The sequence below is a fragment of the Lonchura striata genome, chromosome Z (assembly GCF_046129695.1).
Source record: "Lonchura striata isolate bLonStr1 chromosome Z, bLonStr1.mat, whole genome shotgun sequence".
Taxonomy (NCBI): Eukaryota; Metazoa; Chordata; class Aves; order Passeriformes; family Estrildidae; genus Lonchura; species Lonchura striata.
In genome coordinates, this window is record NC_134642.1 from 60,813,739 (window position 1) to 60,885,827 (window position 72,089).

A 72,089-nucleotide genomic window follows, 5' to 3' on the forward strand; every position below is an offset into this window, starting at 1 on the left:
ACGGCTCTGCGGGGCTCCGGCGGCTCCGGGGGAGGACGAGGAGGAGGAGGCGGAGGCCGGGCAGGTGAACCCTCGCGGCAGCTGTCTCCCCGGCCGCTGCTGCTGGAAGCCGCCCGATCTCTCTAGCCACGGCCCTCGGCAGGGCTGGAGCCCCCCGCGCCCGCCGCCAGCGTGGGAGGGCGCGGCGGGGCTGCAGGCGGGGGAGCCGCTCCGGCCGGCTCCGGGGAGCGACGGAGGGAGGGAGCGAGGGAGGGGGCAGGAGGCAGGACAGCTCCCGGCCCCGGCCCGCCCTCCGTCTGCGGGGGGAAGCCGAGCGGCGCCCGCTGTCGGGGTGCTCCGCGCCTCGCTGCCTGGGAAACTTGGGAGGCTCGCCGGGGAGCGCCCGTCCCCTGCCCCGAGGGCCGCTCCGGCCGAGGGAAGCGTCCCCGTGCGCACCAGCTGGATGGCGCGGACCCTGAGACCCGACGACATCAACCCCCGCACGGGGCTTGTGGTGGCTCTGGTCAGCGTCTTTCTGGTGTTCGGCTTCATGTTCACCGTGTCTGGCATCAAGGGAGAGACCCTGGGAGACATCCCGCTGCTGGCTATCGGGCCGGCCATCTGCCTGCCGGGCATTGCCGCCATCGCCCTCACCAGAAAGACTGACGGCTGCACCAAATGTCCCGAGAACATGCGCCCGTGCTGCAAGGAAGTCAAGGATCGGGACGGCATGGAGCTGCTAAGGACCCCCTCGGACCTGGAGTCTGGCAAGGGGAGTTGTGACGAGCTGGCCAGGAAAGCTTACCGCAAGGACAGGAGAGGGCTGAGGGGAGAGGACACCGTGTTCATTTGCACCACCAGCACCACCGCCGCTGCCCCGGCAGAGTGCAAGAGCCTCACCAAAAAGGTGGAGCAGGAGGAGATGCTGAAATACCTGGAGAGCTGTTACCCAGAGATGCCAGAGAATGTGTTCGTGGGAGATGTCTCCACATACAGTGCCTTGGAGAAGAAGAGCTCTTCTCCCAGCAGGGACAGCACTCCTTGCCCTGACATTGAAGACAACATTTTTGTGGCTCCTAAAGATAGTATCATTGTCTGCTCTTACAAGGATAACAGCCCTTATGACAGGTACTGTTGTTACATAAACCCCACCGGAGTCAATTCAGACCAGGAGACCATTGTGTGAAAGATGCATACCTTATATATATGTATGTATACAAAACTGCAACTTCAACTTCTTGATAGGGGATAATATAGCTGCCTGCATGGGACAATCCTGATACTATTTCAATTTAAAGTGGTATGTGACTGATACTCAAACCTTTTGTGCCTGAAGTACGCTTTCTGTAAGTAAACAAGCATGTTTAAAGGTTAAAGAATTCAGTTTTTCATTTTTGGAAAAAAAGAAATTTTATTTTATTTTCTCCCTTTTCCTCCCTTTTGTTTTCCTGCTGCCTGTTGTACCCAAGCCTGTAGGCGCTCTGGCAGAAGGGCAGCAGTGCCTGTCAGCTGGGATCAAGAGCTGAATGAAACTCTGGAGCTGTCTGTAGCAAAGAATTTGGTGCTCTATGGCTGAATAAGTTTTTGAAATACTGTCACTTTATTTTGGGAGGGATTGAGATATGTCAGCATGAGCTCCAATAGCTGCCTGATGTCAGGGAGTGTAGAAATCGTTTGTCTCCCTTCGTCCTGGATGGATTTTATTTTCCTTTGTGTCAAGGAATAGATGTCCTGACCCCATGGGCTCTTCTGAAAGTCTTCTAGGAACCATAAAGGCTCAGGAGAGTTTTCAAAGACTAACCTATCGTCAATAGCATGAACATAGATTTATTAGCTTAATTTTCTACTGGTCTAGAGTTCACTGGAATGTTTCTAACACTTTTGGATTTTAGAGACATACTTGACAAGGAGAATGCAACATGAACATGACACAGTTCTTGCAGACTAGGAGCAGATGTCAGTGAACTCAGGTCTTTAAAATATATTTCAGTACCTCAAAAATCGCTTCAGGAATAGACTTCTGTGAGTTATGTTCTGAGTGAGATCTGACTCTTCTGAAAATGCCATTTTTTTGTGCCTTTTCTAAAATGCCAGATATTTCTGTATCGGGGATGCATGGTGACAGTCCACTCAGGGGTCTCAAAGCCATGCTTTGCTGGGAGAAGTGAACAGAGGACCTGACTGAAAGATGGTTTTTTCACACCTTATGAATACATAGCAAGAAAATGTGAAATGAGTAACTTCATTGAAATTAAGAGCCTACAGTCTACATACTGAAATACAAATCATGGCTGTTCTATCCAACAGCATGTTCCATGCTGTGCATAAACATCTTACCTGACCTCTACAATGTAGGGAACAGAGATGTGGTGTAACACAATGTGCATGCTAAGCAGCTACTCTAAGTGTTCAGGTCTTAGGGTAACAGTTGCTAAAGCATAGAATAATTTGCTAGCATCTCACAAAGCCCCAGTTCCTATATGCAAACTCCCAGAATGCCAGAAAGTTCCTGTGTGATTAAAGTCTTAATAGCTGCTCCTACTTAGATGGTTTTTGTCAACCCTAAGTTGTACCACAAAAATGTATTGAGTTACCAGAGTAGGAAATAAGAAAAACAGCCTGTTTTGTAGCAACCTGAGATGTCGTGTAGAAAATGAAAAGGAATTTTGCACTCAAATAAGGCTTACCCTGTCCATGGAATTGTTTGAAAAATGAATGTAAATTTTATACATATATTTATGTGTGTATTTGTTTGTTTGTTGAGAAACGTCAAACCATAAAGACAACCAGTCTCTGAACGTGTTTCCAGAAGAAGGAAACAATTTTCTGGCTAGCTTGGTGTCTTTCAGACCAAGTAAGATGTTAATTGTTTGGCTAGACTTTGATGGGGTATCTGGATACTACTAGGATAAATTCAAAAAATACTAGGTAGTTAAATTCAGGCGAAAACTCTGAACAGGTGGTTACAGGCAGCTGTGCTGCTCAGGCATGCAGCAACAGTACTGTGGTAATAAATGAACACCTGCACTCTGTGCAACCCAGCTTTTATCCAATGAGCAAAGGGATTCCACAAAAACAGAATCTCTCCCTGACATATTCAACTTCCACATAAAAGCACTCAGTCGTTGTCAGCAGCTTGCCTCCTTCTTAGGCTTAGTCACTGCAGGACCTGATTCTGCAATGTGCAGAGCAAGTCTTTAATGGCACCAGGAAGTCTTATTTCATGACCTGTGAGCCAACAGCTAAAACACTGCTGATGAATGTGATGATGAACAGGGTCTTTTGCTTTCTGCTTCTATGCAGAGCAGGTGAGGGTTCTCACTGCGTGCCTGGGGCGCTCAGCATCCCTGGAGATCAGACCCACCATGAGAAAACAGCCTACTGGGTCCTGCCTGCTGCCTTTGACAGGGTTGTGAGTAATCACTTGCCTTGCATAAGAGAGCAAGGCACCAGCCCACTGGGAACCTAGTTTTGTACAGTTCTGCAAATATATCTATAAGAAGAAATCAAGTTTTTCAATTTTGTCTAGGATTAGAGGTTCTCTATCAAAAGTTACATGGGCATTTTCAAGAAAAGACAGCAAACTCTAATGACAAATGGAATAGTAAATATATAATTTGATATACAGACATGCAGATCTGAGTCATGTGCTTTATTCAATTTTTAGTGTAAAAACAAGAGAATGCTTGTATTCAAGCAAAGTTTAATGGGAGTGAAAACTTCTCACAATATAGCAAGAGGTATAAAAAATGTATTTAAAATTTGATATTTACAGGCAATGTCATCCCTTCATTCATTCAGCTAAATTTCACAATAAAATACAACTTTAAGCAATATTTTTAGGTTACTATACCATAATCCTCTAGATTTCTTACTGAAAGTGTGAGAATTTGAAATTAGAGAAATAAATTAGTACTGCTTCTGAAATCACTTATTTTTCCGTTTTGTTCTCTGATAGTTTAAAAGAGAATGAAATGGAAATTGATGAATTTGGCCATAAAAATTATTATTTTTAAAATTTTAAATGAAAGGGGTTTAGTTTTTTTTGTTTGTTGTGGGGGTTAGATATTAAGGTTTGATTTTTCATTGGTTTTGTTGCTTTGGGGGTTTCATGGTTCTGTTTGTTTGAGATATTTTTTAATAAAGTGACCTTTTTATAGTTTTGCCAGTAGAAATCGAATGCATATTTGATCACAGACATGATGACAGCATTTTCAATTTTTTTTAATGCAGATATCATGCCCATATCAGAGAGCACCTAGGACTTAATTTTCATTCAGCTCGTGTGGACACTAGAACTTGTGATACCAGTGCTGATCTTAGAACAAGCAGGAATAATCACTTTGCTTTTCAGAGGCAGCTTCTAGTCTGAATTTGGCTTCAGGATACCACATCTTGAGGTGTGATTCCGAGGTGTGACCAGAGATGAAAGCTTCTTTCTGTTCTTGCTACATTAAAAAACCTTCTGGTCAGAGTCCCACTTCTCTCCCCAGTGCTCTCTTTCAAACAATGCATGAAGTTGTAGGGGAGCTCAATTTGGGGGATAAATATCTAGGGGCATAAATGTCTTGTGAACCACATATTGCTTAGTCCTAAAGTGGCAGGGTGTATAAAGCATTTAATGGAAAACAGTAATCTGGACATTTAGAGAAGTTTCCTAAAATATATATTCTGGAATAGCATTTATCATACTGCTACAGTGTAGTTTATCTTCTTTTAAGAGACAATGTGATATGCAGATCAATAAAAGGCAATTTTGTGTTGCTTTGTTTAAATTTCTGTTGTCATAAGTAGCATTGTTACAGTCATACAAGCTGATCGCTGCGAAGTCTTTACAAGACAATTTGAAATTTTAATCAGTGTGCACTTTGTCCTCCTGAGTGCAAAACGATAGCTGGTCCTTTTGTACTGGAACTGAATAAGCAAGAGGTGAGTGTGCTCAGAGTGTGTTCCTCTGGACTGTATTGTATTCTTGATCTGCATTCTGTAGAAAAGTCATACTTTTGCAGAGGCAGTTCCTCCCCCTCTGATCCAAACTCTCTGCAGTCCTGGCTCCAGTAATTATTTATTATATTGTAATTACTGGAGTAACAGTTACTGTGACCCCCTCTCACCATATCTGCTGTTACATACCAGAGTTTGTGGAGTGAACTCCTGCGTTTGGCCAGGGTGGTAGAATCTGACACTACATCATCCATCCAATCTAAGCTGTTATGTTGAGACATTCAGTTATGTTGTCAGTTCTTGCAGCACAAGCTTGGGATTTTGCCATGGGTTAGAGATGGATTCCTGTCAGGCCGTCAAGCACTGCCAACCTGATTTTCATGTGTGTGGGGGGACTAACCTATTTACTTGCAGAGCAAAATCAGCACGCAAGACCTTGACTCTCAGCATGTTGTCAGTTAAGTCATGGCACAGGAAACCTGTGAGTCCTGAAAGGTTTCTGTTAATGCCTTGAATATAAATTGTATTAAAACTTATAGAGAAGTTTCCTAATATATAGGCTAGAGGTGTTGTCTTGACACATGACATGGGGCATCAACTGCAAAGCAGCTCATGCTGAGCCCATTTCCACTCTGCAGCCAGTCTGAACATACAATCCCTGCAGGGAGAATTGTCGGTGGGTTTGTTACTTCTCTGGTAACTTTATGTCTCCTTTGTGGACTCCTTTATGTCCATAAACCACAGAGAGAGTGGATTGAGAAGTCACTTCTCATGCACCCTGGCAAACTTTCATAGGTAAGCATTGCCTTTAGTTTAGCAGTCCTATTGGTGCTAGAATTCCAGACCCTCTATTGGTTTTACCAGGCATGGAGATTCAGCTTTCATTAGTTTTTAAATATTTGTGTGTTCTGTGTTCAGAACAGTTGCATGGATTAGCCGTGTTTTGGATACACAGAAATGTTTATGCTGAATGTGTTTATATTTACAAGCTGCACCCTGGATGGGTGTGTGTATGTATGCTATGCATTTGTCTGCAACAGCAGGTAACAAAATGCACAATCATAGCAACATAGTCATTTGAGATCTCCTCAGAGGTGTTTTTCCAACACCATACCCAGCTTTTCTGCTCAAGTCTATTGCTGCAATTTAAAATTCCTTCAGTTCTTTAGGAGAAAAAACTTCTTCTAAGAACAACTCTGTTATGGCTTTTTAAGAACACAGAGTTCTTCCAACAGAGTTAAGATATTCCTTGTCTGTGTTTCAGAATGGCTCCTGTAAATTCCTGGAAATTGAAATCTGAATTTTTCCAGTGCTTTGCATTCAGCATTCCCCCAGACTGTTAGTAAACATCCTGAACCTTTAGTCAATTCTGAAAGATGCATTTCTAGCATTTTTTCACCCTAAACTGTCCTTTTTACCCCTCAGGGAGTGAAAAATGGGTTAAACACTTTGAAAATACCTCTCTGTACTATGTTCTAGTGAGAGTAGAACAGAAGAGGTCTTCATAAATGCAAAAGAGACTAAAAGGAATCACACAAAGTATTTCATTACTTTGTCAGGTTAACTGTGTTGAATTCTGGTCATAAAACCAGTATGTTTAGTGCACTGTTCCATGTGTGCATTGTATCTTTGGTAGCTACCCAGATGGCTTCTCAAGTAGGGACAGAGTGTTTTCCTGCCTGAAGGTATGATACAAGAACTACAGAAAAGAAAAGATTCCCATGTAGTGGGAATCTGATTTTAGGTCTCATCAAAACACTTATTTTCACACCACTGTATTTTAGTATGAAATGCAGTAATAATCAGCAATTGTGCACAATCATGAACATAAGGATGCTCCTATATTGGCTTCATATTTAGCACTCTTAGTAAGAAGTACTTATTTTGTTACTGTTGAAATCCAAGGCAAATTGTGCAAAGGTGTAACATTAAACATTTCATGTGGAGCTTCCAGGTCAAACTTAGTGCTGTATGAAAACTGTTGAATCTAGTCTTTGGAATTTAGTTCCAAAAAGGATCGCATATGTGTTTAAGACATAGTGCAGTGGAAAGATGGTGCACAAATAAAAAGGTGGGGTAGGTTGTTTCCCTGTGTGAACCAGAGGACTGTGGTTACTATGCTGTGGGACATTAAATAACATCATGTAGACTCATGGGTGTTTTTTGGAAGGTTTCAGTCATTAGGGTTCCCACACAAAGGAACTAAACACCCACTCTGTCACATTTCAAACTCTGGTTATTTTATATCTCTACATTCGAAAATGCATTTAAATTGAAAACCAAATTTACATTAGGAGGAAAGGCAATTTTCCCATATTTTATTTGGAAAGAACATTTTATTGCAAAATATTTTATCTTTGAATTCCAATTTAGAATGTATAAAATTGTACAATGCAATGTTTTATACTGTAATAGGGAATAATCGGGAGAGGAATTAGAAGGACAAAGTGCTCATTATCTGAAAAGCAGATGGTGCTCAACTGGAGTACAAGCAGAACAATCTTTCATAGCCTTGTCTTTTTACAGGTTTGAAAGGACACCCCCAGAAAGACACTCTTAAAAAAACCAAAGATTTCTACTTTTGAGGTCAATTCAGATGGAAGGGCTATTAGTAATTTTTAGAGGTCTGAGTAGGTGGAAGAGATGTTCTACAAGCTGGGGAAATCTCATACTAATCAGACATTGATCTTAAAGAGACACTGCATCCTTTGACTCCACAGTCAGGCTTAACACTCATTTTAAAACCCTGCATTGTTTGCAAAGGACATCTGATTTCACTGCCCTTTTATTTAAACAAATTAATTTATTTAATTTGAGTAATTAGCTGTACAAGGAAGCAGATAACTTTTCTGTTTGCAAAAACAAAAAAAAAGAACCTTGGAATTGGGATTCTTCCCTCCCCCCCTCCCCGCCCAATAACAAGCTAAGTAAAATATATTTGCTACCTAATCTAGGGGATAAAGAATAACTTCTTGGTGGCAAAACACAGTCTATTTCCAATGCCCATGGTTTGAATAAAATCTAGGAAGTTTTACACTTGGAAATACATTAATGAATTTTCAGCTTTACTTGTCGTGATTTTTTTAAAATATTGTGATTACTCAATCTGTTCTTCAATATTCAAGTTGAAACAATATAGTGAAGGTTTATCAATCTAATAAAAGACTTTCATAAATCAGTTTTTGTGTTGTGTGATTTTTTTTTAATGTTCCTGCCTGCATTCTCACTGCCAGGTAGATGGAGCTGCAATAAACAATAATCAGAATGCACAATCTTTCCAATAAAATCACCACATCGTGAATAGAGTCTTTGTATCCTCTGTATTATCTTGCATGACTGTAGAAAATGAATGGCCACTCTGTGAAGTGATCTATAAAGCATGTATCATCTTCACTTCGTCAGCTCTATTATTGCAATTGCTTTCCCATTTTCTGGCATGGATAAAATCATCAAGTAAAGGAAGACCACATCACATATTTCTAGTATATAGTGCCATCTTAGAAAAGAATGCTAGATTAGCTGACTAGTGGATTTAAAGCATCTCACAGATGAGCTGTGTGCTAGTTATCATACTTCAGTTTTACAGGCTGGTAAATGCTTTCCTGCATCTGATATGTGGCCGTTGTCATTGGCTACATCTGTCAAAATGCCTGATATTAATCTTAAAGTACTTGTCAACTGACTGAGAACACTTCTGTTTGTGTCTGTAATGTTCACTACATTACTTCTATCTTCCAAAGTCATATCATCACAGTCATCAGACAAACTGACATTCATAAGGACTATTGCTGTCTTCAGCAGAACTTGAATACTACCCAAGGACTTGTCAGTGGTTAAAGCTGTCAATCCAGCAAGCTTCACTCATTTCTATTTACAAGATTTTAAACTCATAAGACACTTTAAAAAAATCTTTTAATTCTTTAGACAACATTAAAATAAAGAAGAAAAGTTAAAACTGAAACACTATGGATAAAGCATATGCTTTCACACCCACATTTGATAAGGATATGCACCTTTTAAATAAAAAAGTAAACAAATGCAAATTCATTAAGATAATAATGTAAAATATTTAATACATCATAAAACACTGTAATAAAGCAGAGAGTTTCACAGTTTCTAGATAGCATTTGGATAAAGGAAATTATTATACTAGAGGATATCTCTGGGCTACTGATAACTGAAAGGTTTATTCTGCTAAAATTACAAAACCAGTAATTGTACTATACCTTCCAATATGAGATTTAGAGAAAGAGAAAATAATTTTTAAGCTTAGAAAAAATGTGAAACTAATTCAAAAGTTTTATTTAAAAAAATTTGGCTGGACTTTACATTTGGATCTCATGTGGCAAAGTCAGGTCTGTCTATGTCCCTCACAGCAATTCACAGACTTCTGAGACTTAATTTCACTTAGAATTATATACATATTTTCTGTATAGTTAAAAAAAAGACTCACATAATTTGGAAGTATTTAACTTTCTACCTCTTTAGGCACTCCTGAAAAATCTATCATTACTGGTGCATTTAGTTCTCACAGAAGCTGAAGAAAGACTGTAGTGTGACACTCCTATCACTATCATGCAGCATATACTTGGAATTAAAAGTCACAGCTATGCTAGCTACATAAAAACATGAACAAGTAGTAAGCTGCTTGGTTAAACTCCACAGATTTAAGCCAGAAATATTGCAAATACATGCATGTTTTCATACTTGTACCTAGGATCAGGGACAGATTGGAGGGTAAGGGAGCAGCATAAACAGGATTAAGTGGTGCTATATCACTCAAAGTCCTTCCTTTTCATCTCCTCCCAATTAGCTTTATCCAGTCTGGTTCACATTATGGTGGAAATGCTTTCACTCTTGATATCCCTAGTCTCTCAGTTTCACTTACTCTAGATTGTTTGTTAACCAGTTGAACTGGAATGGACTAAACTCTTCAAAATAATTAGCCCCAAAAGGTAAGTCTTTAAAGAAAGCCAATGCTCAGAGAATCACGCTCATCCTAAAATTACTCCACTTGTAGTGATGGTTCTCTCTTTACAGGAAATACTGGTTCTGGAATGGCCTTTCCTAAACTGTGTCCTAAATTACACAGTGACTCAGGGGGATGCCTGATTTCACTGACAGACAGCTATCCAGCAATAGTAGGTTCACTGCCACTTTAGTCAGAGCAAAAACATCAGCTAATGTTAAGAGCTGTTTTTCAGAGAAATCCCAGAGCAGCCAAAGACAAGAGCAGCTGTAGTGAATTTTACCCTGATTAGCAACAGCATACAATGTCTTGCATTTCTCTACCAAGATTTTCTGCAACAAGATGGCAAGTGTCATTAGGAATTGGCTGTAGGGAAACACATGAGACTTTCTTCTTAATTCTTCTTTCTATGCCCCAGACAATGGAGATTAAATGGAAGTAGGAGTAGAAATTCTTGTTTCAATTTGTATCCACTATAATTTCTCTGCTCTATTTTTCATCCTCCTCTTTAATGAATCTTACTTCCTCACACAACGTACACCTAATTTTTCCCTTTCACAGCACAAAACCTACCATGCCCACAGGGTTTATGATACCACTAAACAGCAGCACTATACTGTTTCCTTTCCTGTGGGAGCACCTCACAGGCTGGAATGTCCAACCAGCTGGTTTTGAGGTGATGGTGGCTGCTGGCTGAGCATTTCCTATCAAAACCACACCAAGAAGTAATACCGGGAGCTACTTTTTGCTCTGGTAGCTGGTGGGCCATTTCTGTGTGTTATTCCTTAAGATGAGTTTTTTTATTTTATTTTTTAATTTTTTTATTTTCAGTGCCACTCCTGGGAGAAACACCTGTAAATAAAGCCTGAGCTAACACATTCACAAGGCCAAAGGGGTGTATTATCTCCTTTCTAATTTTCTAATTCAGCAGGATGACCTGACAGACTGAAAGCAGAAGGGATACTAGAGTTAATGAGGTACTAGGAAGCAGGACTTCAGAGAAGATCACTGGGAAGGACACCTGGTAGTGGACTATATGAAACTCTGTTGGCATCTTGAGTCACAGAAGTGCTGGTGACCGCCTTCGGTGTGACAGAAACTTTCTTACCTTCAAGCCAGTATGTGACCATGTCTCCTTTTCCCTAAGAAAGAATATTAGTCCTGGGGTTATAATACCATCGTCATTTATAAAATAATTTTCTTACTACAGCTCAAAACAAGTCTCAAAAGGAGAAATATGTGCCTGTCAGCCACTTTACATGGAGGAAAAATGAGGCATAAAACCTTTCCTTAAAAGATAATAGCAGGACTATCAATTAAAAAAAAAAATCTTTGAAGTCCCATCCAAAACTGGGTCCACAAGTAGGTTAATTTTCTTGTGGAACTCGCATGATGATTTGTGATGTATCTGAAGAACCTTTTTTGATTTCAAGCAGTCGTGACAGTGAATGTGCCATACAGGACTTCCAAGCTTGACGGAGTCCTTCTTCATCTCTGACTTACCAGGTTTGTCCCATGAACAAGTCCATGGAACTGGTCCTGGCTTAAAATCTGAACATGCTCTCTTTGGATACAGGAATTAGTGTAACCAAAGCATTGTGAGATATAGAGGACTTGAAGATATAGGGGACTGCACGGGTTAAAAATCAAGGAGTACTTTCACACTCTCCTCTCAGAAAAGCTGAGTGTAAATGTTACATACACACCTTGACTTGTAAGTTCCCACGGCATACTAACACATACTCTCCAATCTGCTCCAACAGCTGGTATGCACTTGAACTGCACTGTATTTTAAGAGCTGGAAAGAAAGACAAAGACCATATTAGCAAACAATTTATACATCTAAGACAGATTAATCTCCCAGGGGTGTCAAAAATTTCAAGACTCATTAATAAACTCTGCCTTAGTTTTTTTTTCTTTTTTCAAGTCTTTGCTTCCATTCCTTGTTATTAGTTATCCAAATATTTGCACACAAGCTCCAGTATCCTGGCCTGTATGTGAGAGCATCTCAGGATAAATATAGGGCTGTCAACAAGCACTACTTCACATTCTGCACCTAATATTTTGTACTCTGCACAGGTGTCTATCTGTGCTACGGATGAGCATCCTTTTTGTCTGGTGAAGAAAACCACACACAGTTCTACCTCCTGGTCAATAAAGAGACAATGCTTTCTTAGCACATTTAATTTTCAGCAAAGTCTAACCATTAAATAAACAGCTGCCCTTGCAATGACTCCAAACCTGAAAATTAAGACATCTGGAAGAGATAATGTTAACATAACTCCACAATCTTTTTAGTATTGTGATTTTTTCTTAGTTGAAAATTTTATCTTCATGTAAACCATGTAAACCTCACTTGTCTTACCTTTTGCAAATGATAGAGGAGGGATAGAGAAGGAGAGATAGAAGAAGTTCTACTTCTGCTGGAAAGCAAAATTCTGCCAAAATTTAAAACCATTTTAAAAAGGTTTTTTCACCTGTAACATTCTGTGACACAGACCCAATCATTATGCTTCTTTGTTTAAAAAACATCCCAGTTGATAGTAGGACTGGCTAAGATTGTCTAACTGGTTTTTGTTATGTCAGAAAATGACAGTTTTATAATGTCCACTTTTATTTGTTTAAATGTTTTTTTTAGAGTCTCAGAACACTGCCTGTATATCAGGAGATATATGTTTCAGATAGATACATATCTCAGAATTATTATATTTCATTTTGTCATCTTTCATGAAAACAAGACACTAGCACTCAAATTCCAGGTGATAGCATTTTTAGTGTGCATTGCTGGTAATTAATCTATTTTAAAACAATCATTTTATGGTTGAAACTTGATAATATAATCTAATTTGAGGTCCTCAGATGTATGTGGCCAGAAAAAGAGGGAGAGAAAATAAATGCTTGATAGATAAAGGCTCTGTCTTTATTTCTATGTCTACAGTGCTGATGCACCATCTGAGAAAGAGACTGGCATACAGAACAAAAGATAACCTGTGAATGATGGAAGCAGATTTTGAAGGTATTAGTTTTAAAGGAGTTCAGATAAGACAACACAAGGAGCATTAAAGGAGTTATCATGGAGACTGACGAAAGAAAATTAAGTTTTATGTGTTCCATCCAGGTTATCATTTACTTTGGAAAGATAAAAATGGTGAGGAGCAATGGGTGCTAGTGTTTCTCAAATCCTTTCAAAATCTTCAAATACATCTGGGTGGCAGTAACAAATAGAAACAGTGAACATAACCACTTGCCTCTCATTTTGTTTCATTCCAAACTTTTTTTACTGTAGAGAACTTCAAAGCCACAAAACTCCCTTTCTGAGACTTTAGAAATGAGAGGATCTGATTACAAAAGCAGTTGCAGAGATTAGCACCCTAATAATTTGTCCCTAGGCAGACTGGACCCAGAAATCAAGAACCACTTTACAGATTCAGAGTCATTTGAATAGGCCAGGACTCAAAACTCAGCCTAACATTTTTTAAGAACTAATTCAGGGATGATTAAAACCCAACCTGCAGTTTGCTCCTTATTACCTTCACTGGTAGATTCCATCCTGGAAGCTGTGTTTACAGTATCTCCAAATAAACAGTATCGTGGCATTTTGGTTCCAACAACTCCAGCTACAACTGCCCCTGTTAAGAAATGGAAAGCAAGACATTTTGTGTTTATAAATCACATAATCAGTCATACAGCCTTGTGGTTGCTACCTACACTATCTTAAATCTAATTTGTTAGCCAGATAAAGACTGAGTGTCAGTATTGTCTTGACATGGGTTACAAATCTGTCTTACAAGTGATTTAAAACACAGAAGATATGATTTCTCGGTAAGACAATATAAGGCCTGATTAGTTGGGATGCTGGGCTGCACAGGACATATCAAACTCTGGCTGTCTGTAAACATGGAAATGCAATCATACATCAGATTAAATCAGGGAGCTAGGAGTCCGAGAGTGCAGGCTAGATCAGATTGTCAAGAAACAACTCACTGTTTTAAGAACAGCTGATAAGTAACAGATACAGAGTGGCAGCTCTAACTCACATCAGCAAAGGCACAGGGGTTGTGGGATGTTTCCAATGTTGTATTCAAAACTGAGGTACCATGTATCCAATAAATAATTCTGTTGGGATGACCTCTATGTTGTGTTCCACTGCATATCAAAAAATTAACTTTATTTTTAATGGAGAGGAAATGGCCATTACAGATGCATTTGTAAGGCCAGAGGAAGACATCTTTTGCAACTTTCTCAACATACCTGAATGTATTCCTGCTCTTATCTTCAGGAGGGTATTAGGCTTGTGTGGGATCTTAAAACTCTTGCAGACATCCAGAAGATCTATAGCCATGCTTGCAATCTCACCAGCATGAAGAATCCCATTCTCCTTGGGTACTCCTGACACCACCATATCTTAACACAACAATGCAACTGTGTTAACATTTGGCACTACACATAGATTTACTGAAGTATGCTGCCTACAATAAAGAAAAAAATATTAAAAAAGGAAGAAGCTCTATTCTTTCATATCCCAAGGCACAGTTGTGCCTGCTGAGCAAAGAAAACCAGAAACAAATGAATGCTAGGGCAATGGCTCATGGATAGAATTACCCTAGGTACAAAAAATGTTCTATTTCCTTCTTATTTTTGCACGAGATTTATTCCCTCCAATCATTTCTTTTTTCATCCTCCCCTGAGAGTGCTGAGAAGTGCTTAAAGTGGGACAGGCAGTGCAAATGTGGCTGAATCAGTGCTTTCTGTCATTGGGCAGATATTATAAAAAAAGATAATGACTTCAACTAGGCATTCTTCTATGCTTCCTGCACTATGCTTTAAAAACTGATGATGGGATTTTGGGGTCCTAGAGTGCTGAGCTGGACAACCACGACTGTGAGAATGATAAACTCATTGTTAGATTTCTGAAAATGCTTTCTGAATGGTCATGGAAATCTGGAAAGGTCCCAGTCTGTAGGAAGCTGGCAAATATGCCTGCTTTCAAGAAGGGCAGAAGAATTTCTTCTGCCAATTCTTTCAAGAATTTCAATAATAGCAAGAGGGATGACCTTGCAATCTACAGGCCTGTCACTTTCACTTCAGTGCCCTGCAGAATTTTGAAGAATAATTTTCTGAGGTAACGAAAAATACCTGAAGGACAGCATAGTCATTGGTCCTAGCCAGCATGGCTTCATGAGCAGAAAGCCCTGATTGTTAAATTTGATTTTCTTTTATGACACCCATCCAGGTGATCAAGGGAAGCCAGTTGATGTAATCTTTTTGGATTTCAGTAAAGTTTTTTATACTGCTTCTCCCAGAATCCTTCTGCACAAACTGTCCAGCTCGTGGCTGAATAAACAAATTATGTGGTGGGTGAGCAGCTGGCTCAGGGGTCAGGCACAAAGGGTTACAGTGAATGGGGGGATATCAGACTGCTGACCTGTCAATGGGGGTTCCACAGGGCTCCATCCTCAGCCCGGTGCTCTTTGTCTTCATAAATGGCTTGGACTCAGGACTGGAAGGGATATTAAGTCTGCCAATGTTACTAAATTGCCTCACAAGCAGAAAGGCCCTACTAAGAGACCTTGAAAAATTAGAGGACTGGGCAATCACTAACTTCATGTTTAAGGAGAAAAGGTATTAGATTCTGCTTCTGGGATGGGGCAAACCTGGATGTACAGACAGACTGGGAAAGGAGAGGCTGGAAAGCAGAAATGAGTGCAGGAAAGGGATCTGGGGGTCTTGGTTGAAGTTGAACATGAGCCAGCAGTGCCCTAGGGGCACAGCACCACTAGCCATGCAAGGAGGGGATTGTCCTGCTCTGCTCTGCTCTTGCCTCAAGTGCTGGGGGCAGTTTTGGGTGCCACAACACAAAAAAGATATTGAGCTGTTAGAGAGTGGCTCGAGGAGGGTCACAAGGATGGTGAAGGGTCTGGAGGTGAAGCTGTGTGAGGAGTGGCTGAGGTCACTTGGTTTCTTCAGCCTGGAGAAGAGACTGAGGAGAGACCTCACTGCAGATACAGCTTCTTGTGAGGGTAAGAGGAGGGGCAGCACTGATCTTTCCTTTCTGGTGACAGTGACAGGACCCAAGGGAATGGCTTGAAGCAGTATCAGGGTTGTGTTTAGCTTGGATACCAGGAAAAGGTTTTTCACCCAGAGAGTGGTTGGGCACTGGAAGAGGCTCCCCAGGAAAGTGGTCACAGCACCAACCTAACAGAGTTCAAGAAGTATTTGGACAATGTTCTCAGGCACACAGTGTGACTCTTGAGGATGGTCTTGTAGAGGGCCAGGAGTTGGACCTATGATTTTTGTGGATCCCTTCCAACCAGGGCAAGAAACCAGTTGGTTTGGGATCTATGGGGTACATTTGTTCAGGAATTTTATGCTCAAGAATGTGTTCAGCAGTTCCACAGTGGGCATTTTTGTTCCCTCTCTTATAGGAATTCTGTCTGTCTCATTCAAAAGCTCTGTTAGAGTTCCTTAGGTTTTACAGAACCCAGCTATAATCATAGTCTATCCCCAGCAGATTGCCATGGTAGGAAATATAAAGCCATTTTCCTATAAAAGAAAAAAGGCAAAAGAGAAGAAGCAGTCAAGCCCCTACAATGTATTAGGAGAAAGAAGATTGTTACGGTCTTTGCAAAAAAAGACAGATAATAAAGTTAAGGTTAGGACATGTATGATCCCATGTAGAAGATAAATGTTTTAGTTGTGTTCCCATGATACACAAGTTGCCAACTGGAATTAATCTGCTGCCAGACCTCACTAGTCATAGGAACCAAATAAACAGAAGCGCTATTTTAATTCATTAATTTGTCCCATTCACAACACTTATCAACCATACAAATGCTTAAATGTATGCAGGAGAATGTTCCTAAAGTTTGCTAGGGCTCTGCTAGAACTCATCTCCTAATTGTTTTATTTGGTCTTCCGAGTGGCAAGAAGCTTTCCAAATCTCATTCAGCTGTTCTTCCTTGTCATCAGAGAGTCTCTGTCTTGATGGCCCAGTCCCCATCATGGTCCACGGCTCACAGTACTTACAAGCATCTCCTATTGTCTCCACCTTATAGACATCATAGTTATCTATGATTTCATCAAAAGTGGTATAAAGCTTGTTCAAGAGATCTACCACTTGGTATGGTGTGCTGCTGCTGGACAGCTCAGTGAAGCCGACAATGTCACTGTTAAAACACAACAGAAAGAGCATAATAATCCACTGTCCTAATCATTGCTGATTAATAATCTTAAAATACTGTAAAAATTTCTCAATATAATTACATCAACCTTCTCTTTTCAATAATTCTTTCTCTAAGATTGTTATTAGATAGTTTTGTCTTAATTTATTTAAATTTACAAAAGACTCCTTCCATTTAAAAGGACAGACTGATCAAAGTCTTTTGCCTTAGCAATGCAGTAAAACATTTTTACAGGTAGACTTTATTCTGTAACAGACTAGAGAGTCTTTAGTTTTGGGTTATGTATAAATTAAAAAAAGAACTTGATATTAGTTCTTTTATGACAAGTGAAGGTATGTCATTTGTATGTTGCTTCCTGCATGCATAAAAATTAGAACAGTAAATCCATGTGGACTCTAAGGATAGACAGATTTTCTTTATACAGGTTAAATAGTAGATTCTTTACTTAGACTTATCTTATGAAACATAGGTTCATGCATATGTAACACATGTAAAGCAATATGCTGCTGTTCGTTAGAGCTCCGCAGTAATGTAATTTTTAATTTAAGTAATTCTAATGACAAATAGGGAGGTGCGAGAATTTTGAAAGACACTATTTTGTAGAGCCACCTATTACAATAGGTGGCTGTGTAGATAGAAATTCTGTACTCGGTTAGGAGCTTCACCTCCACTGGAAGACTAGGAGTTTCTTCTGTAAGAGACAGTTCTAGTCCTATCTTTCATATTTTATTTACCTGAAGAAGATGGTGGCACTTGAGTAACTTTGAGCTTGTGCCTGTTTTCCCTGCCTGAGATCATCTGCTACTTGTTTTGGCAACATACCTGTTGTAGAAAGTAGAGCATTGTAATCTTCTTATGTGGATAAAAGAACACATTAAACATAACATGCTGGTTTTAGTACACAAAAAATGCTCATAAATGCAAAATATTATGAGGGTGAAAACACACTTTGGCATCAAAATCTTCTATGCTGTAATGTGAGAATTCACAATAAATCTCACTGATAACACACCCAGATTTTTCACGTGGCCCTTAACTTTTAGGCCAAACAAACCAGTATCTATATACATTTCAAGGAAGAGTAAGGCTAGATTCTAATGGTGTGATCTGGGATTTTACTAACTCTTTCTTTGTGAACTCTTTGTGAATGCTTTCTACTTGTGTTATTTGTTTACTATTTCTTCCCTATTTTTTTTTTTTTTAATTGTATTTGTTCCCCCTATCTTGGACTTTCACATCCCTTTGTGTTTTGCTTTCTTATATGCTACTCCCATCTCTTTATGCCTTTTCTTTTCTTACAGAATTCTGGAATATACACTGCCATCAAAAGCAACCAACTACAATTCTACAACATTTATAACTATGTAAAAGGCCTGGCACAAGGAGGCAAAGTCAAAGCACGATGGATTTTGGCCCAAAGCTCTTAGATGAGTGTACTGACTTCTGGGGGGAAATACAGAAAGTAGCTAAATAGCTTCCCAGCTTTGCAAGTTTATTCATTCTTTGCCAGCTACCTATTAAATAATCATCTAAGAGAGGGTTCTTTTTTGTAGTTAGACAGCTGAAATAAAAATTTTATTGAGAAGAATATACAATATTTTTTTATTTATAACTTACTATACAACAGACGATCAGTCTTCTGTTTCTCATGCATTAAATCCTGGGTTCTCTCAGAAACCAGTATCTCCAGATGTTTGTTATATTTCTCCATCTAAATAACAGAGAATTTTGTAAAATTTTTCAAAAATTCATATTTTTACTGAAACAGATGCCTAGCTGGATAGGATTTAAATATTTGAACTATTCTGCTTTGAAAACATTCAGAGATAAAAAAAGGGCACAGGTCTAAGATACCTAATGCTTTTTTACAAAATCCAAAGGTCACTTTTCTTCTCAAGGAAATTTATGAATTCAGACTTGAGGTTGTTGCTTACACACAAGACAGCAGAAGGCAATTTCAAGCTTTTCAAATTTCATGCAAATTTGAGGGGCCAAACACAATGCAGAGAGAAACTTACAGATAGACTCTTAACAAAACAAAAAGTATCTAAGTCCCAAACTTTTATCAAAAACTCACAATGCTTTCATAAACTATCTTGCTATCCTAGTCTATGCTTTGCTTTTTGCATCCCTCCTCTGTGTGAGGCAATGGTCTGTGGAGGCAGGAATCTTCTTTCTCTGCTGATGGGCTTGAGATATGCTGCTCAAAATGATTTACAAACATTTGTAGCATGCAGGAATTCTATATCCCTTGTACTATACTTAGCCACAGGGAAGAGGGAATATAGTTTTCAAGCAACATTTGACAGACCAAAAAAAAAAAAGTTTTCAGCCCCAAAGAAGTTGAAAAAGTTAAAAAATTGAATGAGGAGAAAATTTGGTTTTAAGCAGAACTGCAGCTAGTCTCCCCAACAGAACTGAACAAATAACTGTGGATTTTTTTTCCAAACAAGGTGTATAATATTTTAAAAAAAGCCCTGAAGGATAGAGGTGAAAGTTATTGAAAGTGAGCAGATTGGATTGGATCAAAAAGCTAAATTTACCAGAGTCATCATCATGTCAACAGGGCTAACAGGATTCATCTTGTACAACATTTTCTTGACTTGCTCAAAGGTAGGCCTTTGGGATGGGTTATTTTTTCTGCACCTCTCAATTAACTGCAGAAGGGAAAGAGAGTAGAAAAGCAAACAGCCTTTTATTATTCTAAGCAGAAGCAGTATTTTAAGTTAATATTTTTTTTTTCTTGGATCCAACTGCCTGTGTGAAGCTCTATCTGCAGCTGGTGAAGTGTCAAAGCTATACTGAAGCCTCTGGAGTTCTACAGGCTTTTGCTGAATGAAGGATATTAGTTCATGAAAATGTTGCTGTGGGAAATCATGAATAAGATATACACGTTCCTTCTGCTGAACACTGCTTAAGCTCTTGTGCTGTAAGAGAGTGTTATGCTGTTGGAGCCACATGCAGTTTTCAGAGGACTTGTCTGTACACAAATTTCACAAAATATTAAGAACTGGAGTACCCCTTAAGAATGTCAACTTCTGATTTAAAAACAGTGCTGCTAAGGAGAAGTTTTTTACATTTATGTTGCTACAAACCAGCAAAGGTGAATTATATTGCACTTAACCTGAAATGAGGATGACCCCATCTTGTTCTGATTTACTTAAACTGGAAGGGGGTGTACTTTACTAAGGCTACTGAAGAGAAAGACTTAGTGCATAAGAAACAAACCAAACTCATAATTTGCCTGACACAGAATTCATTATGTGAAAGACCCCCATCAGTAAGCTAGATATTACTACCATAAAATACGTATGGAATTCAACACATTATAATAAAATGAAATTGCACGAAAATCAATGATTAAATATTAAAATAATAATCTATTACACTGGAAGCTGGAGGGGATAACTGAATATTTCATTGTCACAATGACAGGTTTTTTATTAAGGATATTAATTATTTTAATTTTGCCTTTTTTCAAGTGTACTTCTTGATTTCTGGGTTATTTATATTTATTAAAGGTAATATTGCTATAAAACTTCTGTGACATTGTCAATTCACTTCAATAAATGATTTTTGTACACAATATTGTACTTCATTCACAATTTGTACTTTACAATAGTATTTTACTCACCTCTATATAATCTGTGGGACATGGGCAAGAATTCTCAGCCTTTCCTGAAATTAATTCTGCCAAAGATGGGCACCAAGAATATTCAGATGAATGCACATCATCTTTCTAGCAAAAAAGAGGATTAAACAATGTTGAAATAAGTGTTATGGTTTTCATGCCAGCCACTGAAAATATATTACTATTATCATCATCACTTTTGTAACATCTTCCCTATCACTTCTAAGTCAGCTTTTTCACATAAGAGCACAAGGGAAAAGAAAGGATATAAATATATATATATAACCCAGTATAAAATGGGTCACCTTTTTTAAAAGCTTTTTCATGGCTGACAGGCTTTAATCTTAGTGTTCATATGACATAAACAACTTTTGAAACAAACAAATTCCAGGCAAGATATTGGTAAACTTTTAAGTGACCACAAAGACTATATTAGTCTATTATCACAAACTGTGAGAACTGGAAAAACAGTAGTTTCAAATCTTTATTGTTACAACTCTTGTTAAGCAAATTCTTTCAGAGAGAACATGGTTATATATCCAGACCATCTGTTTTCAATTTCAAGGTGCATTCTTTTTGTGTTTGCCATTTAGCAGTGATCAAAAGACACCCACAAAACAGGTATTTTCCTTATGGAGAGCAAGTAATTTGCTTTTCTAGGTTATTCTTTTTACTGCAAGATTCCATTTAAAGGGCCTTAAATGACAGGAAAAGGAAGAACTAGGAGAAAAAGAAAGATATTAATACATACATTCTCCCTGAATCCACCTAGCCATTAAGCCTCACAAAACGAATCAAAAACCAGTTTTGGAGCTACACTATTTTTATCATATATTCTTCAGAGCTCTGAAATGGAAAACTGGTAGACCTATGAGTAAAACCTGTTTGCATGTTCCATGGGAACTGAACTGGCATCCATAAAGTCATTAGGAAAATGCGTGCTTATCAAGTAACTCGAAGGTGCAGTAACTCAAAGTTGGGTTTGTCTTCAGCAGAAACAGAATCAAAGTTGTCATGCAAATTTTACAGATAGTTCATCTTTACTTACTGCCAGAGAGTTACTTCTTGTTGCAATTTCTAGTAAAATGATAGCATAACTGCAAAATAAAAATGAAGAAAAATCTTAATGCAATAACAGTCAATTGAGTGAGTGATTTCTTCTTTTCATGATTTCTTATTCTCTCTCATTTTGTGACTGAAATCCCAGTATCTTAAAAGAAAGGATGACAATGGTGCTGCTACTTGTTACTACTTTGTGTTTTCAGGGATTTGTTACTGAATGTTTCATTGCATTTGCCTCTCATGGCTATAGGTCCCAGAGATGTTTGAGTTTGGTGGACAGCAAAGCAATTTTTTTCTATAAAAATTAATGTAATCCAGAGGTGATATGTGCAGATTTATGTACGTGATTCCTACCAGTTAAACATAGGGGTCTGATTTTTGCTCCAGTCAAGGGTTAGGAGCAGGTGCACCAGAAGCGCCAGTGGAAAGAGTGTTTTTTTTTAGCCACTGAAAAGACTGCTGTTCCAGAAAATCTCCATAAAGTCTATGATGACACAGTGTGTCCAGAGGAGATATTTTATAGTAAGCATTTCTGCTTCTTTCTTCTGAATTATATTTTTGTGGTCATTATCTTCCTCAGGTGAACTAAGATCTAATACATTCATCAACAATGAAGAATGGAAAAAGACAGTAAAAGCAGAGAACTTAGTCTTTTTTTTTGAAATCATTAGAGATTTTCCAGAACAGTGATCTCTTAGAAGCAAGCATCTCCTCCAGCAAGCATCTCCTCCAATCTCCATCCAGGCTGGATAAAGATGCCTCTTTATATAGTAAAACTGCAATAATTTACCCCTGCATGCCTCTCAGCTTGGTAACATTTACTTTTTTAGAGAATATTGGTTTTCAATATTGGCTGTGTTGCAAATGGTTGCACTGTTCTGTAAGGCATTCTGCTGGTGACAGGATACGTTTATCTATCTTTCAGCCCACCTGTGGACCACCACTGGAAAATAAAATAATGCATATAAAACATCATGAATAATTTAGAAATTAATCTCATGAAATTTATATATTAATTTTGCAGTGATTTGGTAGGAGAAAGCAAAATCTATCCTGGTAAGGTAGCAAAGCTAAAACAGATTTTCAAAGATAATAATTAGATTACAGTAAGTCTGGTAGAGCAGCATTGATTTTATTCCTCTTCAGCTGCACTGCCCAATAAAATTCACTATCCATTGTGGATGGTGGAATTCATATGATGATTACAAATCAAGAAGAACCAATCTAGGAGAAACTGTGACTGAAAACAACCTCTTCAGCTCAAAACAGGAGCTACGTTCATGCTTCTGTTCTCATTTCCATTTTAGCTTTCCATCAGACCAACACTTTTCTAGAGAACTTTAAAAGCAAGTGATTCATCTGTAATTACAAGTCCCTCTCCTGCAGTGTCTACTCATTTTTTATTTGGGCCTCACCTTCAGGAACATTAATGGAATATTTGTACAGATAAAAACTGAGGATTTCAAGACTGGATCAATACTGCCTGGCCAGTGAGGCCAAATACATGTATCAGGAAGGCTTACCTCCTGTTCATATAATAAAAAATAAAATTTATTAAAATGCAAATTCTAAAGAACAACACAGATAAGAAGACAACCCTTTGAATGGTACAGGGTACTTCTCTATCTTCCCTGTCTGCATGTCTCTGTTCACCCTTTTTTGGTGTGATTTCTCACTGCTTTGACTTTTTTTTTTTTTTAATTAAGAAATTAATAACTGCAGTGCCACAAAAGAAGATGTAGATTTTGCAGACATGTGGGTGGGACAGCAAGATAAATCCAAAAAACATTCACTGAATATCAAATAGACATATACCATATGAGCAAATCAGATCTTAGGACTATTTAAAAGGGGATGATTGGCAAGAAATGCCTTCAGGAGGCAAAGTTGCCTGCAAAGTCAAATAATGATTTCTATCCAGAGCAGGAGCAAAGTGAGACGAACAAGCCAATGAAACATTTTCTGGGATACATTCTGGCTGCAGGGCAATGGTAAACTGGAATGTATAAGACAATCCTAAAATTATTGTTTAGTTGGAGCACAGTTCTTTCAAAGACTACTTCATGCTGAGAAAGTACAGACCGACACAGGACAAATGACAATAGCCAGAATAACAACACAATCCCAAACTGCCTTAGCTGAGCTATTTTGGAGAAAATTCTAACATACTGAAGTCTATAGGCAGAAATATTACTTAGACTTCCAGTTCTTGCTCAGGTAATCTGACAGAATAGATAAAAAGTAATGATGTTCAAGCATATTGTATATGCAGATATTTGTCTACAATTGTGTTCCTACTTGTCTGAAAAGTGATTGGCTAGAAGCAGTCCACCATTGGGAAGACAAGTCACTGGAAAGCGATCTTCTATAAAGGCTTTCAAAAGGAAAGGAATTGAGCTATTTGCTAGTGCATCCATTTTTCCCCCTTCTCTTTATTTTTCCACTCTAAACCAAATATTGGCACCATGTATGTGCCCCCAAATAATTGTACAGATGTTCAATAATAGAATTCTAAGACATTTATGGTATTAACTTCTAAAGTATTGCCATTGTTGAAAATAATTCTACTTTTCATAAGAAACAAGAACAGGGGAAAAAAAGATAATTAGATAATAGTAGATCTTTATGCCTTTTTATTTTACCAGTCAAGTGACTCCTTATAAACTATTGAGCCAACTCTGCTTTTAAATAATGTCAGTGGATTCAGTATTTGATTATCTACCTTGAAAGAGAAGATCCTGTGATAACTATGCTGTACTGTGTTCCCGGACCAATCCTTTTAAAAATACAATCCAACATGTACCTGGAGTAACAACAGAATTACACCAAGCCTAACTGTCATTATGAAATACTCAAGATTACTAGAAGTGAGATCAGGAAAACTTACCTACCTGTAGATATCGGACATAGAACTGGGTTCAAAGTCTGAAAGAGTACGTATTTCAGGAGCTGTGTAAATCTGTATCAAATGCTGCTGGGATGAATTTGATCCATCAGGAAAATCTTCTTTTCTGTATGACTGCAAGCCATAATCTAAAGTGGAAGAAAACAGGAAGCAAACTATTCAGTGGATACTTCCCAGAAACATGTGCAGTAGTAGACAGCTATCTAAATAAATTAATTTTCCCTGTTCTAAATACACATCTTAGTCTAGAAATAGTGGAGTTTATGTGGTCTTGCCCCCCTAAATTATTGCTAATATAGTATCTGGAAAACCAAATATTTGGGCAAGACGGAATGACAGCAGCAAACTGAACTACGTGACCCATTGCAATCAGAATTATTTTATTATTTTATCAAATTAGTTTCAGATAATAGTCTCACCTCAGTGCAAGAGTTACCATGAAAGTACAGGTTTCTGTTCTACTTTGTCCCTTGATCCTTATCTCTGGTGGCAGGTTGCTCAAGTAATTACTAATTAGACAGACTAACAGCTTAAAATCAGAGCGTGGATATTACTTGAACACTACTAGCATCAGAATAAAGGCAGCATAGATGTGAAAACATCCTTCCATCTATACTTCTAGCCTAATATAGAAGGAATTCTTAGCATATGACCCAGAATCAAGAAAAATGAGAAAAAAACAACTAACTTCTGTTTTCTTTCTTATGTAAACAGCACTCTCTGACTGTATGCAAAGGCTGCATGCAGACACATCTGGTTTTATCTGGAGTGACCTTCAATTAAGAAGTTCTTTATGCAGAGGTAATTTTTTAAGAAGTTCCCACATTTGTTATTTATTTTGTTTGACATTACTGCATCCAGATAAACCATGAAGATTTGAAAACACTACAGTTTGACACAGAACAGAATCAAAACAGAAGTTGCTGAATGATTTCACAGATATCCTGTTCAACTGACAGGAGCTGTGCTAAGGTGATGCAGTAGATGTAATCCAACAATGTATAATTTTTATGTTTTTATCCACAACCTGCTCCAAGCAGAGTAGGCAATTCTCAAGACAGAAGGCTACTGAAGGAGTTGGAGAAGTAAACCTGGCCCTGTAGGAGACTTAGTGATAGGTTATACCACTGAAAAACAAATCTGCTGCTGCTGCTTTTAGGATGGCTATGGATTAGAGAGTATGATGACTGCTCTGGGCAAAAAGTAGATGAGATTATAATTGCCTTAAATACCTTTGGCAACTGCAAACTAATCTAGACTCTCAAGTGGTTTTTACTGTTCCTACAGACTGTCTTCCTGTACCAAGAGTAGACCTGACCTGCAGCTCCATCTCTGGGAGAATACAATTCAGTGCTGTGAACAAGACTTAAAAGCTCTGAGTTGAGTCTGCTTTTCTCCATTAAACGACCTTGCGCTTACCAATCAGTCACCATGACTACATCTCTTTACACCATTGTCCATGCCTCAGGTTTCTCTCTTTATCAAAAAAATAAAGAATGAGGCAGAGTTTCTGCTCAGATGTTGACAGACTGAATAATTTGTGGGATCTGAAGTGTGCATCCATGACACATACTAAATGACTTGATAATGTAACACGAAATTGTTTCAGCACAAGGTGCTGCTAGTGAAGTCTGGCACAGTCAGCAATTCCACATGAAATGTCAATATGAATGCATTTGGGAAAAGTGTTACATGTGAAATGTATAATTAGGGGGTTATCAGGACAGTTTTGAAAATTTTTTCTAGCCTTCTCTTTACCTGCAATTTTACAAACCCACCGGTCATCTATCACACAGTTATTAGACTTCAACCGTCCATGACACATTTTGTGGTGGTGGAGATAGGCCATTCCTTGAGCAATATCAGTAGCAAAAGAAAACCTGAAAGTCAAAAATCAGTGAGATAGTATTTCCAAATTCATTCAAAAATGGCTCCAAAGCTTACTGAAGTTTACAGAACCTATAGCTTTCAACTTGTGTCCCCATGGTAACTTTTCCAAAATGTTAAAGTGACTGCTTGAAAATCCAGATCTCCCCGAGCTCACAGGCCAAGAGAGTAAAGTTTCTTCTAGAAATTGTCAGTACTTTTTTATCCTTGGGAGTGCTTTCACATGTTTACAAGTGAAACAATTTTATTACCTTCCTTGCTTTATTTGGAAGGCTTCCTTTCTGAAAACCATTTTTCTTTGCTGAAGGCAAGCATACAGCAGAAGCAGAAAGGACATGTCAAGAAGATCGATCTCAAAAAACAATGTCACTGCCTTTGTGAAAGTTTGAATTGACAATGTGAGTTCATTTCCTCTATTGTTAAGAACAATAAACAACTTGCAGGTATGCTAATCATTTCACCCATATATCTTCACAAACAGAAATGTAGTGGGTTTTAGTTGAATAGGGATACCCTAAGATACTTGGGAACAAAGTAAAGTTATAGAGAAATAAAGGGTTTTAAAAGTTTTGCAGTATGACTAGGGAAAGTTGACAAGTCATTGGCTTATTATTTCCCTCCCTCCCTCCTTCTCCCTATATCACAGTACAGGCTTGTCTAGACAAGAACTTATCTAAAATTAACATCTTGTCCCAAACAGCATATAGCATGATCTATGTCATTTAGCTTTTCAAAAGTTGGATTTTTTCACCTGAAACCCCAGTTCAAAGGAATATCTTCATTGAGGAGCACATCACTCAGGCTGCCTTTGGGACAGTACTCTGTGACAATGGCAACATTTGGAACTTCTATACAACCTCCAATAAATTTGCAGAGATTGGGATGGTCAAGTTCCCTGTGAAAATCAGAAAAAATCACAGCACAACAGAAATTTTCACAGATGTCCATCTCGTTTTGTAGTGCAACTGGAAAACCCAGTGCCTTGACTCACAAGATAGAGAAAAAGTAAAACAGGTATAAGGAAATTTAAATCCTTGCTCTCTTTCAAGCAAAGTTTGAAAGAAAGGGAAATATGAATTTACAGTCACATTTGGAAAGATTTTAAGTCCTAAAAAATGAGTGTAAAAATGAACAACATATATTTTTTAGATTTCACTTCTTACCTCACTTGCTTTACTTCTTTACGTATGGTTTTAGAGAGTGTGAATGATTTCTTCATTATTTTCTTTATGGCCACTATTCTGCCATCACTGAAACAGAATGAAATGCTGTTTATAGTTTTAGGGCAACTTCAGAAGCCAGCGATACTACAAAAATGGGCTGCACATATTTTGTAACAGGGAATAGCTCCACATCTTTAGAGATAAGGCAGAGAATTAAGCATGTCCATATGTGGTTGTAACTCTGAATGTAAGACAAGAGACATGACCCTGTTTCTTTTGATAAAGGAAGCATTAGTGATTATATTCAATCAATCTTGATCTGCGGACAACATTTGGAATGTGGGTGTTAGAGTAATTTGGGGCAGTTTGATGACAGAGTAGCAGCAAAGGAAATGTCAGAGCTAGAGAAATAAAAACAGCCACCTCCCATCTATCCATTACTTCTGGCTACTGTTCAGCAGTTCTTTCACTGACATTTAACAAGGTTTTATTCTCATGGGGTTGAGCATTCTCAGCAAAGAAGCAGCTGAGTTTGATCAAGAACAAAGCAATTTTCTTTTTTAGACTAAAGGAATTCAGTGGATATACCTGCAGGAATTTTATTGATAACCATCATATAAATACAGAGTATGGGGTGTTTGGTGTAGCAGTTGTGGGTGCTTCACCAATGAGATTGACAGCTCCATTCAGTCATTTTTAAAACTTGAGAAATGTTTTTGACTTTGAGTCATCTGAGGAAGGGGATGATGATGATGATGAAAGTGTCATCATTCAGAAAGAAGCAAAAAAGATCAATGCTGAACGCAACATTTCATCAATGAAGTGGCTGTGATTTTCCATAATCTATGCTGAAGGCACTTTCTCCCCCAGCCAATGATCCCAAGTAAGCTTCTTTATCCTGGAAAGCACAGATCCTTCTCTGTGAATTCAAATGATAAGTACTGCTTCCAGCTTTGCACATGTTCCATTGCTTTTTGGATGGCAGGATATATCTATAACATTTGTCCTTAGAGTTATGTGATATGCAGTTTTGTAATTTTATTCAAATGCTGAGGCAAAATGCTCTGAAACTTGAGTTGTGTAAGCTGGTTAAAGGACAAGATTTCTAATGTGCTACTGTAGAGGATGCCCTTCTTTAGAGCAAATAACCTAGTTTGCTCTGCCTGCATTTTAGAAAAAAGGTATTTACAAAAGTCTTGGTTTCAGATACATTTGAACACCAAGGGCCATTCATTAACAGATGCAAGACCTCTTATGTACCAACAACCTTTTAAAAAGCCCTTAAGAGAAAAGGAGAAATGACAACTAAACCCGAAGCCTGGCATGTAAAATACACCACAGCCAATATGTGGTACAGAAGTCAGATGATGACCTTAATTCACCGAATTTGGCCTAGCATGACAAATTCATGCTTTTTCGCTACCTATCAATTGAAATCAAGGTGAAACTAATATAGTAGATACTGCAGTAAATTAGTAATATATTGACTTACTATCTCCCAGTCTGGGTGAAGTATTTAGTCCTGGACATATTGGCAGCTGCTGCGCTGGAGCTCAGAGCAGTAACACAACTGACATCGGAGTCACTGAGTGCTGGGGGAGCACTCATCATGCTTCCTGTTGCTGTCCGTATAATGTCATCTAAATGGGATATGGGATGAGAAAACGCACATGAAGGTTCCTATTTATGCACAGGTGGAGACTCCAGAGACAAACAAATATACAGAATTTTCAAAATCTTTGCATCTCACCTGCTCGTGTTAATACTTAAGAGAGAAAGCCATTGCTTGGAATGAGACTGCTGCACAGAAAGTAAAAAATGTTTCAAAGATGATTCATTGTCAGAGATACTTCTCACTAATCCTCAGAATTTTATGCAACTTTCATTTCTCTGCTCTTAAGATGATTAGCCCTTGCTGCTACATAGAAGCTGAGGACAGAACCCAGGGAAGGAGAGTAAACCCTGTGCCATACTTTAACAAGTCTATTTGGAGCTCCTAGAAGACTGCAAAGTACAGGAATGTGGGAAGTGATTCTGACACCAGAAAGAAGTCAGAGAAGAGCAACAATACAGTAAGAGGAAAAAAATCCCAGTGATTTTCAATGTACATTTTTTAATGTCTGTTGACCAGCTCACAGTAAAAAAATGGACTTCAAAGTAAATTTAATGAACTACACGTCATGCCATAATCTCCAATCTAAATCCAGATTTAGCCAATTAGTCTCAGAATTGCTGAGACCTCTCAATTCTCCCTGGTAGAAGTATCTTGCTGAGGAAGTTCAACATCTCACCTTAAATCAGGACTGCCATGTTCCCACACCATAGTATTATCCATATGCAGTTCAAAATTGCATTGACATTTGAAGCTTTCTACAGCATTCCACCCCAAAATGCATTGCAGATCCCTGAGATAGTTTTGAGAATAAGACTGCATATATTTCTATATCTTTATATACATGCAATACACCAAAAAAAGAAGTTATCTTAAAAAAATAAGGTTAATTTTTCATACTGAGTGCTACATACCCTGGGTGCAGCACCTGCTGATGTGTTTTCATTTAGATATCTGTACATTCCAGGCTACTGTGGGTAGCTCCAAACAACTCTATCCAGATAGGACATACTGTCTGTCACCTTATAATGTTATCAGTCCTCATTAAGCTGTTAATCATCACTCTTAGACTAATACTCTGAAACAGCATTGCTGCTTTGCAGGCTTTTTCCCAAGAAAGTTATATCTTTCATCTTGGAGTTTGCAAAGTAATTTTAATCTGCTATTTTTGACCATGCTTCTAATTTCTGTCAGTCTCTTTCTATTGGTTTCCCACACACATGATGCTTATCGCCTTTACTAATTTACTTTCAGTTGAAATTTTTGTTCATGTTACTTTTTGCTGTATAGAAAAACACCTTTCTCTGTTTCTCTTTTCAAAAATCTGGATTGAAATTTATTTTGGTTCCTGTAATCAAATTAATTTCTAAGCAAAAATCTCTTATTTACAACAACAAGGATATCTTATCAAAAGCATACAGAAATTAATCTTCAAGCCTAAGGCTGAAAGTATCTTTACTATATATTATCACAAGAACATCTTGACACTAGCAACCCAACAGAACACAGATAAAGCAGACATCTGCTGAGCAATTTCTCCCAGAGACAGAAAATGAGAGTGTGTACAATCAGCACAGCAGACTTCTATAGAGTCATGCTTTCTGAGGATCTAGGTGTTGTTTTCCTTCTGAATGCTAAACCCAAAAACAGAGAAGTAAATAATCTATATGTATTTAAGTACAGCATAGTAAAGCATATAAGAACACCTGAATTTATTCTTAACCTGTTTAATTAGAACAAATTAAATAATATTTTCAAAATAGAAGATAAAATAAAATAAGTCTTCCAAACCTCTGGTCAAAATTAATTACTTTTTGTAGAAAGTCTGCCACAGACAGCATACTTTGAGAGAAATTAAGATAGTACTATATCCCTCAATATATTTGTGCAATTCCAGGATAATTTACTGAGATCAATTATACAGAAAGGTATATCCACCGAAGCAACTGTAATTTATTTCGTACAACTCCACAGCTCATATGTTTCTTTTGGGATAGGCTTGTCTTTTTTGATTAACAAATCAAAATAAATAAAAAGAAGGAAACTATTTAAAATTACTTTATCATCTAAATGTTTGATAAAAAAAATATGAGTGAGTAGCTCACAGAATTACAGGGATGAAATACTGGATATGTCTTTCAAAAACAGCTTCCCTTTTTGCAAGATCCTTAAAATATGAACAATATAACAGATAATTTCTCAAATTAAATTAATTAGTAAATTACTTATTAAATTAGTAATGACTTATTATTATTAAATTAATAAGTAAAGTGATCACAGTATCAAAATTACAAGTTACTAACCTTGTTTGATGCAGGCAAAGTCTATAATCCAGCTTTCATCCCAAAGCATCTTTTGTTTCTGATATTGAAACCACTACAAGAGTAAAAAAAAATTCACTCCTAATGTAGCCCTCATCTCTTTGAAGAAATTGACTCAGAGATTATTTTTTATAAAATATGAACATTTTAAAGAACAGAAACTAAATCTGAAGTGTAAACATCCAGCATATGTCTTACAGTAACATTAGAATGAAAAGTATTAATAACAGGCTTAGAAGAAAAAGGCATCTAACAAATACTTAAAAAAATTTACAGGGTATATTCCAGCACTAATTACATGTCATATTTTGCATTGTCTAAACTATCCATTACTGTCAACATTTATACATTCACATTTCAGCTTGAACAATAAAATGAAGGGTTTGCACCATCTCATAGAAATGCCCTATGTTATGTAAGTACATGACAAGAACACATTTCATCCCAATCCCAAGATAAGGAGCAATGTATCTTATATCTTGGAATAAAATTCACCCATGACCTACTAATTAGGCCATATTATGTCAAATGCTCTATCATAAAGAATATTAGGTAGGAATTCTGTGGTTATTTATAAAGAAGGCATTGAGCTAATATCTGATTTTTGGTAGAGCTAACATATAAAGCTAACATTTACAAAGTGTAAATACATGCTTTCATATGAGCAACAGATTAAATTATGCAGTTGTTATGATCATAGTCAATGCCAAAATGTCAAATCAAGGCAGCATTTTATCATCATTATACCGTTTTCTATAGTGCAAAATTTAATATTAGGACTGATTGATGCATTCATTGAAACAGGTAATAAAAGCCCAGATAATGAACAAGGAACAGGTTGTGGAGATTGTGTTGATATACTGGTTGAAATTGTGACAAATATAGAACTCACTGAATCAAAATTAAGTCATCCTATTTATTTCAAAAGGCTTCTAAGGAAAGAAATCTACATTTTATCTTGCAAAGGTGTGACTGTACAAAGACATATTAGCAAGAAGATAATACTAGGCTTACTTCCTTTGACACAGATAGCAAAGGAATCCTTTCTGCTACTCGAAACATTGAAGAATGTATTCGTTTCCCAGATGGTTCCTTTTACATTATATCAATTCCTGAATTAGATAAAATAATCCTTCCTATCTTATTACAGTAAAACCAATAAAACTTAAAACCCCCATGATGCTGCTATTGAAGAAGTTATCAGGAATATGTCTACAGAAATGAAAAAGGGAAAAAACCAAACTACTCCAAACATACAGAAAAAAACAGCAGGAGTAATACATTTTGCTACAAGAACTTTATTAAATAAACATATGCAAGGCCAAGAATCTCCATTACTCTTTCTAAAAAGCCAGTCATCTAAAATTGTGTGAACTTCTCATCTGCCCATTTGCACATTTCTATCATATCATGTGGTTTTTCCTTTCTAAAACTCATTGTCACAACTTCTTTGTGGATTATGAATGCTCAAATAGCTTTCAACAGTGCTTCTGGTTCTAACTCACAAAGTCACAGTGAGGCACAGAAAGACAAACAAACACAACATAATCCAGGCCTCCCTTAGAACCTTAATTTGTGAGCCATCACCTTTCTCCTATCATTCCCTATCTGTACAGCTCCCTACCTCCGATGCTCACTGCAACTGCAATATAAGATGGAGAGAGGAGGAATCCCTGAGGAAACCGGAGGCTATAGTTTTACAAGATATATAGGCCAAGGTCTAAATAAATTACCTGTTATGATCATAGGCAATACAATGACTCTACAGCTGCCATATTCACCTGATAAACCTTTGTTATGAAACTCACAACCACATTTTTTTCAAGATGCAGACAGAGAAGTAATGTAGACACTCTTTCTCAGAAAAACTCTTAAGTAATAAGCCATAATATCATTCTCTCTTTATACAGACATTTTCATTCAAAGACTCCCAAAACTACTTCTCCAATACTGATACACTCCTCTCTCCTCATTCCCTTTTTGTTTTTACTTCATGAGTCTGCTATAATAATTGATAACTATTATGCAAAATTAATAACTTTGAATGGAACCAAGATGGTTGTTACATTAAGAAAGCAAACCTATTTAAAAAATCAAGCAACCAAAAAAAAAATTATCCTCTCCCCATGATTCTTTTGAGAATATCCCAACTTGAATTTTTTGATTTTAAAGTTCTGTTTGAACTCTGACATTTAATGGCTTCTCATGGAGCTATTTAATCCCTCTATAAATTTACCTAATTTGTCTTTGAAATCTTTTGTAATTCTAGCTTCTATAAGGTTTTGAAGCTGTTAATTTCATAACAGAGTTTTATTGTGAGTTAAAAGTACTCTTACTTTGTTGGCATCCCCTACTCCCCATGTCGTGGAATTTTTTTTTCCTTCATAAGGAAGCTTTAAAAGTTGTTTCCCTCCTTTCTGCTTTTTTCCATAGCACACAGATGCTGGAGGCAAAAGAAAATCTCTCCCTCCACTTAGAGAGAGCTCCACTCCATCTAATGAATTCATTGAAAAGAAAGGAAATAAAAGAGTAGAGAACAGGTACTTACCATGACTGTCAAAATGAAGCCAGTGCAGACTAAACATATTGGTAAGGCAATTGCTATCCTAACATCAACAGAAAGAGGGCATTCCCCACAGTCTGCTGGACAGATAGAGCAGCCTTCTTCTTCCTCACAAAAGCCATCTCCACAGACTGATTAGAAAACAAAACATTTTAAGACAGTTTCATCCGCCCACATGATTGTATTCAGATTTAAACGTGTTTCTTGACCCGGGAAACCTCAGAATCCCAGAAAGCATAAATTTTGAAGAAGTCAGAGATACCATCCCAGCAACTTAAAGAACAATCTGAATTTCTGAAGTAGTACAGGTTCTCTTTCATCAGGTTAAATGTTAATTATATCTGAGCCTTTGACATGTTTTGTGTATAAATCACTTCCTCATTATTGTATTTCTCATTATCCACACTTTTTTTTCAGAAACTCAAAGGTCTTCAAGGCCGGCATTTTATTTTGCATTCTTTGTATTTAATCCAACACTTGTGATTCCCAGGAAGCCAGGGACCCTTCCTCAGCAGCAGCAATAGACACTGGGGATTGCAGAAAGAAATTTTGCAACCCACACTTCAAGTATTTCTGTTATTCCAAAGTCTCAAAGTCTTATATAAATTATCAGCAATATTAGATGTAATTTAAAACAAAAGTCTTAAATAACAAAAGTCCTTCTCCCATGTCTTGAATGGTCTTTCAATTTTACCTCTGTGATTAAACTAATATCATGCTGTACTTCAGACTTCAGAGGTGAGCTGAAGGTATTATTCTGTCACTATGTAATTTCTTTTTTAATAAAAAAAACTTAAAAAAATCCACTGCTCAGTAATAATTCTGTTGCAGCCTCACTAATTCCAGCATAATACCAAGATAATAACAGAAGTCACTTTCTGTCTCAGGGGTAGAGCTGCATTTTTTAAAATTTCTTCTCTGATATATTGTAAGTTTCCTAGAAAAATCAGCTGCAGTTGTTTTGAAATGAGTAGAAAATTCTACAGATAAATACTTCTATTCACAATGGAATTGCTTTGCATTTTTCTCTTTTTTTTCCCTGTAACATTTTGAAATATAGTCTCACGCTTTCAGAAGAGTAGCTAACAATAGTATTGTGATGACACTTTTATTTTAGCCAATAATTTTCTTCAGGTTGTGTGTTTAATTTATTAAACAAGTCCACTTTTAAAATTTGACAGCACTAAGAGAATTGCTACAGTCATTCTGCTTCCCTCCATACAGGTATACTAAAGAGAATGAAAGACTGATGCCCTTGGGAACAATTTTTAATGTGAACAAGGGAACCAATATGGATTTCTACCTTTCCAATATGTTTAAGACTAGTCTGCTCCCCTTCAGGGGAAAAGTGTCTGGATTCTCAGAACACTAGCTGGAGGAATATTCTCATAGTCCCATGAACTGCAGATAAGACTTGTAGTACCTAAAACCAATAGTCATGGTATTTGACTACTTACTTGACAAGAGTGGCTTTCTATTGTTCTAGATTAATACAACTGTTAGAAGCTCAAACACTTTTTCAGACTTCAGTGTTAGCTGAAGAAGAATTTCAGGAAGACATTTGTGTATTTTCAAAGAAAGGCTGGAGTAGGAATCACTTTTACTCTTGGTAACTATGCATGAATAATAATAGCATCGAGATTTGCAGTCAATAAGCAATTAGCTCACATTTTCATTTTACATCATACCTACTGCAGGCAGGACTGTGGTTTTTGCTTCCAGAGCAGCTTGGATTCTCCCAACTCTTATGTGTGCGATGAGAGAAGTCACACCCACATGAATTAAAACAACCTGTGAAACAAGTGAACAAAGCAGCAAGCTCTAAACTTCTCTTGCATAGAGTAGGCTTTTATAACAAGAACTGACTGACTGTGTATCCTTCAGAATAATTTGTGCATTTTTTTCAATATCAGGAGAGACTGCTCTTGTGAGAAACACTGGTCCTGGTGTGTCTTCTTCTCACCAGGTAGGACTATCAGCCTGTGAATTCTGCCATGTATGCTTTCCTGATACTTCTTTCAGGGAGAAGCTCCCTAGTGGTCATATGAACTTGCACCACAGTCCAGTCAGTAGTGAAATATATTCTTAGTGTGGACCTCAAATGGACAGATTATTCTATTCCTTTTCCTCCTGTCCCAATTCCTTCCACTAACTACCTAAGGTGTAAAGGTGATACTTCCAAGTCAAGTTACTTGGGAATTAATAGTACTCAGTAAGTACTCAGTACAAGTAAGCTCCAAAAAGAGCAAATCAGGTAAAATCCTATATGCAATAAATATACTTTACCTTGGCAGTCCAGTTTCTTTGGCTCATTTTTCCAGCAGTAGACAAAGTGTGAGTAAATATCTGACCGTCATCAGGGATCCATGGACCACATATGCCTCCTTTAGCCTTTAGTAGACATATTGGTTATGTCAGCATACCATAACAAAATGAAAGTCCTAGCTCCTTCTCTCTTACTTTCTCAAAAGTACTTATGTTCTCTAACAGCAAATAAAGTTCTATTTTATAATCAAAATTATCAAAATGCCAAAACACTCATAGAATGAGTGTTCTTATGAAGCTGGTTCACTTTTTTTAATTTCTTGTGCTAAAACCAGAACCAGAATTGTATTCCACTTTTAATAGTTTTCTCAAGGGGATTTAGAGAAATGTCACTTTTGATACAGTAGCTTTTTTTTTCTTTTTTCTTTAATGAGAAGGGAAGCACTGCTTCAGGGCCTGTTTGCAGAGCTTTTCTCAATAAAGCTATTAAGATGTAAACCTCTTACACTACAAACACAGAGGATTAATTTTGGCTGTCCAAAAACCTTGTAGTTTTTTGTTTACTTGAAAGGATTAAGCCTGTTTCCTAATTCCAGGTAATTCTTCAGACATTTATTTTGAAGGACTGTAAGTAATAAACCAAGTCAAAAGAAATGGAGCACATTAAACAAAATAAAATGTTTTAGAACACATGACACTGAAAAAATAAAGCAATGAAAACACAAATTCCTCTCAAACAATGGAAAAAACTTACTTTGAAGTGTATGTTCAATGTTATGCAGTGATATTCAATGGCATAATAGTCAAATAGCTTGGAGTTCCTCTAGAAAGCAACTCTAATATTTAGAGTACTATGAAGAAACCAAATTAGGTATGTTGGTGAACACACTTTTGCCATTTCCACACCATTATTTCAAGCAGAACTAATTGTGAAAATAGAAATAATAGAGAGGTCACAACAGCAGTAGGATGTTGAAGTTTTTTACTTCATGTTTCTAGACAAAAATTTTGATGTGATGGTTCCATCAGAGATTCCTCTTTTAAATCAAAGTCCTGGCACCAGCTAAGTCTTTCAGGGAATCATTAATAAAACAAGTCCTCAAGAACAGATTGCCAAGAAGAAAACTAGAGCTGTTGTGGAGTCATTAGACCTTCACACAGAAGGGTATATGAAACAGCTGCAAGATGTGGAGGCTGGGCTTCCTATTACACCACCTTTGATCATGAAGAATGTATTACATTTCCAGAACGGAGATCAATTAGAAAAACTGGGCAGCTGCATGAAAGTTCTTATGCAGGGCAAGGCTTACCTCACTGATTAAAAAAAAAGTGTTCCAAACTGCATTTTTAAATCAGAATTTTAAGTAGTTATACAAAGAGGGACAGGCCAAGAAGACAGGCTAAGAATGGATCTTGCCTTCTCTGCATGAACAAATTAACAAATTTTGTTATCTTGTATTTAGATTCTGGTTTTTTTTTTTTTTTTTTTTTTTTTTGCTCTGATACAATGAAGAAAAAATATTCCATCTCAGGACACAGGTAAATAGGCTTCAGTTCTGTAAGTCACAGCTGGTAATATTCACCCCCCTCAACTCCAGTAATCCAAGCAAATTATTCCCACCCTCTCTATAAAACAGAGAGACTGGAATACATGCAATTGACAATTTGCTCTGCTTGTTTTAGAATGCAGTGATCTGTCTTTCCTTGTCTTTGGATGCACAGTAGTCCAAGTCAAGTAAACTCAGATAGATGAAACTAGTCCCACTAATGGGAGATTCTGAATACTGCCTTGCAGCCTCAGCATCCAGTGCAAAAAAAAATTCTAAAACTGACAGACATTGCCATACTGGCTTTAGTGAACCATAATTTGTGAATATATAGGAAACTATATAAATTTGGTCTAATTGTAATCACAGAAATACTTGACAAACTTGAACCTGCTTATTACAGTGATGTCTCATCCAGTAGCAAGGAAATAGCACATGATGCTGCACCATCCTACTTACCATGAAGGCCAAAGGACAGGAATGAATGTTGGCATGATAGACACAGCAGTTGTCCCTATTTGCATCTTTCCATCTGGCAGGACAGTCATGCTCCTCACAGAATTCCTTTGCAGCAGTAGCATTGCTAATCAAGCAGGAGAGAGAGAAAAACTTTTACATCCAGTCGTCATTCATGCAAATTACAACAAACATATGAGAGCTTGTTCTTTATCCTCCACAGAGAAGCTAGCAGCAAAAACATGCAGTGAAATAAATACTGTTGAATCATTCTTTCTTTCATTTGTCTTCTAGCTGAAATACTCCTGGAGCACTAGAGATTGTTGTCACCTGGACCTCTGCTGACTGCCATGCACTAGGGGCTACTAGCAGATACTGTGCTGCAAGCAGGGACCAACCTCCACTTCTCTTTCCAACCTGACTTCATGACCAGAAGGGATTACTTGGCACTTCTTCATCTGGCAAAGACAAAGACACTATTATTCTACCTCCATTCTCAGATATATGTGTCCCTGTCTACTTCCAGTCTCAAAGTTTTCAGTCAGAAATCTTTATCTATGCATGTAATTCATACAGACAATTTAGCTCCAGTCTTCACTCCACAAGCTAAAATGCCAAGGCAAATAAGTAAAATGGACTTATATATCAGATACAATTTCCCAAACTACAAATTTAGAATGGACTTTCTGAACAGAATGTTCTGCAAAACAGCTTTTGAAAACTCATTCCTGGAAGATGAAGGTATTCACCTTGAAATGTGTAATGCAACACTCTTTCCTCAGTTACATTTTCAGTGGTCATCACCCTAACAAATTTGGCTGCAAGATAAAATTGTTTTCTGCAAACATGATTTACTCAGATACAGCCAGAATCAATTGCAGTTCAGCTGAAATGTTATGCACTTCTGTTGGATCTTTATAAAACAATTTCAGAACACAGGATTTATTTTTGGCTTGCCCTTAATGAAAGAATTAGCCAATAATGAGTAGATCTAAAACAATAGTTTTTTTTTTATTATGAGAAGATGGTGTTTATTATGACAAATAAACAAAACCACAGAGGATTAGGTTAACATAGATTGTACTCATGGCCAGATTTACAAGGGCATAGACATATTTGAAATATGAGAAAAGCAAATATGTCAAACTCCAAAACACCTAAACAAAATATTACAATTTATTTGCCTTTGAGTTCATACTGGAAGTGAAGAAAAATAGTTAATCAAGTTGGTGTCTAAGTCCATCATGTACTTTTCTTTATCCAGTTCCTTTATCCAGTATTCTCTATTTTTTTATTCAATAACTTTATTTCAAATTTTTCCAATTATGCCTAACACTGATTTGCCAACCTCAGGTATATTTGGGTCAGGCACTGTAACCTTTAGTGTCAATCAGATAACCTAGACAAAATGAAATGCAAATTTGATCCCTTTTAAAATTGCAGCATAGATTTATCTCTTTTTATAAAATATTTGCCATCTGTCTCTATGTTTAAGGTGTGTATAAGAACACAAAAAGCAGACTTTTCCAAGTTCCCTGCTGATTTGAGGGAGTAGCTTTCCCAGGGAAGACTAGAAAAATCAGATTCATGCCAAGCAGTGAAAAAACCTGATTAATGGTTAAGTTCTCAGAACTATTAGCAGCCATACATTTCATAAAATGTGATAAATTTTAAGTATTTTTTAAACATAGTATATAGATGACCAAAATAATAAAAAAAAAACAACCTTTTGCAGTTGCAAATAGATTATGTATCACCTTTCAATATTAAATAAAATAACTCTGGATAATAGCTCTTATAATTGAACTTTGCAATGTGAACACTCAGGCAGAGAAAAATATTCCGTAAACATCTCTTACACAACAACAAAGAAAGTGGGGTCCCACTCTCTGTCCCAGGTGATCCTATTTAGGAATGAAGAATTGATACTTACAAAACAAAAGTGTGAAAACAGAGTGCATTCCCCCTGGATTTAAAGATCCAGATCTGTAGATCTGGAGCTTAGACCCCTACTCCCTAACTGCTGATGTCCACAGTCACAGTGTGTGAGCTGACATATAAGCTTTTGGAGTGATTTTAATCCCACAAAAATCAAGCACAGTTGACCACTAAATTAACTGGATTCAGAGTTGAACTAGCTCTTTTTCACCTCCATATTGTACACTTGAATAATACTTGTGATTGAAATGAGTATAAAATACAGAGATCTAGTGACTCATGATTAAACTTCAGCTATAAATTCAATGTGTAGAGAAGGCAAGAAGTGATTCCAGAGCTGCACTGTAACAGCAGTGAAGTGTCCTGTCTCTGACCTAGAATGCAAACATGCCATGATGGCTAGTCTGAAAACAAATGGAAAAATAGCATGGCAAACAGAGCTGTGAGAGATCTCAAAAGATGAAGGAATTAATGAAGAACCCCAGAGTATCTGTTCCAATTATACCACTGAGTATGTACACACAAAATCCTCATATATTCAGGATCAGGATAGCATGTTTATAAGAAGTAATACCTGTGGGAAAGGATTCCATTTTGCACAGCATATTGATAAAAACTGTCTGAGGCAAAGACTGCATAGGTCACATTGAAGGATTCCCCACTCACAGCCTTTTCTGGAGGACTTTGCACCCATGTCATCTCCAGCCCTAGAAACAGTGCAATCATGGGTCAGAATATTTGCTATAATTTTTTACTTAACAGATACTGTAAAACTTTCTCTCTATGCATTTCCATCTATTCATAGGATCACAGAGTGGTTTGGTTTGGAAGGCACCTTAATGATCATCTAGTTCCTCCTCCCCTGTCATGGGCTGGGACAGCTTTCAATAGACCAGGTTGTTCAAAGCCCCATCAAACCTGGCCTTAAACATTTTCAGAGATAGGGCATCCTCAGTTTCTCTGGCAGCCTATTCCAGTGCTTCAGAACCCTCTGAGTAACCCTCTCAGTATTCTCCAATTACTTTTTATGAGCCAAAAAGTGAAATGTAGTTTAGTGGCTATATTGGTAAATACAAGTGCACATTAATTGAAGAGATCTGACACTCACACCAAACAGTTGGAGAAAGGCAACAAAAAATCTGCTCATATTGTGTAAACTAACTTTGCTTCCAGTATATAGCATTGCTATTTGCTCTGGCATTTTTGCTTTCCTCTTTTGATCAGGCAATATTGATCTTAATTCTCAGCTGCTTTCACTGAGACACACCTTATTATAGAACAGACAACTCTACCACACACAAAGTTGAGTCAAAACTCTTGAACTCATGAAACATAAATTATGTGTACTAATTATTATATATTTAAGAATGCATGGAACCATACGGCATCTAGAACAGAAGAGTGGAAGGAGTGCTATCAGACATCTGTTATTTTCTATTTTCACAATTATAACTGGTCAGGATGATTTACCCCATAATGTCTCTTGTCCTCTGGGCCTGAGAATGAAGTCAGATAAAAGTTGGGAGAAGTCTTAAATCCATAAACCTAACACCATCAAAATCTTCCCAGTACACTCACCTTCCTTTTTGTCTATTGTTGTATGAAGGTTTTAATATGAACCACATCAAATTACTTACTTAATGAAAATGTGTAACTCAGTTTGCCAGGAAGTATTAAATTTTTTCTGTAGAGGACTGGTAAACCTTACATGTCTTATAAGCCATCTCATTTTTTTGTTCTTGTTTTTCAGTTATGACCTCTTTTGTCACTCATACTTCTTTTAACAAATAGGTTCTTTGCTTGCACTGTACTGAAACTACTATTTCCCCCCCAATCTACTATCAGACAATTTGTAAAATAACCTCAGTTTCCCTTGATAATCTCCCTTGAAAAGTAAAGACTCATTTTAATTGCTAACATTATGTGAAAAACTATAATACAAAGATTTTAAAAAAATGTTAATGTCACTTCTACTAAAGGTAAAAGTGTTAAGCTTCAAAGAATATAGAAGAATGAAGACAAAAGGCCAGCACATATTTCAGTTAAATTATTTTCTACTTCCTTATAAAGGTCTCACAAAGGTAAACCAAGCTCTTCTTTCAATGACAGTTTCTCCCATATATAAAAGCTTTGAAAATCTTTTGTTAATTCCACAGCAATGAGGCTACAGTATCTGTGGTTTGTTTTGCTTCTAGCAATGACCAGAAAATGGCAAAGAAAACCTACAAAGAAAGGTAGGATAGAGCTTGAAGTTCATTCTAAAACTGTTTGTAATGGGTATACATTAATTAAGCAACCTATTTATGTTAGTTTTCCTTGTACTTAATAAAAATAGCTTTAAACAAGGCATCTGTACTGATAAGTAGCTGTTTCAATGTTAAACCAATAGTAAATTCATACAAGGATAAAAGTCTTAGCTGAAATTATCTAGAAAGTCTCTGAAATTCATTGTTCCAACAGAATTAATTGAAGAATGTTTAACTGTGACAGTGAGCTAAGAGTGTGACACAACAGTATATTTCCTGGAGTGTTTTATTAGAACTACCTTCTGAGGTGCTGTTGTTTTTTTTTCTAAAAACCTTATTGAACGCTTGTCTCTGCTCCTACCTTTTACAACATAAACAAAGTGTTCCTTTACATCAGTTATTTATTTGTTACAGAGTCAAAAGATCACAGAAGAGTTGATTTGGGAAGGCACCTACAGAAATATTTGGTCCAAGCCTGTGTTGCTAAAGGCAGAGTCATCACAAGGATGTTCTCTAGTATTTGTCTAGTCAGGCTTTAAAAACCTCCAAGAATGGAAAAGCCACAACCTTTCTAAGAAACTTGCTCAACTGCTTTAAAACCCCTAAAAAGAGCATAAGAAACTTTTCTTATACTTAAATTGAGTTTTATACATATAAATTGCTCCTTAATTAGTTTTTCATCTCAATAAATTACCAACATAAGTTTGGGGTTTTTTTTTGTTGCTATCTCATCATGTAAATTAATTCTGGAAACTGGCAGGAGTAAGTGCTTAAAGGTCTCAGGGATTTTTTAGGTACTCGTGGAAGACTTTTGTGTAAGGTGGAAAATCATGATGTAGAATCAGTGATTTTGCTTACTGGCTTACTGATTAAGCACAGTAGACTTTTGAAGTGACACTGCAAAGTTTCAGCAAATAGATTTGCTACAATGCTGCACTGTCACCATGCTTTGTTTGGATTAAGTTCCATTTGGTTTTCTAATGAGAAAGAAAATGTTTTCAGTTTCTCCCTGGGCAAATCAATACAGCTGTTGTTATTACTTTTCTGTTGGAACAAAGGTATACTGGACAAATAATTACTCTGAAGTATCTTTAGTTGTTTTCTTTCACTTATTTCTCTAGGAAGAAAGGTTGTCACTGATTTAGATGCTTTTTACCACAGATAACAACAATCTTGACAAAGCTATCATTATGAATACTTCAGTTTTGGGCTTTCAGCCATTCCCCAGGTAAGATACCAAATCTTCTTTATCACTCACTCACCTCCACAGTCCAGCATGTTATACTCATCTGGCTTTTCCAGGGGCCAACAGTCATAGTCTTTGTTATCTAAATCATGCCACCCCTCCACTAATACCACCTGCCAGAAAAAAAGAAAGAAAAAAAAAGAGTCAAAAAAAGACAGGATAAGAAGACGGACAGGATGGAGTCCGTCTCCTAACAGAAATCAAACAAAATGCAGAAATATAGACTGGCATATTTTGACCTCTCCAACTTCTGGAGGGAAAAAAAAAAAAAAAGATAATTCCATATGAACACAACCTGTACATTATTTTGATTTGTCCAGAAACTGGCATGAAACAGTTAGGAGGCTTAACTAACCTTTCTCTCTCAAAATGGTTCTTTACAAAAAGCAGATGGTTCTAGGACCATTAGCACACAGACAGTTTATTTAAAGAAGTTTTTCTTGTTTGCTTTTAGAATGGCACTCCCCTCACTCCAAACTGCTCAGTTTCTTTAATTTTTCATATGTAAAATCTTTGAACCAATAATTTTTTGTTAAACTTTTAATAACACAATACAAATTTTATCCATATAAATGTTAATATATACAAGGACACATAAAATAAGAATTGCAAAAGCCTATTATCCATAGAATACAGCATCATAATAGCACACAGATTGAATTACAACAGTGATAAAATATACATTATATATATGTATACAATACATTGTAACAGATTATACTAGCCATGTATTAAAAATTACCACATCAGAGTACTCTATGATAATGGACTCTGGGCTTATTCTATTTCTAGAAAAAGATAATATACTTATACAATTTGCTATTATTTTCTATATATTATTAAAGCATAATCATCTACTGTATTGTGCAATTGCTCATCACAACACAATGTGAATGGAATAAGATTGAAATGCATAACTTATTTTTCCAATATATCTTCCACTACTCTTGGTTTCTACATTACTAAAATAAAAATCAACAACTAGTATAAATAGTTGTTTCACTGTAATAAGCCATGTACAGTTCCTTCTAAATGCATGGATCAGAGGAATAAGTTCTGGTAAGCAGATCTAGATAGACCTACCAAAAAACTGAGGAGGCTTCGGAGCTCTACAGCTGATGACTTGACAGCTCCCATGCTTCCTAATGTGGACCCGGCTCACCCAAATGTCAGGGCTCTGCTGATATTGCTGTTGCTTCTGAATTAGATACCCTTGCCTAAGAAGGGGGTTGCTAGGCAAGCTGATCCTGGCAACTCCAGCTGCTGCAGCTGTTCTGCCTCCTCCTTTCCTCTTCCACTTCACAGGGTTGAAATACCCCTCTGCACCTATGCTGAAAACCTTTGAAAAGTCCCCACTTGTTTTAAGGGTAGCCCCACCCTCCCAAAATTTGTGCCCTTTATTGCTTAAAACTAGAAAACCAATTGGGGGCATTTTCTGCAATGCTTTGTCAAATGTGAGCAGCACCCGACCCTTAGGCAGATGAATTGATGCTGTGGACATAAACACTCAGATATAGCTGAGCCCAAAGCAGACGCATATAAACACCAAGGCAAGTAAAGGCTACCAGTACAAGGTGAATGGTAAGGCTGAGTAGCTGACCAGCTTCCTGAGCTTCCTTCCAACCTGAATTGTGTGAGACCCTGTGACTTCAATTTCTCCATCCCTGAAGGTGTAGGGCAACTTCTATCCAAGTGTCCTGCTACATACACAGGTGAAACAGATTTCTGTGTAGCTACACTAGTAACAATAAAGACACAGATGTGTCCATGAATATCTATATTCACTGAAGCACTGCCAGTACAAATCTTCAGTTGTGATTCAGCTCTCCAGAATATTTCTCTAATGTTGCCTCTTGAATTCTGTCTCTCAGCCCAATCTGATATTAATAATATTAGTCAAACTGTTTGAACTTCATTATTTCTTACATCAAAATGGCATGAAAAAAACCTGCAATGTGTGCCCAGATAATCTTGAAAGAGCTGTAGACGAATTTTAAAAAATCTCTTTGGCTCCACTCATTAGAGAGCTATTTGTACAAACAAATATGTTCTAGATTGAAATTTTATATTTGTTGTGAGATGCTAAAGCTCATGTGTTTTGTCTTCCTGTGCTACAATAGGTTTCACTACGTGGAAGTCTTTTAGAGATTTTTTTTTTTTTTTTTGTACATTAATCTACTAAAAACAGCCCACTTATATTAACATCTTGGGGAGGTTTATTTGGTCTGTGTTCTAGGATGTCTTTGCTTGACAAGGAATTTGCTGGCAGGGAATCTAAGGATTATAACTTATTAGATACTACAGAAGTCAAAAGATTGCCAGACTGATCCTATTTTCTTTAATTGGATTGACAAATATTCAGATGACATTAATATAATGATTCTCAAGGACTGTAAAAATCATACATTACATTTACTACTTGCCTATCACCTCATTGAGAATTTCTGGAGAATGGCCACATGTACTTGGGAATCTTGGATTAAAAATAGACAGACAATGGCTGGCAATTGTCTGATTTAACAATTTATACCAGCTACTTTATCTGATTTAACAATATATCACAGCTGAAATGCACATTGCCATCTCTGCATTGGAGCAGAGAAGCACCAGAAATTTTAAAAAGAAAACAAGTGCAATATAAATATATAAACCTTTGTAAAAGGGATTGATAGCTCAGTGAGCAATATATTTTTCAGCTCTATTCCCAACTCTCTGGATATACAAGAGAGTCAGAAATACATATTAATAAAGTGAAGTACTCATCTTGATAATTATTGCTTTGCATTTGCCCCTTCTACTGTTTGTAAGTTATATGCAGTAACATAATTTGCATTAATATCTTAATATTCCATCATACCACAGATGAGTTTATTATCAAAGGCAGACCCATTCTAGCACAGATTAAGTGAATTCTATGTACTGCTGCTTGACTTGCTTAGTGCAAGTTGTTTGGCTTCTTCTTTTCAAAGGATCTCTTAATCTGAGAAAAAAACCAAAAACACCAAACCAAAATAATGTAATTTCTACTGATTGAAGTTAAATTATCAAATCACTTTATTACAGATGTATTTCTATTATGTTGACTGTACCCAGACAATCCCTTAAGCCATATTATTTCCATTCCAGTAATTAACACAGCAATAACTTCTACTATGGAAGAAACAGAGGCAAAATAAAAATATTTCAAAAATTTATGACCATGAAAACTTTAGATATTGTTAAAAACATTCATTCATTTAATATTTCAATAATCATGTAACTTACATACAAAATTTTAATATTTGTAGCAAATAATAACAATGGATATAGTAATGCTGAACAGAAGTTGCCACCTATGTTCTTTCAAGTGTTTTAGGATAGAAATTTCTGGCAGTATGTCAAAACAAAAAGTGTGATGAAAGATTCAGATATCCTTGAAAATATTTATTTATTCTGACATTCAGATTTTCCAGATGGTTCTTGTATTTGAAGCAAGACGACGATACTGAGTTACAAAAACAAAAAAAAAAGCCCAAACAAACAAACAAAAACCAACGAAACAAAACCAAAAAAAACCCCAAAAAATCCAAAACAAAAAAATCACCACAACCCAAAAAAAAAAAAAAAACCCAAAATAAACAAACTCCTAAAATACATAAATAAACTCCTAAAACTGTGAAAAAACAAAAAAAAAAAAAAAAAAAAAAAAAAAAAAGAAGCAAAAACCCAAAAGCCACTACCAGGGTTTATTTGACATTTAAAAAATATGGCATTCCAAATCTGCCATGTATCAGATTCATGAGGACTGTGCTGTGATTTGTGAAATCAGTAGCTAAAGCTTTAGTTCTTAGCTTATAAAACTCCACTTATCCAGAGTATGTTCACCCTGTGCATGGATTGGCACCCTGCTCAATTGCTACACCGCTCCAGGTTTCTAGCATCTACAGGGATATAGCATCATCCATGTTATTCTCATTTTGCAGTGATAGCTCCAGAACAATTTTGAACGGCACGGGGTCGAGCGCCTTTCCCCCCGGGACTGCCCGCGGCGCTCGCTGGGCGCGGCCAGCGCACTCTGCGCTGCTCTCCAGCGGCTTCCGCGCAGCGCAGCAGCGGGCGGGCTCCCACCGCTCCCTCTGCTTCCAGGACAGATTCCTCTGCATGCACCCACAGTGCCTAGGCTGCTTTAAGGAAAGCATCCTCTTGATGCTCGCACAGTGTGCATGGTCTGGTGCAAGAAAAGTCCTCTCTCGATGCGCAAACTCTTGCAAATGGGGTACAGAGCAGTAGCGTAGCACAGAACCCGTTCAACTTCAGGTTCTCACCAGGGAGTTCAGAGGCAACCTTCTGCCCCTTCCCAGGGGCAGAGGGATGCACTGCGCAACCACAAGAAATTCCCCGGGCTCTGGCACGAGGTCACAGTACCACAGCACAAGCACCTTCACTCAGTCATTCTAATAATTTGTTTATGTATTTTCAGCCTGTAGAGAAAGGGTTTTGCTGACCTATCTAGTGCAGCCCTACAGAAAAAGGGTGTTGATCATTTGTCTTGTAAATCCACATTGAAGCAAACAATTACTTGTGCCAAAAGAGACTTTTCAGCATGGGCTTCTTGTTCTCTTCTCATGGTGATGGTCTTCCAAGCTTTCTGTTGCTTATGAAATGAACTAGACAACTGGATCAAAAGCCTGATCTGGTTACAACTGCTATGATGATGATGATGATTGATACTATTATGCATCACCTTAAAAAAATTCTGTGGGTTTTTTTCCCTCACCCTTTTTTTTTTTCTCATCATTGTGGTTGCAGACATTTATTCGAGTAACACACATGTGAGGTCATACAGTTCAGTGAGATTTATACCTCATCTGAGCCTGGATTAACAGATTAAAGAAATAACACCCAATTTTATCCAGAATTAGAGATAATTTAATTAAAACACAAAACATTGTAATAAGTTGCACAGTAAATCATTAGCTTCAGAGGTACTGAGTGCTCTCAATCTGCTGGAAGATCTGAACAGGTAATAAAGTCTGGGTCTGAAGAAATGCTGGAGAACAGCAAGCAAGATCCTGAGCCTTGCACACATACCATCACTTACCATTGTAGTACCTCCTCATTTCTCAAATACATTTTTCCAAATATTGAAAGCTTGAGATAATTTCAAAGAAAGAGGTCTCAAACTGAAAATAAATGGCAATCATACATTAAAGAAAGAAGCGATTACATATTAGTTTTCAAGGATCTGAAAGGTTAATGTTAGGTGATTGATCTTTGATAATAGTTTATTTATAGCAGAAGTAGCAGTTACATACATACACAAAGGAACAGAATAAGGAGACAGTATGAAAGCAAAGCAGATTAAAATGGTAACTACAACCAGTGAAAATTACAGCAAATAAGCTGCTTATTCTGATGACAACCCACAATGTTGTACATACCTCAGAAACTTAGAGAAACCTCAGAAAAGCAAGTGGTATTAATTGGTAAAGGTGGCAGGTAATTTTCCCTGCACTCTCAGGTTACTGGGAATACTGAACAAAAGAATGCTTTTAAAGATGCATTCCTCAGGTTCACTCTAATTCATGAAACATCATAGGAAGGCTTGTTCTGTTGCTGCACTTTGGATTTGATCTGTGTCACTAAACAAGCCTAAATATTTAGTTTATTTCAAAAATGTTAGAAAATACATCAAAACATGAAAAGAAAGGTATCTTGTATACTTTCTCCAGGTTATATGAAGACACCTAGGATATGTCACAGTCTTGAAGAAGAAACATTTTTCCTTAAGAACAAGACTATTCTCTGTTTAGATGATTGACCAGTACATGAACTACTGTGGAAAAAACCCCAACATTCTAGAATTTTCATTATATAAAACAACATGTACTTTTTCTTCTTCTAAAGAGAAGACAGAACAAAGATCATCTAGAATTCTGCAAGGAAAATACTCACAAAGTACAAAATTAACATGTAAAAGTGATTACCACATTAACTAAAAGTATTGGTGACATTAGTTATTTGATGTAATACATGACTAAAATCCTCCGAAGAGCCTGGATAAGAAAAAAGGAACTCTCAGTTATCAGAAAAGCCACCAAGAATTTTATTTTCAAAGTAATCCAGGTTAAACTTTAGAAAATCTTAGCCTATGTACATAATTTAATATAGATTTCTGCAGAATGGATTTTCCTGAACAAATCTTTGTGTTTCTGTAACTGTAACATAGCATGTCAATGCTGTAGCTGCTCAAAGAGCATTCAGCAAGTCTGAGAATGTGAGAATGAATTTCAGTTCATCAGGATGACTGCCTGGGAGGCTTAAAAAGAGCAGATCCCAGTTCAGCACAGAATAATCTGAGTTTTTCAGCTGAGCAGAACATTATTGATGTTCCCAAATTCCTCACATCTTTCAGTCCTCCCACACCAGCAGAAACATTACAGATGTCTGCAGTGCTTAAGAACAGAAACCCTGGCTGCTCTTAAGATCTTCTGGAGGACCTGGGTAATAGTGACAGACAGCAGCTAAGGGATTATTCTGTTCTTGGCCTGCATCATGGTCCTAAGATACACTGGTCATTCCACTGGTAGTAGTGGCATTCAACTGAAATCTGCCTTTTCCCTGAATGAGTTTTTCCTGTCCTCCTCACTTCTCACTGTATTAGTCATTCCTTTCCCCAGAATTCTTTAATGATCCTCAGAAGTTCTTATTTTTATGTACAATTAGCACTGCACATCTATGGACATTGCACAGAGCCCTTCTATCCCCCATAAAGATGCCCTCATAAGCCACAATTGCTTCCATGTTTCCAGGATGTCATATAGTCAGGAATTCCTAAGAGACACTGAGAGATCCCTGAGATAGGGTGTCTCTTAACTGAAGGAACATTTAGCCTTATTGATCATCTCTTTGGCCCAATCCAAAACAGAAAAAGAGATCCAGACTATTTCCTTTCCTCAAGTCATGATAATTTCTGCATATGCCAGGCTACAGAGATGTTTGCCTAACCCGTTTTTAATAACTGTTGGTAGCGGAGTCTCTGTCTCTTCCGTTGTGGTGTAATCCAAGGCTTCACTATGATAAGTTTCCTTGATAGTAGGATTTCTCTATAGCCCCACCAGCTTCTATCTTGCAATAACTTCAGTTCAATACTTAACCCAGCTACACAAAGAACAATCAGATTGTTCTGTATCCTTTTACATTCTCAAAGTCTCCACTACCCTAGTTTCTGCTAGTTACTATATATCAAGATGCCTTAACCAATGGTGTTCTCGCATTTCTTCCCAGGAAAAAAGGATCATCCTATTTTCTGTAATACAGGAACAAAAGCAGATTAAACAGAAACAACAACAACAACAACAACAATATATATAAAAAAGCAGAACAAATATTTCAATTGAAAAATTAACACTTTATCCTTGGAGTTTTGTATGAAAATAAATTATTACAAATGCAGCCTGGGATTACTACTATGCAAGTACTCTCATTCTGTAATTAAAATAAATGTCAGTTACAGAAAAACATAAAACTCAGTCTTTCTTTAACATCACAGCCTTTCTGATGATGGAGACTTTGGTTCAATGAGCTTTTTAAATATGTGCCTCAAGTGGAGTGAACTTCATTTGGCATAATGCCACTTTGTGACTGACTAGTTGGCAGAAGTAGTCTAGTGGGAGAAGAAGATTTTTGTATGCTACTGAACCTGAAAAGATTTCTCCACTATTCAGGATTCTCTGGTTCTTTGGGTACTTTTGCTGCTGAAGTCAGACATGTCTTTCTTCTGTCAGAAAACACTAGTCATTCAGGAATTTCTTTTCCCAGAGATCAATCTACCACTTGCATTGTTGCTTTGACACAAGAAATAGTGGCTCAAATGAAAGGAAAAGACAGAAAACAAAACTGGTTGGATTTGAAACCCAAATACCAGATGTGACATACATATTGGGAATAAAATAAGGTATCCTTTGTAGTTACATGCAATTACCATCTGATTTACGGCTCAGTCTCACTTTAACTGAAATCCCTGGCACATGTCTATACTTTTCCCAATGACGTGCTAGATCCAGAATGTAAAACTTGAGAACCTACTGAAAGAAGAAATGTGAGCATATGAAGTCATATTTATAAAGAGGATTTTTATTTTCCACTAGCTCAATTTTATATTGTCTAGGTCTACTGCTAATTGCTTGTTCTCATTTTTTGATATCCCTTTCCCTTCAGAGAGTACACTCCGAAGTGGAATCCTTATTGATTTCTAGTGTGGTCTGTGTAGCAAGAAGCATGATATGTCAGATTATTCTACTATAAAGTATTTCAGTGCTCTGCTGTCAAATACTAGTTAGGAGTTTAACTGTATCTTCTCATCTTATACATTTCTTCCAGACCCCTCACTTCCTTTATAATTTAGTTCTTATAAAATAATTCCCTGGTTTTTAAAATTCCAAAAGGAGATTCTCAAAGACATAAGTAGCAACCAGAGGCCTGATGTCCACTGAAACTCCATGTGGCTTGCTGATACTTAGTTCTCAAAAAATATCTAATTTTTATGTATTATGTGTAAAGCGAGTAATGAAAAGGAAACACAATCTTAACATAGGTTATAAGCAGCTATGCTCCCTGAGCATGCCCCTCTCCCCTGGAAGATACCTGCCTGCTCTCATGGCCAACACAGACAGCGCAGCTCTCCAGCCATTAAGCCACAGAACTGGTCAGCCTGAGAAGTCCTTGCAGGGACTCCTCACTTTTCTCCAGGATCTGCTTTTAGGCTGGGCTCTCAAACTTGTTTTTTAACAGAGCTATATTGCACCTATGCCCACACCTGGCTATAGGACCCCTGTCAATCTGAATCCACATGGATTTGACCTCCTGGTTTGACTTTGGATTTATCTCATCACCATGTATTCATTTGTTAACCTCCACTTTTGGCTGAAGACTATCTACAGACCTGTCATGACTGCTCTCCTCTGGCACAGTAGACCTGGCTCTTTTTGGGATGATGGCACTGTTCACCTTGGATCTGTTTGCCGTGCTGCTCAGATATCCCTGCCTTGTGGGGCATTCTGTCATTGCTCAATGACAATGACAGCTATAATGCTGAAGGGAAAAAACTCACAAGTATTAAAAATAAATAAATAAAAATAATGTTCAGGAGTAAGTTTGCAATAAAATTATATTCTAATCAGAAAGGAAAATGTAAATGTTTTGCTCAAAACTCTTTGCTCACAGAGATATCCTTCTTACAGTATCTTTTGCCAAACTATTTCTAATTGCAAATATGGATTTTTGTAAAGGACTTACTCTTTACAAACAATATAGTATTTTCATTTCTTTCTGTTTCAGTAGAAATTAATCAAGACAGGACAGAATTCTATACATCACTAACTTCAAACACAGACATTATCACTATCTTTGTATTATCAGTGGTTTCAATAGTATTTTAAAATGAACAGCATTAGAACTGATTTAGTTTCATATCCAGTTTCACATCACACCCCTGCTTCAAAATATCTGATTGAGACCATCTATGGTTTTAGATATTTTTAATAAAATACATATTGGCACTTTAATGTTTTACCACTGATAAGTTTTTGTTAATGTTTGACCATGACCAAGCATTGCATTGGATCATAATATCACTCTTTCATGAGTCATTAAAATGATGAGCCGTATCTTCTTCTCATGCCCCAGGTACTTATTCCATTAAGAGGAGATGACTTATATATATTTTGTTCTCAGTACTTCAATGGGAAGGAAAAACCTACCTTATTAGTCTTTTTATCCCATGGAAGCTGTATAAATTGCTACATACTTAATGGAAAAGTTTAGAGATGTTCTCCCAAACATGGAAGAAATTTACACAAAATTCTTAGCCCTCCAAGTGTAGGATAAATCACCTACCATTGTCAAACAGGGGATTAAAGAACCAGGCTACTCACAGGCAGGGTAGATGAACTAGATATGCAATATAGAGAAAAACAGGAAGAAATTGCTCTTCTCTCAACTCCCGAAGTTTTGCTTCCCATGGTTCATGAGACTTGCTCGTTTTTCTTTTTGCATATAAACACATTGGCTGTAAGGGTCTAATTTCTGTGGACCCTGAAGTGCAACTGATGCTAATGTATTCTGCATTTAAGGGGAGAAAGGGTGCATGAGAACCTGAATTTCCAGGGTACTCTGGTGTCACTGTTGAGGCAGGATAGGAACAAAGAGAACTAATTTAATTCGCCTTAGAGTAAAAACATCGCACCCCACTGGTGTGCAGTGAATGACTCACAGTGGCAGAATATATCTATAAACAATGTGAACAACAAGAGAGATAGAGAATTATTTACATTCCTTTCCAACTCTTTCCCAGGCCCTAGCCTGGCAGAAACCTCTCCTTTCTCTCTGACTGAACTGAAAATGCCCATATTCCGGTACCTCTGTGCCAGTGAGAAAAGGATGCCATTTTAAATGGTGACCTGTGAGAAACTCATTAGGAAGACTATCATAGGATATCTTAACACCTTTTTTTCCTTTTCATTTCAGCACAAGGATGTTTTTCATCTCTGGGTTGGCTATTTCTGATACTAGCTAGGGCATGTTTCAAGGCAATCTCCGCACTTCATGAAGGGCTAATGAAAAGACTATTTTTATCACATGACTATTAGCAAGTCTGTTCAGTTCTCCTGCCTCCCTCAGGGTCAAATTCTCCCCTGAAACTTCTCTGATTATGTAAGAGATTTAAATTGGAATTCCATTGGGAAGCTGTGGCTAGCATAAAGCTGAAGAGAAAATTACTTGTGTGGCTTTGGGTAAACTGAAGAAGATCATTCCCTTAAATAAATCAGTGTTTATTTTTGTGTTTTCTGAGGTATCAGTGTTTTAATAAATACCCAACACATAAATTTCATTGTCAAACCAGCTTACACCTCCTGCTGCTTCAACACCCGCTCCCTGACAAATCTGAGACAATAAGATTCTATGAAATAGCTACATCTCTATGAAATAGCTATATCTTTGTGTATTATAACTGGGATTATAATGATTAGGATCAAAACCTGATATTTCTAGTCCCACAAAGAGTATTCTCTTATCTCTTAATGAAGTCTGATATTACCTTCAGTTCCAACCATGACATGAACATGATCTATCAGTAGTAGCACCATTTTACTCCATTACTCTATGTCCACAGCATGTAGACACTGGGCCAGACTTCAGCCTTCTCAAGGCTGAAGCAACACTTCTCAATCTAATCCTGCCTGTTTCGGAGGCACTTTTGCTTAAAGAAGCAGTCACAATGTATAAGAAAATAATATAATACACTCATACCATATATAGATCATTGTAATGTATGTTTTGTAACTGTAACTGTGTGCAGAAACCTGAGTTAGTCAGCTTTGGTAAATCTGCCCAGCAAAAATTTTGAGGTTTAAATTTTACAGCCTGGGAAGAAGAAAGAGGGAAAAGAAAGTTATTTTGGAGTTGTCTACACTTGGATGACCAGTAGTTCCACAGGTTATATGCATTCTAGAGGAATTTAAATAGCAGAAATGTTTGTTGTTAAAGGAGTAAAGAGTATCCAGGACAGCAAGTGAAGTGAGGAGTAGCAGCAGGATCACAGACCAGAGCTATCAGAAGAAAGGTTTACCTGGCATATCACACTGAGAAAGTCCTTGTACCTTGTGTTGAACAAATGTGTTTCACTAGATTTTTTGGGCTGAAAATGACCTTGATGTAATATAGACATATTCCAAGTGCTCTGCTCTACTGTATCCTTTTCTCTGATTGGTAATTTAGATTGTGGAATGAAACTAGCTGAGAGCCAACATATTTGCTGAATGCTCCTGGCACAATAGAGAATGCAAAATGGCCCTTCAATTTCTTAAATACTGAGAGTGGCAATGAGAATTTAAGCAGGAGGGCACTTGATAATCAAGCAAGGAAGAAGGCAGAGGGGCAGAGTTCATTGCCCCCTCAATAAATGGTGTCAATCATCAGTTTGGTCTGCTTTAGTTGAGAAGGACAAAAGGACCTTAAAGGAAACGTGAATCTGCATTGCTAGGAATGAATGGGGGAGTGGTACTCATAATTGTGAGATATATATTTATACACACACATATTTACTCTTCATTAGATGTATGAAATGAAAAACGACAGGAGCCAAGCATGTCTTGAGTTACCTTGTAATGCAATTAAGCATATAATCTCTGTCTTGCATGGAAACAGTCACTAACATTTGTTACCGCATGCCTTCTGTAGTGAATGTAGTCTCTCATTTTCCTTAGGGTGTGCTAAAAGAATTGTCTTGTCTGAGAACTTAGAGAAATAGTGAAAAAGACACATACAACAGAAGTCTCAGCTGTCACACAAACTGCCAGAATTCAAGCAAGCTGTATTATATGTGCTTTACACAATGAAAAAGAGCAATACGAGTTTCTACCAAATATGTAGAAAAAAATCAAAATTGTGAAAAAAGATGACGGTGATCATGCATGAGTAATCACAGTAGGAAACTCTGGTAATGCAACATTTTTACAGACATAATTTTATCACTTTTTCTGTAATGATTTTTTGAAAGTCCAAAAACTTTGATTTAGCCATGGTAAGTTCTACCATTCTTAATGTAGTCTGTTCTGTAGTGTTTTCACTGGCCAAGGAGTTGGTCTTCTATTAACACTTTTAGTTAATTCAAGAATACATTTATTTAACTTCTTTAGTCCTAGTATGGCAGGAATCACAAACGTAATTCTGTGTATGTGTATGTGTATGTGTATGTGACATTCATTACTGTTGTTGTAGAACCTTTGTGGCAAATCATGTCCCGCTTGTTAAAGGTAACTATAGTCATGGTTAGAGCTATACAAAAGAAACCTCACAAAGAAGGTGAATTCTTTAGAAACAAGTCTTTCACTATAGTTTCAACACAGTATTGAATGAAAGAAAACTGATATCAAGAACAAATTATAAGAAAAAAAATGTATTATAATAGATTTATAGGATTCAGACAAATCAGAATGATTAAACATCTCAGTTTGCATTGGGCCCCTCTGTTGGATCCATATAGGCTCAAAAGCCTTTAGCTAGTGCTAGCTTCAGAACTGTTAACTGAATTTCTCCTTCCCTAGACCACATCAGGCATTCAGAACAAAAAAACATTTCAAGCATCTACCATCAGAATTTTTTCCTACTCCATGAGCTAATCAGTTTTGTCAGTTATCCCAGATACATCACTATACCATTACAAATACTTCATGACTTTCTATATTCTGTTTTCATTAATAATTGGACTTCATTACTTTGCCAAATTATGGGGGGGATATAGCCTATCACAACTGTCAGGATTAACTAAATTTTCTTCTCAGCATTTTTTCACTCTCTTTCAAAATGAGATTAAAAGTACTTTAAAATTCACTTGCCAGTGAAAAAGCCTTTTCTTTAAAAAAAGAGAATATATTTTTAAAACACCTCAATTTTTGGCTCAGGTCTCATGAATTTCACTCATATATTCTTCTTAAACTGCTTCATTTAGCCGGGAAAAAGAACGTGAAAAATAAAGACTTAACTTGCTTAATAGATTGTCAGCAGCACCTACTCCAAGTGCTATTTTCTGCAGAAATTAGGAAAATGAGTTCTAGGAGATGGGGAGTCGTGGAAGGGATATATGTGTCTGACTTTCTCTTTAATGGAGAGTGAATTTACAGGGGATCTAGGAAGTGCTGGGATACATCAAAAAATGAGGGCAATTTCAGTAACTAGATGAGGCATGAAGGTGGTAACCCTTTATGATTTGCTTTGAAGTTCCTAGGGCAGAGTGAAAACAAACAGATGAAACCCCTTGTCTCAGAGCCGAAAAAAAACCCCCAGAACAGCTCAAATTCATCACATTCAATAACAGAAAACAACAGTACTTGGAAAGGGTAGTAAATTGTCTGCTATTGAAACTGTGTTATGGCATGTTACACCTCCCTAGAAGCATAGTTCAGTGATAGTAATACAGTTCTACAAAATCCCTCCTGAAACAATGCCAAGGAGGTAGTTTACTGCACTCATGCAGACATTTAATATAACCTTATTTATGATGGTTACTTAAATTAGGACTTTTAAATGCCTTATGCTGATTTACCACAAGTAGACCTCAACGTTGTTGCAAAGGAAGCTATGCTTTTATCTGCATATTCAGGCTTCCTTTTTTATTTGGTAACTAAATGATCCTGATATTTCAATCCCTAGGGCTGCCATTTCAAAAACTCAAGTTAAAAAATTTCATATCCTAGTCTCAGTTGAGGGGTGTGCCACAGTTTATACTAAGAGAAGTCTTTAAATATGAACAGACTAAAACTCACTGGGGAAAAGAAAGAGAGAGGTGGGAAATAACATATCCTGAGGCTGTTACCACTGACTCAGGTTACTGAAACTAAAATGCTCCAAATGAAAACCTGAAGGAAATTGGTATCCTTATTAGTAAAGATTTCAAATGGTCTGGTGAACTACATCCAAGACTTTCTGCAACTTGAAAATGCAGATGGCATAATACTAATATAATATTATTTGCCAGCCCACCAGAGAAACAGTTCCAACTCTGTCCTAGACCTGCTCTATGTTACTGTAATTTGCTGAACTTTGCCCTTCAACTTTCTTGTTTCTGAAGAAAGGCTCTAGGGTAATGACTAAAACACAAACTAGATATTAGGAAAAAATATGTAACAAAGGTTTGACTGATGCTGAGCTGTATTAGCTGCTCAGTTCTAAGGTGAGATATGTTATGTAACTATAAAATGTCTCTGTACACTGAAGTTTTAAAAATTCTTAAGAAAACTTAAGTATTCAATGGAAGTCTTGCAAGAAAATGTTCAGGTTAGAAATCCTCATGAATTGTAAAAAATACTATGTATTTGACCCTTGATTTTACTCACTAGAAACTATGTACAACAACACATTAAGAATTAGTCATGCTATGGAGCACGAATAACAATAAGAATAAACAGGACTCCTTATAGGTGTGTGCACATATGTTTATAGACAGATGCTGTGAGTTGGCATTAAATATAATTAAATTAAATAAAATTCAGTATGCAGTACAAATATATTTTCACCTTTTCTAAAAATTAGTTTAAATGCCAGAGATTCTTAGCAAAACTTTCCACTTCTGGGGTCTCCATACTGAGTTTAAATCAGGTGTTCCTGCTTCCAACTAGGGTATTAATCACACAGATAGTAAATGTGTGCTCTTATTTACTTTTAATCCTTTTTAGAACCCAGTTTTTAGTGCCTGTGAAACACACAAATTTTTTTCCTTACAAAAGCTCAAGTTGCAGTCCTAGACATTTTCCAAGAGTCCTCTTTGCTCCATATATTGTATTACTTAGTAATTTCATAACAGTGCCAGGTCTTGGGTTTTAAGAAGAAATTATATACTGTGAGCAGTGCCCAATTAAGAACAAACTCTCTTCCCTGCTTTACCAGATCATAAGGAGACCTGGTGAGAGTATTAATTCAGTCCTTGGGCAGCAAGACACTTGTGCTGAAACAGATTGGAATTCCGCATAGCTTGAGCACTTGAAAATTACTAGGAAATTTTCTCTTTTGGTCTCATTAACAGAAGTCCACTAACTTTCTTGGTATTCTGAATCAAGAACACTTCCAGTTCTCACTGATGTGTCACTTTATTCTAGTTCCTTGTTATTAATATTTACTCATTGGGCAGAACACAAGGAACTAAAATTTTTCCATGGAGGTTTGTAATAGCAACAGTCAGTAAAGCCCATGCAGACAGGGAAATAAATATTATTTCATTTAAAAATGTAAATTAGGAGTCATAACATAAATTTTATGCAATTCTATCAGACACATGTGAAAGTGGATACAGGATCACACCCATTGGGGGGTTCTTACACGTAACCACACCAGCCAATAAGTAAATAAACTTCATCTTCTGTAGGGACTGAGAAATATAAAATCTTGTAGAAGGAAGAGTAAGCATAACCAATATATTTTGGTGGCACCATACATCTAAGGATTAAAACATAAAAAAGAAATCACCCTACAGAAACACAAACATAAATGCAGTTCTTTCCAATAAATGCAGCTCTTGTGAACTTTTATGAGAGAAATATAATGAAAAACACAAACCACCTCTGTAGTGTATAAAAGATTCCTATAATTAATTGCTTCTTTAATCAACATGATGCCTGCCAAGACTGGCCATAGGAGTACCTTAAAAGTACCTATGTAGAAATTGTTTATACACATAATTCTTAACAGCCCAGAGATTCTTAAGGGCACTGGGCTGCTTAGAGATGCAGTACTATTTTGGATTCAATAACTGCGAACAAAGTGCATGTCACACAGCCTTTTTTCTTTCAGTGACAATGCCAACTTGGAGAACACATCACAAGCCGACAAAGTTTTGGTGTCACCACCAAAAATTTGTTAGTAAAAAATTAAGAAGGCAAATTATTTGCCCAAACAAAACAAAACAAAGTAAAGCAAAGCAGACCGATTTCCTTAATTTTCAGAGGACAAATAATAAGGAAAAATATTCAAAAATATGCAAAATGTTGAACTTGCTACTTGGTGCATCCGGCTTTCCAGGGAATGACTAACAACTACATTTGAAAAAAGAAATGCCTTCCAAGAATTTACCAATCATGCAACAACCACCTGATTTCCAGGACTATTTTCTTGTTTCCTCAGCAGGATTTTTTTTTTTTTTTTTCCTGACAGAATGACAGCTAAAATACTGAAATCCAAACAAGTGAATCTACGTCTGATAGGGGAACCAGAACTCAGGAGTTGCTGCTCTGTTTTCCAGGAGTTAAGTGGTGCTCACATAGATTTGCAACAGCCACCTGCCAAGTACAAAATAAAGCCCGTTGTTTGTCATAAAAGAATTTAAAATCATCGATAATCACGGGCGTGTGCAGATACTACACCTAGTTCAGCAAAACCTGACTAGGTTCCGCCAGCACGAGCAGCGCCACGGCCGCAGTTCCCGCCGCCCGCCTCAGTCTCGCTTCCCGCCGCCGCCCTCAGCGCGGGCCCCGCGCGCGCCGCCAGGTGGCGCCCTTCGCCCGCGCACCGCCCGCCGCGCCCGGGGCAAGATGGCGGCCTGAGGGCGCGCTGGAAATGGCGGCAGGCGGGACGGGCTCAGCGCCGCTGGCTGCAGCGGGCTGCCGGGCACAGGCGCTCTCGTCCTGATGTTCTCTTCACCAGGGCAGCACTTTTCTCTTCTGGGAAGCTCCAGCTGTCAGGCTGCCCTGCCTGCAGCTGTCCCCCATCTAGCCCTCCCCTTGCACTTCCATCAGCGTGTACTAGCAGCTGCTGAGGCCTCTTCCCTACCTACCATGTAGGGCAGAGAAGTGCTGATTGCCTCAGTTCGTAAAGTGCTGGGTGTGCGGCAGAGAGGGAAAAGGAGTCGCCAAGCTCAGTTTGTGCCAGGTTTGGCTGGTAGATGTGTTTGGGAACGTCTGCAGGCACCCTGGAAACCATCACACTGTCCCAACTGGTGAAAGCTATTCACAGGCCTAGGGGATCAAGGATAACTGCAAAACCCCTGATTTCCTCAGTTTCTTTGTGCTTTGCAACATAATTCACACCATGAGAACTGTGTACTCAAATTAGTTAGCTCATGTAGGCCATGTCTGATGGAAGAGTGAAAAACTCACTTTGTTTTTCCTTGTTTGCTCGCTGTTGAAAGACAAGCTGAGGGAGCTTGAATGACCCAAATGCAAACTCGTTATTATGCAGTAAAAGTTTTTCAGACAAATAAAATCAACCAACCAAACAAATGAAAACAAAAAAACCCAAACTCCACAAACTGAAAAACAGAGGCAATTGTTTAGCTGTTCTCCTTTTTCATGACATTTTTGTAGTTAAACTGCAGCAGTTTCAGTAGACTATGCTAAATAGGAAAATATACTAAATAAGGAACATACACTGAATTGGAGACAAATATAGGTCCAGTACCAAACATACAGTAGCTTATTCCAGATGGTCTTGCCAAATGGAGTAACATGACATGACAGTAACATCAGTGTCATCTATTCAGTACCTTTATGAACTTTTTCTACAGAAACACTCATTAGAAAGTCCTTTGGCTCTCTATTTTCCTGGCCTTTTTCCAGAGAAGTATCCCAAAGAAGAGGAAGAATTGCTCATATCTCAAAGACAATTCCTAAACCTCCCCAGGTGTGCCATGCTTTGGTGTTCCATTTGCTGTCCTGTTGGTGAACCAGACTGCTCTGGGAATATGGTTTGCTTAGACTGGAGATGGTGTTTTTTTCCTCTATTGCTCTTGTGAGGAAAATTGCTAAGCAGGGGATGTGAAAACCTTACCACCTGTAAGTGTTGTTAATATAAATATTTTTCTGTAAATATTTTTCTGTTAATGAAGCTCAGAATAACATTATTGAAAGACTGGTCTTTAATTTAATGAATAGTTTTCAAATATATCAGTAACAAGAAGAAAGCAAAGGATAATGACAAACATGCTACTAAGCAAGAGGAAACAGAGAAGGCAGAATTACTGAATGCCATTTTTGCATTGGTCTTCACTGACGAGAGCAGCCCTTAAGAATCTCTGACCCAGGAGACCAGGGTACAGAAATATTGGAAGGAAGGTTTTTCCTTGGTCAAGGAGAATTGGGTTAGAGAACGTCTATATATTGACGTGTGCAAGTCCGTGGCTCCTGATAGGATACATCCATCAGGAGATGTGTTAAGAGAGCTAGTGGACACCTAGCAGTGGCTGCTCATAGTCATCTTTGAAAGGTCTTGGCAGCCAGGAGAGCTCCTGGAAGCCTGTAAATTATGGTTGGATATCTCCTGCTGTTGTGCAATACAAGTAAAACCTGTGGAAAGTAACTATTGAAGGGGGTCAGCATGGAACTGCAAAATTCTTCCAGCAACTTGAGATTATTTAACCAGACTTAACTTTAATGGTCTGTTCTCAATGCCTGATCCTCACATTCATATATTCTGTTTTCAGGACTATACAGATGTTATGCCTATAAACCTTGGAATTTCTAAGTTACAGGCTAAGTATCTGTGCATAAAAAATATAGACTTATGGTCAGAGAAGTACCAAGAAAACAGTCTTTTCCTTGTTTGCTGGTAAATGGTATAAATTCCCTGTGCATCTTGGAAAAGCAATTGATTATCAAAGAAGGGTAGAGTCCTCAGCAGTTATGGAAATACAGCTGCCATTTTTCTATTAGCCATCCACACAGCAAATGGTTTCTGACTTTATAGTACTTCAGCCTTGCTTGAATTTTATTACGACACAGTCTCAGTTGTTACATAACTTCAGAGATGTGGCTAATAAGAGTATTTTTAGGTATGGAAGCATATAGTGCTCCTTGTATTGCACTTTAAAGATAAACAGTATTAATCCCAGGAAAACAAAGTTAAGAAATTCTCTATGCCAGGTTGAAGCAAAGATTTCATTGTCGGTCTTATGATGTTGATTCTCTTGCTTAACCCTGGTCATTGGAGATGAAAGAAGAATGTAACATATAAAGAACTGCATACATTACCAGGCTTCTCCTTGGAAGTTAGCTAATATGCCTGAAATATAGAGAGTGTGCTCTCTGACTAGGGAAAAGAGAAATAAACTATTGAGAAGTATATAATTTCTGTATTTTAGTAGATGCTGTCGGAATAAAGTGCAACAGCTCTAAGTGTGACTAAACTTTATATGAAAGAGTTTATTGTACAATTTGTAAGATTAAAGTAAGTGACAATAGCTTCTGAGAATGTCATTCATGAGCATGTGAATTTCAGCTAACTTTCCTTTAGCTGAACTGATTTTTCACTCTCAAAAATGTGAAAATTGGTAGTGTACACCATATTCCAGAAATCATTCAGCAGAACACTAAAATACATTTCTTAGGTAGATATTGACCCACAATTGCATTCCAGCTCAGAATTACAGCATTTGCTGGTCACCTATGCTGTATTGAAGAATAAAAGATATGCCAATTTTCTTGACTGTAGGTCTGTGTAGGTCAAGTTAACCATATCAGTTCATTTTATATGGGCTGATAAATAGCTGTTAGATAATGTCAGATTTCAGTTCCTGCTCTGTTGGGCAGGACACAGTCTGTTGCCGTAGAAGTCACAGGGCAAAAATACCTCTAAGATACTGCTTTGAATCTGTTCCAAATGCTTTTTCAGAAAGTTAATGTTTCATGTTCAGTTGGTCTGTCAATAATGTCTAGAAAATGTCTTCACTCCCTACATGCATTAGATATGCATGTGTCCATGGAGATTTATATTTCAACAGTTGTCTGATTCATACATGCCAGTCTGCTTTAAAAAAATCCCCACAGCTTAACCTGGTAAATACAGTGAGATTCTCATGTGTGGGCAGCTTGACAGCTGTCACACTAAGTGGTGGTGTGATAGTAGGTTTGATAGTACAAACTTCAGCAAGTAGAACTTTTGTGGGCATCAAAGGATTGTCATACACAGTCTGGTATTTTATATGTGTGCATACAAATTTGTATGTCCATCCTTCTGCAGTAGGTCCATTGTTTGCTCTTCTTTTCTATACTGTTTACCAGGGAGAAAAGGGATTTATTGAACAGATAGACCTCTGTGGGGCATGTGCACTTCCCGAGTTGAAAGTGGAATGATGGAATATTCTGAGTTGGGAGGATCCCACAACAGTCATCAAGTCTAACTCTTAAGTGAATGGCCTATACAGGGATTAATCCCACAACTGCAGCTTTATTAGCAACATGCTTAATCAGTTGAACCAATATTAAAGTAAGATGTGTTCCCTTGGAAAAAAACTGGTTTCTTGAACTCTTTTTCTAACCCAAATCTTTCTAGCAAAAGATCCTCTCTGAGCTTTTGTAAAAAATATACAACAGTATAAGACAAAACTCTATTTAAATGTTTGAATCTAAGAAACAAATTTCTGCATTAAAAATTATCAGATCCACTTAAGGCACTAATCCCATTGTGTTAAAATCTAGTTTTCCTAGCCCTATTCATGTTTCTTTTCCCTCTAAGCTCAGATATTTTCTTTGCTCTCTGTGTTATGTCATTTTGAATTAATTCAAAACACATTTAGAGGAAGTAAGGAAGGATAATGAAGCTATACATAACTGTATAAGAAGGTGTGAAAACAGCAGATGCCTTCTCAATTAGGCAATGAGATAACAGTCCTCAAGGTTTCTTTCCAGGATTCCGGACGCTAGAAGCCTTATTAAAGCCCATGCTGAGCATGAGCTGAGGCTCCTTCTCACCTCTGAAGGACTGAAATGTAGAATTAAGTGAGGGTCATGCTGTAGTGTCATACTCACCTGTCACCCAGAATTGCCTCAGTCTGATTTTGGGAAGTTTCTGGCAGTGCTCTTCCTTTACCCAAGTGAAGATATTATTGTTCTTCATGTGCGGTTATCAGCCCTGTCTCCCTGCAAAAGTGAAAGCAGCACAGCAGTTAAACCATTTTATTAAAGACCTGGTTAAATTAACACAATTAGGTTCTCCTGTTGGAGTTGGCACAAGAGTTCACCAAGCCTCTTTCGATTGTTTTCCAGCAGTCCTGGCTAACAAGGGAGGTCCCAAATGACCAGAGGTTGTCCAGTGTAATGCCCATCTGTTAGAAGGGTTGGAAGGAGGGTCTGAAAAACTACAGGTTTGTCAACCTGACCTCAGTGCTGAGGAAGGTCATAAAGTAGATCAACCTGAGTGCCATCATATGGCACATGCAGGACTACCGGGGCATCTGGACTAGCCAGCATGGATAAGGCAGGTCCTGTTCAGCCAATCTGATGTTGTTCTATCACAGAGCGACCTGTTTGGTGGATGTTTTTTGTTTAGTAAAGCCTTTGATACGGTCTTCCAGAGCATTCTTCTGGACAAACTGGCTGATCATGACTGGAAGAGGTACACTCTGCACTGGTTAAAAAATTGGCTGGGTAGGCCAGCCAACTCCACCACAACTCCATTGTGGTGACTGCAGTTAAATCCTATTGGAGAACAGACATAGTTGTGTTCCCCTGCAGTCAGTGTTGGGTCCAGTCCTGTTTTAATATCTCTATCAATGATCAGAATGAGGGGATTAGTGCCCTGTTAGTAAACTTGCAGATGACACCAAGTTGATCTGGTGGAGGGCTCTGCAGAGGGGTCTGGACAGCCTGGATTGCTTGGCCAAAGACAACTGTATGAGGTTAAATAAGGCCAAGTGCCAGGTCCTGCACCTGGGTCACAACAACCTTGTGCAGAGCTGCAGGCTGGAGGAATGTGGCTGGAAATCAGCCCAGAGGTAAAGGACCTGGGAGTTAGTAAAAAAAGGCTGAACATGAGCCAGCAGTGTGTCCATGTGGTCAAGAAGGCCAGTGGCATCCTGGCCTGTATCAGCAATAGTGTAGCCAGCAGGACTAGGGCAGTGATTGTCCTCATATACTCAGCACTGCTGTGGCCACACCTTGGGTTCTGTGTCCTGTTCTGAGCCCCTCACTATGAGAAAGTGGTTGAACAAGTCCAGATAAGGGCAATGGAGTTGGTGATAGCTCTGGAGCACAGTCTCATAAGGATCCTGGCCTAAGCTGAGGGAGCTGGTCGTGAGAAAAGGAGGCTCAAGGGAAACCTTACAGCTCTCTACAGCTGCCTGAAAGGAGACTGTAGTGAGGTGTGGGTCAGTGTCTTCTCCCAGGCAACAAGTGACATGGCAACAGAAAATTGTCTCAGGCTTTATCAGATTGAATATTCAATTTTAGATTGAATATTAGGAATATTGCTTCACTGAAAGGGTAGTCAAATACTGGAACTAGCTTGGAAAAGGGAATTGGTTTAGTCACCATCCCTCAAATTATGTAATTGACAGGTAGATATGGCAGTGGGTGCCGCGCTCCTCAGCCCCAAATGCCCTCTGATGTTGCGCTCAACCCCGGCTAGCTCGGCACCTGGGGCGAGGACGGGCAATGAGGCACCTCTCGCAGCTCCCTATCGGGGTTTGAGAGGTGTCCCCGTGGGTCCTGAATCACGCCAGCTACCCTACGGCGGCGAAGAAAAGCCGGAACCAGCTTGGGATAAAGTCTTCTTTAATCCAGGGCCAACGTGGCCAACGCAAAGAAGAGATACTGACAAACGGGAACACGCAATCTGGAACCCCCCCAAGCTGGAACCCCGAGTGGGGTTTGACACAAACATTTATGGAGTTTGGGAGGGGAATGGGAGTGGAAATCAGGGAGGGGAAGCCAATGGGGAACGGGGAAGGGAGTGGCTCCACGGGGGGGTGTTTCCGCCTGGTCCAATGGGAAGGGGATATGGGAGTGGCCCCAGGCCCTCGTCCAATCACTCGGTGCCCTGAGTGGAATCTTCTGGAGATAGGGGAAGGAACACCGGGTGACGGACAAGGTACCTGGGAGGGGATAAGGGAATGACACAGCACTTTCTGGGTGGATTGGCAGGTGCTGGCAAGGCGGGAAAGGAGGACCAGGCGGGAAAACAGAACAAAAGGATGTACCAACTTAACAAATAGGGGGGAACTGGGACAAACCATTGGGGAAATACAAAATTGTAAAACCGTACATAAAATAAATAAAAACGCACCACCACATCTCCCCCTTTGGTGTTTAAAAAGAAAAGAAAGAGAGGGAGGTGAACATAAATCCTTAAACTGGGGAGTCAGAGTCTTTAGCACTTTCGTCAAACCAGACATCGTTCTGTTCTTCTTTCTGCTGCTCACTGGTGTTGAGTGGCTGGAGCTCACCGGGGTCGGTCACTGCGGCGTGGTTGACGTTGATGTTGTTGTTGAGGGCCTTTATTAACAGCCGCTTGACCACGCCGAAGCCCACGGCGAAGGCGATGAGCCCCAGCAGCAGCACAATGCCTGTTTGGATCAGGGAACGGATCCACCCAGCGAGGCCCCATCCTTCGAAGAGGGAGTCCAGCCATCCGGCGGACTCCTTCTGAATATGATGAATCATCTCCTGCATCCTTGAGATGGAAACTCGGACATCCTCAGCCTTAGATGATAAGTTCATACAACAGAGTCCCGCAAACTCCTCGCATCGATGATTGTGTAACAGTAAAAGAAAATCGATGGCCGCTCGATTTTGCAAGGTTGCTTGTCTCGTTGTCTCCTCATCTGTAAGGAGGTTGCTGAGGGCGGCTGATGTAAGGTTGGCTTGTTTCACAACCCAGCATTCAAGGCCGGCCAATTCATTGAATGCTTGAGCTATGGATAACCACGGAAGAAATGCAGTGGTAACCACGCTCTTAGTTTTGGACCAATGGGTGACTTCATCTTTACAATTTTCGTCCAAATCTACTAAGTCTGTGTCTCTTTTTTGGCGTGCCAATTGACCTGTCGAATTTAGCCGTTTCCAATGAGCTATCTGTGTTTTGTTGGGTGTAAACAAGCTCAGCTGCCCAAAAGTGCACGGCCCTCCGACCAGGTGAGGGGGGATGCCTGCCCACGCTCGATTACCACAAATTAGAAAAACACCTTTGGGGAGAGCGTGGGGTTGGTGGTCAGGGGTGGAAAAACCAGGAATGTGGAGGACTTGATCACACCAGTTTTTTGCTAGGTACTCGGGGATAGTTTGGACGATCTTATGTTGAGGGTGGGCAAAAGGATTGTCAGAAACGAAAAAATGAATACACATATAGGCTAAAGAGGACCCGAGCAGCTCCAATTCCTCGGGGTCCTTTTCCATTGGGGGGAAAGCTCTCACCCACTTCCTCCAGAGCTCAGGCTCCCTCAGGGTGTGGGTGAAGAAAATCCTGGCCCTGGATTTAGTGGGCAGAGCGGAGGCGTTGGGGGGTAAAGTGAAGGGAAAGCTCTTTAGGGGAAAAGGGATCCCCACAAGACAAGACAGAAATGGATTGGCGGCAGAGGAGGTGGACAAACAGAGGTGGTCCTGATTTAAAGATTTCGCGAGAGTTGTCCACACATTGGCGGGTGGCTGAGGAATGACCCAGGCATGCAGGAGACGAGGGGCGATGGAGAGGCCCAGAAGGATGAGGTAGATCGGCAGGAACATGCTGGGTGGACCGGTGGTGGTGGGCACGGTTCTGTAAAATAAACTGAAACGAAAATTAATACTTAAAATTAATGGGGAGGTCCATCCTCCAAAGAAAAAGGGACTCCGTGGAGCCTAGGAAGGGGAACGGAAGGTCATAACAAAATGGTTCGGAACTGGGGGAAAGGGACCTCCTCCGCCTGCGGAGGGCTGCATGTCCCACCTGAGGACTTGATGGTCTTTTGTCGGAAGCTTTGGGGACATAGGGCCGGACGAACTTGGAAGGGACCCATCTCAGGCCTGAGGGCGTGGATACGCAAGCGTATCCCCGTCCCCAGGTGACTAAGTCATAGGGTCCCTCCTGCCGCCAGGTCTCCGGATCTTTCACGAGAACTGGCGGCCTTTCCCTGACCTTGCTCTGCTCTGAAGCCCCGAAGTGTCTGACGATGGGAGGATTGAGACACTCAAATGAACAATTTAAAAAGTTCAAAGTAAACAGGGCTCGCGCCAACTGGACCTGGGGGGACTCATGCTTGGATGCTGAAAGTTGTTGTTTCAGCATCCGTTTGATGTTTTGGTGAGTCCTTTCCACCACCGCTTGACCTGAGGGGGAATAGGCGATGCCGGTCTTGTGTTCTATTCCCCATTGCTGCAGGAAGCTGGCAAATTCCCTGGAGGTATACCCGGGGGCGTTGTCCGTTTTGATTAATTTGGGGACGCCCAGCATGGAGAAGGCCTGGACTAGATGTTTTTGAACGTCCTTTGCCTTCTCTCCGGTGTGGGCAGAGGCGAAAACCGCCCCAGAGAAGGTGTCCACGGAGACATGGACGTACTTCTGCTTCCCGAAGGAAGGGACATGAGTAACGTCCATTTGCCACACCTCACAGGACTGGAGACCCCTGGGATTGGCCCCGGCGCTCACCGATGGTAAGGGGAGCGACTTACAGGACGGGCAGGTTGCCACGATGGCCTTGGCCTGGTCCCGGGTCAGGTGGAATTCCCGGACCAGACCAGGCGCATTCTGATGGTGGAACTGGTGGCTGATCTTGGCCTGCTGAAACTTCTCCGGGAGTGGCGCCAGCTGCACGGGGGCGGCTGCGAGGGCATCGGCACGCCGATTACCCTCGGCCAAGAACCCCGGCAGGTCGGTGTGGGACCTTATGTGCATTACATAAAAGGGTTGCTCTCGGTGGGAGATTAGCCTAACCAGCTTTGAGAGCAACTCATTGAGGGCCTCGTTGGAAACACCTTGCAGGATTGCATCCTGTGCCCTAGATACTACACCCGCTACATATGCCGAATCTGTGACCAAATTGAAGGGTTCTGAGAACCTCTCAAAAGCCCTGACGACTGCGGCCAACTCAGCTAGCTGCGGGGATCCCTCCACCACAGCGACATCAGACTCCCACCGCTGAGTCTGAGGATCCTTCCAAGTCACTACGGACTTGTGGGACCCTCCGGACGCGTCAGTAAAAACTGTCAGAGCTTTCAGGGGTTTTTTGCTCTGAATCCGTGTTACTTTTAGCTCAAATTGGACGTCTGAATCAAAAATTTTGTGGGCCGGTCTCAAAACGGAAATTTCGCCCGTGTAGCTATCTAGAGCAAACTGCAAGGATTCATTCTCTCGCAGCAGGTGTTCCAACATGGCCTTGGTGAATTGGCCCGATTCCAATTTTAAAGGTATGTAAATGCACCTAAAGTCCTCACCTGCCAACTCCCGGATCCGCATCCGCGCTTTGCGGATCAGCTCCGCCACCAGTTCCTGTGGCTTAGTTAACCTTTTGGACCTGGTGTGGCTCAGGAACACCCACTCTATGATCAAGAGTGGGTCCCTTTTGCCTTGGTCCGTGCCCTTTCCCAGGGTCTCCATCCACTGAAAGATGATGCCGTGGAGGTGTGGCAGTCTGCCCATGATGATGAATTTGAAGGGCAGGCCCGGATCACACCTGTGGGCCTGCCTGGCAGACATGGCCTCTTGGACCCTCTCTAACGCAGCTTTGGCCTCTGGGGTGAGCTCCCTGGGAGAACTAGGCTCATCCCCCCCTTTCAATAAATTGAAAAGAGGGGCTAGGTCCTCGTTGGAAATACCTAACCAGGGTCTCACCCAATTCAAAGACCCACACAGCTGCTGGACATCTGCTAGGTTCCGAATTGTATTTTTGATCGCCAATTTTTGCGGAACAATGGTCCGCTTAGTAATTTCCAAACCCAGGTATCTCCAGGGTGGCATCTTCTGAATTTTATCCTTGCGCAGCTCGAACCCTGCAGCAACCAACGCACTGGTTGTCAGTTCAAGCACGTGTGTAAGCAGATCGTCATTGGGGGCACAAATTAAAATGTCATCCATGTAATGGTGGATGATCACGCCAGTTGTGGCTGCACGTACAGGGGACAGCAATGAAGAAACGTACCATTGGCAAATACTTGGGCTGTTTTTCATGCCCTGAGGAAGTACTTTCCAATGGTACCTCTTCATTGGGGCTTCTCGGTTGATGGAGGGAACCGAGAAGGCAAACCGCGGCGCGTCATCAGGATGTAGGGGAATTTGGAAGAAGCAATTCTTGATGTCAATGATGGCCAAATTCCAATTTTGGGGTAACATCGCCGGGGACGGCATCCCAGGTTGGGGAGAGCCCATGTCTTCGATGACTGCGTTGATGGAGCGGAGGTCGTGAAGAAGCCGCCACTCGTCTTTGCCCGGTTTTTTGAGGACAAAGACGGGGGAATTCCAAGGAGATGTAGTTTCTTGGATATTCCCTTTGGCTAACTGCTCCTCCACGAGCTCCCGGAGCGCTTTTAATTTTTGTTTATTTAGCGGCCATTGCTCCACCCACACTGGAGTATCTGTAAGCCAATTCAGTTTCTGGGTGGGATGCTCCTCAATGGTTGCTGCCCGAAAAACCTGGGGGGTCGGTATGTCAATCGTGACCCCCCATTGGGCCATCAGGTCTCTCCCCCACAAGGGCTCCGTATAATCTAAAACGAATGGGCGTAGATATGCCGATTGCCCATTCGGCCCCTCAATTTTGACGATGTTTTTCGATTGTTTTGCCAATTGTGTGCCCCCTACTCCTTGAATTTTTCCCGCTACGTTTTGCAACTCCCAACGCGACGGCCAATCCCGCTCGGGAATGACCGTGACGTCTGCCCCCGTGTCCAGGAGTCCATTGATGTGCTTGAACTCCTGGCCCTTCCACATGTAACAACCCAACTTCGGTCTTTCCTTCCCGATGACC

At 38.7% G+C, this 72,089-nt stretch overlaps 2 protein-coding genes across 2 annotated transcripts; one reads left to right on the forward strand and one right to left on the reverse strand.

Moving 5' to 3' along the window:
* The first annotated feature begins 316 nt into the window (after positions 1-316).
* On the forward strand, positions 317-1,694 carry TMEM215 (transmembrane protein 215). Its single transcript, XM_021525051.3, has one exon. It carries the CDS (start codon positions 443-445, stop codon positions 1,163-1,165), a length of 723 nt encoding a protein of 240 aa, XP_021380726.1. The 5' UTR covers positions 317-442; the 3' UTR covers positions 1,166-1,694.
* A 9,193-nt stretch (positions 1,695-10,887) lies between these two features.
* Positions 10,888-45,052, reverse strand: LOC110467768 (atrial natriuretic peptide receptor 1). The gene is made up of 23 exons (XM_077790406.1): positions 44,999-45,052; positions 43,932-44,028; positions 40,998-41,130; positions 38,489-38,612; positions 36,504-36,608; positions 35,906-36,008; positions 34,203-34,348; positions 31,637-31,709; positions 29,214-29,361; positions 27,722-27,808; positions 27,310-27,453; positions 26,430-26,551; positions 24,658-24,799; positions 21,767-21,801; positions 20,708-20,808; positions 19,617-19,730; positions 18,691-18,784; positions 17,808-17,895; positions 16,919-17,058; positions 14,144-14,296; positions 13,423-13,521; positions 11,599-11,690; positions 10,888-11,034 (listed from the first exon to the last, which is right to left on the reverse strand). The coding sequence occupies exons 1-23, from the start codon at positions 45,050-45,052 to the stop codon at positions 10,888-10,890; spliced, it is 2,541 nt and encodes an 846-aa protein (XP_077646532.1).
* Positions 45,053-72,089: the final 27,037 nt, after the last annotated feature.

What these genes read in the sequence shown, in the direction of transcription:
- TMEM215 (XM_021525051.3), top strand. Translation starts at nt 443, where the DNA reads ATGGCGCGGACCCTGAGACCCGACGACATCAACCCCCGCACGGGGCTT.
- LOC110467768 (XM_077790406.1), bottom strand. Translation starts at nt 45,052, where the DNA reads ATGGGAGCTGTCAAGTCATCAGCTGTAGAGCTCCGAAGCCTCCTCAGT. An exon ending in CCTTTGAACTGGGGTTTCAG is followed by an intron (nt 26,552 to 27,309) that starts GTGAAAAAATCC and finishes TTTGACTTTCAG; the next exon opens with GTTTTCTTTTGCTACTGATA. An exon ending in AAGAGCAGGAATACATTCAG is followed by an intron (nt 13,522 to 14,143) that starts GTATGTTGAGAA and finishes ATTTCTTAACAG; the next exon opens with GGGCAGTTGTAGCTGGAGTT.